The sequence below is a fragment of the Bidens hawaiensis genome, unplaced genomic scaffold (assembly GCF_021521415.1).
Source record: "Bidens hawaiensis isolate Kalapana, Puna unplaced genomic scaffold, B.hawaiensis_p1.1 tig00008706_1, whole genome shotgun sequence".
NCBI classification, from domain to species: Eukaryota; Viridiplantae; Streptophyta; class Magnoliopsida; order Asterales; family Asteraceae; genus Bidens; species Bidens hawaiensis.
Genome location: NW_027491628.1, coordinates 290,263 through 362,351, shown reverse-complemented (window position 1 = coordinate 362,351; position 72,089 = coordinate 290,263). Strand labels below are relative to the sequence as shown.

Sequence of the window (72,089 nt, the reverse complement as noted above, 5' to 3'; positions counted from 1 at the left end):
GGACAATCTGGGTGGATTGTGCGCGTTTCTTCTCAAATCAAACTGAATAAACGGAAACGGGCCTCGTGGCTAATCCGGGACCCTAATAGGTGATCCTTCTTTATAACTTAATCATTTTGTTAACCAATACATTTACCCAAGCTTATTTTCCTGTAACTGTTTTCTGAACGCGTAAACGAGCAACTTGGCCCAGCTGGGAAAACGGGAATCTGAGCCAAGTTCGGTTTTAAGTATTAGACATTGAACAACATCACAACCTAAGCCTATTGCCACTTTCTGGGCGTTCCAGCTACACCCAGATTAGTTATACAGCCCAGTTTAGTATTGAGATTATAATAATATTAAAATATTAATATTATTATAATATTGATTATAGGAACTACTGATAGCGGACCGAACAAACCACGAGCTGATACAGTATTGATTATCTACTAAACCGTGAGTTTCGTGACCCCACTTTTAAACTGTTTTACGAACTTTTGGGGTGAAAAGCATGTTTGCTTATATCTATATACTTATCTGAAACATGTAATGATGTGAATTATCTAAGTGCTAACACACGAAAGTCCCCACGATCACAGTAATTAACTTTGAGCCGGTGGCTTGTGAATAGTACTATTGGTTTGACAAACCCAGGCGGGGCCAGCACGGTTGCTGAGACATTATCCCGTTTGCACATGTCCATATTTTTACGAACCAGCTATGTAGTGTTAGACATAGCTACCGGGGCATGATGTGGGCGGAAAGTGGCCACAATGGTTGATTGAGCGTGGGAAATGGAGGCACGCAGCACGAACAGTCCAGGCTTCACTGTAGCTTAGCATAATTACATCACATACATCATTTACATACATACATACTTATTTCATGATTACAAGTGTTGACTTGTGAATACTCATTACTGATTTCTTGAAACTCGTGAAACTCACCAACTCTAGTAGTTGACCCGTTTTAAACTGCTTTTCAGGTGTACCTAAATCGGAATGATTTGGTGATCTGTTACTTGCTCAAGGTGTGTGGTTGATGCTATGTGAATAAAGGCAAGGGTGTTAGTAGTAAGAACGTATAGTTAATGAACCAGTTTTGTTTGTATCGCCTAGACTGTAAAACAATAATAGAACAATGAGTTGTAATATATTGTAAATTAGTTTGTAATGTTTCTTTATAAACAATGTGTTGATACCAGAGGTGTCTGTTACATTCCCGTTTTACGCTTCCGCATTGTGCTAGTCGGGGTGTGACAGTTGTTGATTAATAGAAATGGGAGAGAAACAACAATGGTCAAATGAGCATCTAAAATGCTTATTAGAAACTTCCATTGAAGAGGTAAACAAGGTAGGTAGAAAAGGATTGAGTTTGCAAAAAGATTCATAGAACAACTTAGGACGTGTTCTTAAGGAAAAGTTTGGGTTGGAGTTGAATAAAAAACAAATGAAAAATGCCTATGATAATCTTAAAGCCAAATACATAGATGGGTGTATTTAAAAAACAAAACTGGCAACCTTTACAATGCTCAAACGAACACGTTCAACTTAACAAATGAGAAATGGGAGGAATTTACAATGCTCATATATTTTATTTTTTTAATATGTAGTTATAAACAAAAACTTATGCCATTTTTTACTTTGGGTTTAGGGACATCCGAAGGCTGCATCATTAAAAGAAACCCCATTGCCATTTCCAGATCTTTGTGCACGATTATTTGATGGTAATACTGCCACTGGGAATCACAAGTGGACCTCAACCCAACACATCAGTGGTTGGTTCCACCTCTTCTTGTTGTTATCGGGTCCAACAACTTATGATTATGGACAACGTTTTTGTTGACACTGAAGATGATGATGCTGGCACTATTCCTGACCCGACTCCTAACCCTACTGGTGAACCTACTCATGAGCCTACACCTGAGCCTACCCCCGAGCCTAATCCAAATAAAAAGGCCAAAACCTAGAAGTCATCATCTGTCATTATTGATGATTTAGCAGTTGATATGCAAAAGGCCTTACAATATTTGGTTAAAGGCAAAGATGGGCGTACCGTTTGTGAATGTAAGGAGAAGTTAAGCTTGCTTGGGTTAGAAGAGTCGGACCCTCTATTTTTAGCCGCTTTTCGTATATTTGGAATGTTGGAATTGAGAGAGGTATGGATGGAATTGCCAAATACTCCTGAAGTGTTAAAAGGGTGGATCAAGATGACGGGTATAGGTTTAGGAATATTAAAGTAGTGAAAAACTTGGTATTTCGGGGGTTTTAGATTTGTTTTTGCTATGTTGACATTGCATGCTTTTGGTTTATGTTGAATGATTGTTTGGTTTATGTTGACATTGTATGCATCGATGACATTGTATGCTTTTGGGTTTATTTGGTTTTATGTAGAATGGTTGTTTTGATGTTTATGTTAATTGTTGTTGTTGATGTTTAAAGGATGTTTATTTTTAATGGTTGTTTATGTTTTATTATCATAGGATCATAATGGATCACGATAAGAAATTACTTCTAGTAATTCTTATGTACTTGTATATCCGCTTTTTTTGGAGGAGAGGTTTGAAACGAATGCGAGACAATGATTCGGCTATGACGGGGCATACATACACGTTAGAGTTATTGCAAGGAAATCCCAAATAATGCAATGAATTGCTACGTATGTCTCGTGAATCATTTGTCCGACTATGTGCACTTTTTAGGACAAATTATTCGTTAAATGATAGTAAACATGTATCGGTCGAGGAGAAAATGGCTATGTTTTTGATGATAATCGGTCATAATCAACGTTACGTAGTTATCAAGCGTAGATTTCAACACTCAAAGCAAACAATTCATAAATTTTTTTATGAGGTGTTGGATAAAATAATGCTTTTCGCCAAAGATATGATAGTACCAACTTCTTTCAATCTGAATCAAAACATTCCGGGACATAATAAGAGGCTACGACGGGTTTTTAGAGGAGCGGTTGGTGCACTAGACGGAACCTTGATACATGTTGTTGTCCCTATTAAGGAACAAGATTTATATAGAGGAAGGGGAAAAGGGGATTGTTATCAAAACGTGTTAGCAATTTGTGACTTCAACATGATTTTTACCTTCATCGTGGCCGGCTGGAAAGGGGTAGCACATGATTCTAGAATATTATCAAAGGCATTATCAGATCCACATGCGCCATTCCCATTTCCACCACCAAGTATGTTTATTGTTTGTTAGATATTTCTATCTTAGTTTAATAATCTAATTAACTTGTATATCTTTACAGAGAAATATTATCTTTGTGATGCTGCGTATGCACACACGCGAGGATTTATGGCTCCGTACCGTAATGTGAGGTATTAGCTTGGAGATTTTCGTCGGAGACGTGCATTGACAAATAAAGAAAAATTTAACCATTTACATGCAAACCTTCGGAACGTCATTGAGCGTGCTTTCGGTGTCCTGAAAGCACGATTCCCTACATTGAAGAGGATGGCGCCATTTTCGTTGGAGACACAAAGGAACCTTACAGTTGCATGTTTCGCGCTACATAATTTTATTAGGAAAGAAGGTTTGAGCGATGAGTTGTTTGAACAATATGATCAACCCGATGTGTCACTCAGAAATACTCATGTGCACGTTGCTGATGAAGACGAGGTTGAAGCGCATGGCACTGCATCAGATCGTGAATATATGACGCAGTTACGAGATGAAATTGCGGAGCAGTTAATGCAAAGTACTGAATAGATTATTTGAAAAAAAATGTTCTTGTTGCTTTATGAATATTATTGCACTGTTGTTTGACTATTATTTAAATTTCGATGTTGAATGACTTTTCTATTTAAATTTCAGCTTATTTAAATATTTCCGTTTTATTTTAGCAGTTTGCAGACGTTAAAAAACAAAAAGTCTTCTTCTTGCAAACTGCAGAGGTTTGGTCCACCTCTTCTGCTACAGATGACTGCAGATGTGATCCGCAGACTGCAGACATTCTACCTCTTAAAAAACAAACAGCACAGGGGCTGTTTGGCAATTGCTAAACCATTAAGTACTGAACTATTAAGAGGTCTGAATGATTAAGAGACTCTGACCCAGTAAGTGTTGTTTGGTTAAACATCTGAATGACTGTATAGAATGACTATTTTACGTTTCTGAATTATTTAATGCTAAATGAAAGATATCTGTTTATTCAAAGCTCTTAATAACTGTAATAAATGAACAAACTTTTATTATAACCAATCAAAATACATCTTAAAATAAACTTTCATTATAACGAGCCCTAAATATCAAACAAGGCTTGAGCTACATCTACTTGTTCACTCCATGATTGAGTTTCATTATGACCGCTATGCCTAGAATATGTTTATGTAGAGTCTAAAATAAGTCCCCAGACCCCACTATTAAAAAAGCGACCATTAGTGAGCGTTAAAACTGTTGCAAACGACCTTTTTAACAAATAAAACATAAAGAATATCAAGCAACATTAGGCCATAAATCAAGAAACCAAAAATGAAAGACCATAGCATAAAAAGTTAAAAACCATGGAAACTGATACCTGATTTAAGATAAAATTCCATTGAAACTTGATTCAAACAATTTTGATATTTTTTTTAATGTTTTTCCCCCCCCCCTGATATTTCAAGTTTTCTTTGGTAGATGTTCTTAAACAACTAGTTCCTACACTTCCTACACATTAACCAAACAACATGACACTAAGCCTTCACAGGAAAGTTGAACTTCGGTTGCCTGTCACTGGGAAAGCTTGCCACCTACCCAACTGAAAATCACCACTCCTTTCACCACCAGCCGATTCCTTCCGATCACCACCACCCTTCTTCTTTTCCCCGTTCCCATTATTATTACTACCATCACCATCTTCCCCATCGGACCCGTCGTCCCCAAACCGCACTTCTTTCCTAGCCGTTGCATAGTCAAACGATTTTACCTCCACAAGCCCACCTGAACCACCATCCTCCGCCCCCGGGTTTGACTTTTTCGCCTAACTAGCAGTTTCTGCACACTTCTGGGAGCTTGATGAAAGACCTGACAGAAGATTTGATCTATTCAACCTTAATCTCCTCGGTTTCCTGTTAACAAACGTAAACTTAGAAAAATGACTAAAATACCCTTCAAGCAAAAACAAAGTTCCAACCTTTGATTCAAGAACTGTCTCTTTCCTGCTGTGTTTCCAAACAAGGCTCCAAAGGCACGACTCGGTTTCTTTTGGACCTACATGTTAACCCTCGAACCATGCATATGAAAATAATATCATTTTACTTGAAAGAATATTTAGTTTTATATAAATAGAAAGAACAAAAGCTAATAACATACAGAAGATCCATCTGATTTATGGCTTTGATTCGCTCCAACGATAAAGTTTCCAACTTCCTTTTCAAACGAGTCGTCTCACCTGCAACTTCTTCGCCATTAGCAAGTTTAGCATTTCTTGCAGCCATCTGCACAGTTTAATAATTTTTCAAATAAAGTAAACATCTTTATCTCGGATTTTGCTTCTTTGTTTAAAAAGATTGAAACTTTGAAACTAAACTATAACTCAAGAAACCTAACCATTTCAATGTGTTCTTCCTTCAGCTTCTTGGCAACGGGTTCAAATGCAACCGCGCTCTGCATCGAATGCCTAATAATACTAACAACCGCACCGCTCAAGGTACGAGAGTCTCGACTTCAATACGTGGCGTAATTTTCCAGGTGTCACTGGCATTTGCTTTGCTTTATAAAATTGACAGATTAATAAGCAAGTTAATATTAATTTTAATTAAAAAAATAAAGAATAACCATATTACCAATTTCAAATAGAACTTCGTTTGGCAATATAGATCAGCAGCATGCAACCTAAAATAGCAACAATAACAAAAAAATATAATAATTATAATAAGTGCCATTTATATAATAATTTCGAATTTGGAATCTACAAATGTATCACAAATCAAGTCGTAAAACTTGAAAATCATAAAAACAATCTACCCGTAAATGTTTAGATATGAGTAATGACCTTCCTTTTGGTAGGATCCTTGAAAACCTCTCGTAGATACGGGCTGATTTGAACCCGTAGTTTCAATGTGTCCACAACAAAATCTTCTGTTCTTGTAGATATATGCATCAAGCATGTTAACCCTTGAAACAAACGAACGGTTTGGTATTTGCATCAAGCATCGGCGGTTCCGATTCAGTTTTTGACGATCAAAAATCGGTACTAAGGGTTTGGTTTACGGTTTGATATAAAAACCGTTCAAACCGGAGCATGAAGACCCCTAATTACGGTGTATCAATTTGTTTGAATTTATTTAAGTTATGTTTGTTTAATTAGAACAATGAATGATTTTTGCAAGTAAAAACTGATCTCATAAGATGGCCAAATATCAACATTCATTTTGTAAATTTTATTTGTCAAAATAAAAGCAAGATTCAACCAAATTAAACATCAATTAGTCGTTCTAACCATAAACCCTAGCTTCTATGGTTTACGGTTTGGTATTTGCATCAAGCATCGGTGGTGTGGGTAAAATTGTCCACTGAATGGTTCAGCTTCAATCTCCAACTGAGCGATTAAGAGGAAAATGGGAGTGATTTAAGCAAACCAAACCCTCACATCGTCTCCTCTTAATAGCCTCATTCAGAGGCAACAAACACCCCCTTAGATTCTTGTCACAATCTTGGGCTAAGAGCCAGGTCTTGGCAGAGTTTTGTTGGTGGATGCAGCCCAGCCCAATAGCAAGCCCCGCCTGCTTTTTATCCAAGTTTTTTAAATTTAAAGACGCAACTAGAGATACAAATAAATAAATTAATAATGGGTTAACTGGTTTATAACTTTTTGTGCCATCGGTTATTGAACGAACCAGATTTTTGTTAAGCATGCAAAACCTAGTTAATGACAATAGTTGGCTTCGGTTCCAAACCGGTTTTGAAGGCAAATATCAGTAACCGGTGTAATAGATTAGGTTAATAACCGAACTGATTATTCTAATTAGTAAGTGAAGATTTTATAAGCAAATTAAAAGAATATTATGTGAAGATTTTCAATACAATGAAATATAGATAGGTTACGCTAACATATGTCCCGAGTGAAGCATCGTACTATCTTAATATCGTCTCATGATTCTTCTATTCCTGGTTGATGAGATATGCCATGTGTATCGCAAGACGTGTTTGGACTCGTATGGTAGCACACGGTACATTGTAGAGAGCTCCCCGGGTTCAAGTACCCACACGATTTGGTTAGGAATGTGCTCTTTAAAATATTCAGGCGTGCTGAGATTTCTGCTACGAAAGAAGCAAATATGAATTTCTTGACAAACCCGTTGGATGGATGTTCAACTCTTCGCCCGACTGACATTTTGTTCTTTGATATAAGAGCGAAACATGCGTGTGTGGATCTAATAGGGTTTCCCCTCTGGTGGGTTTGAGGAGTGGTGGTTTCACGGCCGGCCAGACTGCTCTGAAAGCTGCTTCATGCAAGATGACTAAATTTAAGAAGTCATGTCTTGACAACCAAAATGTATTTATACCTTTTGCATTTGACACTTCTGGTTTCCTTGCGCCTAAAACTGTTCAGCTACTTAGTCGAGTCCAACGGGTCATGCAGAGTAATGTTATGACTCAAAGATCTATCAATGTAGTTTTTAACAATTGGGGTTTGCAATCCAAAAAAAGTTACGGTGTAGCTTGTTGCTTGTTTGCATTTTGTCTTGACGTAAACACTACTGCATCTTCTTCTAATTCTTTTTTTTTTAATTATTGGACTTTTTAATTTTCATATTAAATATTGACAGCAAAAAGTAATTTTCGTAGGCTTGGACAAGAATAATAAAGATGAAAGTGGCATACTGCAAAAGAGAATCAGAGTATTTTTATTTTTTTAGATGTAGTTTTCTTAAATGAATCATCCTAAGTATTAAATTAAAGAGACAAATAAATAATGTAAAGAGTTGGTACTTAGTTTTCTATAACCACGTCATGAATAATATTTTTTTTCTAAATTATCCAAATCCATGAACCTTTATACAACTTTATATTTATTTGTGTTAAATACCAAGAAACACTTAAAATTACGTATCCCATCATGTAACCTAATTGTTACACATACTATCAAATATAAGAAAACTTAAAACAAATAACTATATAAACGCGAGATTTCAACAACTAAACTGAAATCAACCAGAGTCGCTAAATTTGGAGAAAACGATCAATGCCGAAACCATGACTCTATGGAAGGGAACTTTGGTCCGAAAGTCATCAATATTATTTATTGTTAACATCTAAAGCATTTTGATTATATATTACTGACAATTTTGCAAGCATTGTATTTGTAGTCATCAAAATATTGTCCCCAAGCACACTTAAGTATTGGATTTTTCCATTGCAGGCCTGAAATTAAACATAAAACTTCCAAAGGCCCCACACGCTAAAGCAAAAGCTAGTGTCCGATACTCATTCATCTCATCATCTCCTTTCTCATTTTTGTTTCAAATTCAAAGAGATCGACTTCTCTTTAGATTTTGGTCACAAAGTAATTAACATGTCGGTAAGTTCATTACTTCTTAATTCTATCCCACTTTACGTTATAACATAACATTTCGTTTATTTGATTGATTATTTGTTACATCAACAGCAACGATCACATATCCCGAAGTTTGGGAGTTGGGATGCTGATAATGTCCCCTACACGGCTTACTTTGAAAATGCTCGCAAAGATAAGGGCAGTGGTGTGATGTTAAACCCCAATGATCCGGAACAGAATCCGGAAGCTTTTATGAAATATGGAGGGAATGATGATGCCATCACTTCCGATGAGAAGAATATGAATAGTGATCACGGGTTAAACTTAAAGAAACAACAAAGTTATAAGCCGGATCCACGAAAGAGTAACAACTCAAGAGAAAGAACGAGCAATTTTTCTCCACCAACACCGAATAAGCCAAAATATGGATATAAACCAGCCGATGATGTTGTTGTAAGTATAATGATGATCCTCATCCTCGTACAAGTTTATGGTATTTTGGATCCTTATATAAAATTCAAATTAAACTTTAAAAAATATATCAAAAAACATTTTTCTATGTTTCTATAAATTTGTCAATTTGTTTGTTTTATATTTCATATCTAAACTCATACGAGAAATAATAAAAAGAACTAGTTAAGCAAAAGATTACTCAAACTAGTCAAAAAGTCACTTAAATATTAATATGTTTAACCAGTTACTATTGCAATACTCTATTTTATTATATTATTTATCGCGTTAATTACTTGTATACTCTAAAAAGCAAACGTTTATATATAGCAACTTACCTGTTTTTTACTCGTTACCCAACTTGACACGTGACTTTATTTTATTTTATTTTTGATTAAAGTCACATAGATCAGCATCCGTGCCAATGTTTGGGGCATGGGATGAAAAGGACCCGAAATCCGCGGATGGTTTTACAGTCATCTTTCAGAAAGTTAAAGAGGAAAAACATATTGCAGCGACCAACTTCCCACCAATCCCTCAACAACCTACGTATACACCTAAAAAGGATACCAAAAGAGTTAAGGTATGATTACCATCAAAATTTGTTGTTTTAAAGAAAACGGGGTCAAATCAAATTGTATTTTTAGATCTTATAAATGATATTGTATTGATTGTGCAGAAATGGTGTTGCTTGTTTTAAGAATATTATACATGTGAAGGATTGTGGGTCGACCTCAAGAATGTATGGATTGTTAATCTTGTCGCTAGGTTTATCTTTTATGTTTTGTACTCAACCTTCTTATATTCCAACCAAATTTACAATGGATTATAATTTTTTAATTTCTATGTTGAAAACAATCGGTAATATTCATGTATGGATTGGGTTATGAAGACACACATGAGTCCATTTGATTGGGTTACAGGCTTGGAAATGACTTTGGCGCACGCTTAAAGGGGATCTATGTATGGATTTACTTTTAGGCTTCTCTAGGGCCAGGCTCCATATAAAGTGGAACTCAATCGACATAATCCAATATCTATTTCCGAATAAAACGGCACTTTATTATTGTATTAATGTTTGATTTTCTAACTCAATAGGAGTGTATACGAAGTAGTGGAGATAACGATCGTGATGTGACGAAAAAGGCTTTAAGGGTATGATTGTTTGGGGATAACTGAATGGAGGGGAAATGAAATGATAGAAGGAATGTAATGGACAAGGAAGTAAAATGGGACATTTCTATTCATTTATCTTGTTAGCTTAATATTTGAGAATGAAATAAATTATTACTTTATGTTGTTTGGTATCCATAAAATAAATACATAGGAATGAAATATATATATATGTGTGTGTGTGTGTGTGTGTGAAAAATACACCAATCTCAAAATAGTTAGACGTTGGTAAAACCTGAGCGTTGTCAGTCCTAAACGTCGACACGACGAGTTTACGCCAGTTCGGTCGTTCTCTATTACCCAGGTTACGGTGCAATAACTAAAGAAAACAAAAAATAAATAAATAAATAAATTAGTGTGGCCCAATAAGGGGCTGCCACCTAGCCCAGTAGCGTGTTTGTGGCGCCAACCATGGTTTTTACTTTATATATAGGTAACATGTGTGCGAGTTAAAAAATAAATAAAATTACAAAACAGGCATAATAAAGTAATAATTGTTAATTCATGAAATATTAAAAAATCATTAAAAACATGATAACTCGAAATATAAATTAAAAAGTAAAAAAACTAAAAAGTTTCATCCATTTTTCTCATTCCATAAAAAAACCCGTTTTGACCAGTTTCAATCCTTTTCTTTTTTTAGTTTGACCAATTATATATATTTTATTACAACTTATTCAACCCAAAGAGTCACATTTACCACCCCTAACTTTATGTGGCTAAATGTGGTGGATCTAAAAGTAAGGTTAGAGGTGTAAGTTTGCGTAATAAAGCCAATTTAACTATGAAAAGATTCATAACTATACAACAATAATAGTAATTAAGTAACTAAAGTAGTTTGTTAAAAACTGAAAGGTCTCAAGTTTGAATACAATTCTAGTCAGGTTTTATTACGGTAGTCATTCGGGCAACAACTTTTCCTCTAGACAAGAGATTCAGATCGATGTTGACCTTTAGGTATGTATGAACCAATGCATATATGAACTTCTTGTGTATTAAAAACTAGTCTTTTCTACCCGTCGCGTTGCGCCGGGGCAGCTGGCAAAACCCAGCGTTGAAACACGGACGTTGGTAAAATCCGAGCGTTACGACGATGAATCGACACGAATTCAGTCAGTATCGCATATGTTCGTTATGATATAGACACGAATTCGATCGGTAAACTTGCTCATTGGTAAAATTCGAGTGTTGTCGGTCATTGGCTTTAAATAAGGCCGCGAGTCTGCGTGAACTCGGTCGGTTTCTTCAAGTTTGTTATGTTACCGGACCTAAAAAAAATTAGCATGTGGTCGGTTTCCATTACATTTATTATGGTAACTGAACTAAAAAACAAAATTTATCGAACAATACGGTGCCGCCAATGGGCCACTTGCGCCACCAAACTTCTTCTTTATATTATAGTAATAATTCCTTACCTCAAAGTTTCAGGTTCAGTTGGTTTTTTTCATTCGACGCATTAGAAGACGATCTAATTAATACTTGACTCGTTTATCATTATCATTATTCACTTGCCTTCGATTTAAGGTGAGTTTTCTCATTCCTCTATTTTACTAATTTTTCTAAACGTTTTGGGGACATATGCGTATTATTCGTATTTCAAACAATAGCAAACGTGAAAATATGTGTGACTTAATCAAATATACGTGTTATATGCTTACGTGTGTTAATATTCATTCATTTGTATATTTCGGAGGGGTCCAACGTATTCCCTTGTATTGGGTGCTCATATTATTGACCAACGCCCGATTCGCTTGGCAACGGTCTAACTGCTTGCTTATGGTTTGATTCATTTACCTCAATTTACTATGTTATGCTTATTTATCATTCTATATTATATCATTGCAAAACTGGTGATAAACTCACTCAACTTTATGTTGACAAACTCTATTATTTTCTACGCATATGCAAGTTATCATGTAAATTGAAAATTGAAGTTTGGACACCTAGATAAGACCTTAACATTTAACGAAGACAACCATTGTTGAAGTTTTTTTGGATTATCTTTACTTATTTGGAATATTTTGTCATATTTGGATATTGTGTGCATTGTTTGAAATAAAATAATCAACTTATAGATGTTGTCACTTTTATATTATGATAGTGTCTTCGAGCTGTGAACAATCATGCTCACGCTCCGGCATTTCCGCCTTAGGTTGGGGTGTGACAGATTGGTATCAGAGCCGAAGGTTTTAAGATAGGTAGTGTGAGGCCCCGACCCCCGGGAACCCCACAGTCGGTAATCATTTAAAACACTCGTAAAACATAAAAAACTTAAAAACCGTTTCTTCCATTAAAACCAACGTATCAGAGTATCAATTTTGCAGAAAACATGAAAAATGAAAAAAGTTCCCAAATCCCGGGAATTTTGCCCAAAATCAACATAGTTATCTTTAAATAAAAAACCTTTAAAAATAAATGTTTAATAGTAAAGCTTCAATTCCCGTATGCCCTTCACCGTCCAAGTAGCTTCGCGCACGTCCAAGCGATAAGGCATTCTCTTCCTAACCTGAAACTTAGACGTGAACTAAACATCCTCATACATACACATACAAAATGTATATGTAAACATCCTTTCAATTATATCTCTATATATATCACAGTATATATATATATATATATATATATATATATATATATATATATATATATATATATATATATATATATATATAACATCCACGTATAACATCAGGGTCGAGCAAACGTACAACCCAAACACGTAACATCAGTGCATGCAAACACAAAGTAGGCATACACAACATCAGTAGTCGAAACGACTACAACATCGCCAGATATAGGCCAAGAAATAATGTATATACACATATATATTTAACATCCCAAGGCCTACCTTATACTAGCAAGCCTATATAAATTCGTTTAAAACATTTCATAATGTAAGAAAACACTTAGGTGTGCATGCTAGCCCAAAAGTAAAAAGAGTAAAAAGGGCATCATGAACTCACCTGAAATCAATCGAACACCTGCAACGAGCTAGGAAATCCCTAAGTGCACAATCACAAGCAAGGGCCTGTAAACTATACACAACGCGTTACTAAACTAGACCGCAAGGACACTCTTGCCTAATGGGCCGTTCAAACCTAACACTTGGGCCCAAGGCCCAACAACTTGGCCCAAGGCCCAACACTTGGCCCAAGGCCCAACACTTGGCCCAAGGCCCAACTACTTGGTCCAAGGCCCAACATTTGGCCCAAGGCCCAACACGTTGGACAAAGGGCCAACACTTGGCCCAAGGCCCAAAAACTTGGCCAAAGGCCCAACACGTTGCCCAAAGGCCCAACACTTGGCCCGAGGCCCAACACGTTGGCCAAAGGCCCAACACTTGGCCCGAGGCCCAACACTTTACCTCAGCCCCTAAAACCTTTCAACTAACCAAATCCACCGATTAAGCCTAAAACGAACTTATTGATTAAAATAACGAGTAAAACGTGTAGATTATAGCATGCGAAGATGCATTTAATTACATAGGGTAACCTTTGAAATAAATTATTAAATTTTTACCAGACTTTAATAAATGTCTTATGCTTATAAAAAATTTTTTATTATATTTTTATATTGGACACAAAAATTATAAAAATTCCTCCAACACAGCAAGGTATGTGCAGCTATTTCAGTGCGCAACAAAATGGTTTTATTTTTATAAAGTTCATTACCGAACCAAATTAAACGATTCCAATTGGGTTTGGTTCCTAACTCAAAATACTAACTTCCAGAAGTGGAACCAACCAATTTGGACCTGTCGAAAAAAGGTTATAACGTCAGGAAGACAGACCTGAATCCGTCATCCCGCATCAGCTTTGACACTCGATTTTATAAATTCATAAAAACCATTCAATTCTCGTCCAAAAATTACGTATTATACCTTTCTGGAAACTAGACTCAAATTAGAACATCATGGAATCAAGAATCGATCAAAACCAGTGGGTTATCATCGCGTTACAGACCCTACAATAAACGTATACGAATCTGTCAGCAAACTGTTATCATCAAAACTCAACCTTAACGACCAATAAGCGCGTTAATATGATCAATTACGATGTAAAAGACATGGGGAAACATAGAACTAACCTTGAATTGAAGTTTGGCACTTGGAATTGGCTTCCAAAAACGAAAATGGGAGCCCTATGGCAGCTGCAATGGTCCGATCGGCCAAGAGGAGGGCTAGGGTTTTAGTTTTTTATGTTATAATATAAAATGTTACACTCTAGCCCCTCCAATTTGATGGATATAGCAACTTGAAAGAAAGGTCTAATGAATTTAATGTACCGGGATGACGAGAAAGCCTCCGAGGAAAGTCGGATAAATCCCGAGAGATGTACATACTTTACATGCTTTAAATTACTTATCTGAAATTAACGGGCGTTACAAGTCCACCCTCCTTATAATGGGATTCGTCCCCGAATCCCGATGCGACAGGAACAAGTGCGGGTAGAGTTTCATCATCTCGTATTCGGACTCCCAAGTAGCCTCGGAACCCATACGTGCCTCCATTGCACCTTCACCTTCCTCATCTCGTATTCGGACTCCCACATTAGGTCCGGTTATCATCAGTTGAAAATTCGGGCGGAGGATATCCCTAAGACTGCCTTCCGCACTCGTTATGGGCATTATGAATTCCTAGTGATGTCTTTTGGTTTAACCAACGCACCGGCTGCACTCATGGATCTTATGAACCGGGTGTGTAGGCCGATGCTCGATCGTGCTGTTATTGTGTTCATCGACGACATACTTGTGTATTCCAAAAGCGAATCCGATCACGCCGGTCATCTCCTGGAAGTTTTGGAAGATCTGCGAAAGAACAAGTTGTACGCGAAATTTTGTAAGTCCTTTTTGGTTACGCAAGGTTCAATTCTCGGGTCATGTTATTAACCCGAGTGGTATTTTGGTTGACCCTGCAAAGGTGGAATCCGTAAACAAATGGGAATCTCCTAAGTCTCCGACCGAAATCCGTAGCTATCTGGGCTTGGCGGGGTATTACCGCCACTTTTCGAATAAAGTGGTTAGGAAGGTGAAGGTGCAATGGAGGCACGTATGGGTTCCGAGGCTACTTGGGAGTCCGAATACGAGATGATGAAACTCTACCCGCACTTGTTCCTGTCGCATCGGGATTCGGGGACGAATCCCATTATAAGGAGGGTGGACTTGTAACGCCCGTTAATTTCAGATAAGTGATTTAAAGCATGTAAAGTATGTACATCTCTCGGGATTTATCCGACTTTCCTCGGAGGCTTTCTCGTCATCCTGGTACATTAAATTCATTAGACCTTTCTTTCAAGTTGCTATATCCAACAAATTGGAGGGGCTAGAGTGTAACATTTTGTATTATAACATAAAAAACTAAAACCCTAGCCCTCCTCTTGGCCGATCGGACCATTGCAGCCGCCATAGGGCTCCCATTTTCGTTTTTGGAAGCCAATTCCAAGTGCCAAACTTCAATTCAAGGTTAGTTCTATGTTTCCCCATGTCTTTTACATCGTAATTGATCATATTAACGCGCTTATTGGTCGTTAAGGTTGAGTTTTGATGATAACAGTTTGCTGACAGATTCGTATACGTTTATTGTAGGGTCTGTAACGCGATGATAACCCACTGGTTTTGATCTATTCTTGATTCCATGATGTTCTAATTTGAGTCTAGTTTCCAGAAAGGTATAATACGTAATTTTTGGACGAGAATTGAATGGTTTTTATGAATTTATATAATCGAGTGTTAAAGCAGATGCGGGATGACGGATTCTGGTCTGTCTTCCTGACGTTATAACCATTTTTCGACAGGTCCAAATTGGTTGGTTCCACTTCTGGAAGTTAGTATTTTGAGTTAGGAACCAAACCCAATTGGAATCGTTTAATTTGGTTCGGTAATGAACTTTATAAAAATAAAACCATTTTGTTGCGCACTGAAATAGCTGCACGTACCTTGCTGTGTTGGAGGAATTTTTATAATTTTTGTGTCCAATATAAAAATATAATAAAAATATTTTTATAAGCATAAGACATTTATTAAAGTCTGGTAAAAATTTAATAATTTATTTCAAAGGTTCCCCTATGTAATTAAATGCATCTTCGCATGTTAAAATCTACACGTTTTACTCGTTATTTTAATCGATAAGTTCGTTTTAGGCTTAATCGGTGGATTTTGTTAGTTGAAAGGTTTTAGGGGCTGAGGTAAAGTGTTGGGCCTCGGGCCAAGTGTTGGGCCTTTGGCCAAGTTTTTGGGCCTTGGGCCAAGTGTTGGCCCTTTGTCCAACGTGTTGGGCCTTGGGCCAAATGTTGGGCCTTGGACCAAGTAGTTGGGCCTTGGACCAAGTAGTTGGGCCTTGGGCCAAGTGTTGGGCCTTGGGCCAAGTGTTGGGCCTTGGGCCAAGTTGTTGGGCCTTGGGCCCAAGTGTTAGGTTTGAACGGCCCATTAGGCAAGAGTGTCCTTGCGGTCTAGTTTAGTAACGCGTTGTGTATAGTTTACAGGCCCTTGCTTGTGATTGTGCACTTAGGGATTTCCTAGCTCGTTGCAGGTGTTCGATTGATTTCAGGTGAGTTCATGATGCCCTTTTTACTCTTTTTACTTTTGGGCTAGCATGCACACCTAAGTGTTTTCTTACATTATGAAATGTTTTAAACGAATTTATATAGGCTTGCTAGTATAAGGTAGGCCTTGGGATGTTAAATATATATGTGTATATACATTATTTCTTGGCCTATATCTGGCGATGTTGTAGTCGTTTCGACTACTGATGTTGTGTATGCCTACTTTGTGTTTGCATGCACTGATGTTACGTGTTTGGGTTGTACGTTTGCTCGACCCTGATGTTATACGTGGATGTTATATATATATATATATATATATATATATATATATATATACTGTGATATATATAGAGATATAATTGAAATGATGTTTACATATACATTTTGTATGTGTATGTATGAGGATGTTTAGTTCACGTCTAAGTTTCAGGTTAGGAAGAGAATGCCTTATCGCTTGGACGTGCGCGAAGCTACTTGGACGGTGAAGGGCATACGGGAATTGAAGCTTTACTATTAAACATTTATTTTTAAAGGTTTTTTATTTAAAGATAACTATGTTGATTTTGGGCAAAATTCCCGGGATTTGGGAACTTTTTTCATTTTTCATGTTTTCTGCAAAATTGATACTCTGATACGTTGGTTTTAATGGAAGAAACGGTTTTTAAGTTTTTTATGTTTTACGAGTGTTTTAAATGATTACCGACTGTGGGGTTCCCGGGGGTCGGGGCCTCACACTACCTATCTTAAAACCTTCGGCTCTGATACCAATCTGTCACACCCCAACCTAAGGCGGAAATGCCGGAGCGTGAGCATGATTGTTCACAGCTCGAAGACACTATCATAATATAAAAGTGACAACATCTATAAGTTGATTATTTTATTTCAAACAATGCACACAATATCCAAATATGACAAAATATTCCAAATAAGTAAAGATAATCCAAAAAAACTTCAACAATGGTTGTCTTCGTTAAATGTTAAGGTCTTATCTAGGTGTCCAAACTTCAATTTTCAATTTACATGATAACTTGCATATGCGTAGAAAATAATAGAGTTTGTCAACATAAAGTTGAGTGAGTTTATCACCAGTTTTGCAATGATATAATATAGAATGATAAATAAGCATAACATAGTAAATTGAGGTAAATGAATCAAACCATAAGCAAGCAGTTAGACCGTTGCCAAGCGAATCGGGCGTTGGTCAATAATATGAGCACCCAATACAAGGGAATACGTTGGACCCCTCCGAAATATACAAATGAATGAATATTAACACAAGTAAGCATATAACACGTATATTTGATTAAGTCACACATAATTTCACGTTTGCTATTGTTTGAAATACGAATAATACGCATATGTCCCCAAAACGTTTAGAAAACTTAGTAAAATAGAGGAATGAGAAAACTCACCTTAAACCGAAGGCAAGTGAATAATGATAATGATAAACGAGTCAAGTATTAATTAGATCGTTTTCTAATGCGTCGAATGAAAAAAACCAACTGAACCTGAAACTTTGAGGTAAGGAATTATTACTATAATATAAAGAAGAAGTTTGGTGGCGCAAGTGGCCCATTGGCGGCACTGTATTGGCCGATAAATTTTGTTTTTTAGTTCAGTTATCATAATAAATGTAATGGAAACCGACCACATGCTAATTTTTTTTATGTCCGGTAACATAACAAACTTGAAGAAACCGACCGAGTTCACGCAGACTCGCGGCCTTATTTAAAGCCAATGACCGACAACACTCGAATTTTACCAATGAGCAAGTTTACCGATCGAATTCGTGTCTATATCATAACGAACACATGCGATACTGACTGAATTCGTGTCGATTCATTGTCGTAACGCTCGGATTTTACCAACGTCCGTGTTTCAACGCTGGGTTTTGCCAGCTGCCCCGGCGCAACGCGACGGGTAGAAAAGACTAGTTTTTAATACACAAGAAGTTCATATATGCATTGGTTCATACATACCTAAAGGTCAACATCGATCTGAATCTCTTGTCTATAGGAAAAGTTGTTGCCCGAATGACTACCGTAATAAAACCTGACTAGAATTGTATTCAAACTTGAGACCTTTCAGTTTTTAACAAACTACTTTAGTTACTTAATTACTATTATTGTTGTATAGTTATGAATCTTTTCATAGTTAAATTGGCTTTATTACGCAAACTTACACCTCTAACCTTACTTTTAGATCCACCTCATTTGGCCACATAAAGTTAGGGGTGGTAAATGTGACTCATTGGGTTGAATAAGTTGTAATAAAATATATGTAATTGGTCAAACTAAAAAAAGAAAAAGATTGAAACGGGTCAAAACGGGTTTTTTTTATGGAATGAGAAAAATGGATGAAACTTTTTAGTTTTTTACTTTTTAATTTATATTTCGAGTTATCATGTTTTTAATGATTTTTTAATATTTCATGAATTAACAATTATTACTTTATTACGCATGTTTTGTAATTTTATTTATTTTTTAACTCGCACACATATTATCTATATATAAAGTAAAAACCATGGTTGGCGCCACAAACACGCTACTGGGCTAGGTGGCAGCCCCTTATTGGGCCACACTAATTTATTTATTTATTTATTTTTTGTTTTCTTTAGTTATTACACCGTAACCTGGGTAATAGAGAACGACCGAACTGGCGTAAACTCGTCGTGTCGACGTTTAGGACTGACAACGCTCAGGTTTTACCAACGTCTAAGTTTCACCGACCGAGCCCACCCCATTAGTCTACGTCAATTTTTATAATTTTTTCGTTAATGACAACTAACTGAAGTCGCTCGCCTCGATGCTCGGGACCGACAAAGATTGGGTTAACCAACGTCTGCGTTTCACCAACTAAGACTACCCCATTGGTCCGTAATGGGCCTGATTTGGCCAAGTGGCACCACCTTAACGGTTCATTTTTTTTTATTTTTTTTGTTTTATTGGTTAAATGTTTTTTTGCTTTTATTTTTTTTCTTGATTCATAACGAGCGTTTTGTATTTTGTTTTACTGAATTTGTGTCGACTCACTGCCACAACGTCCGGGACTGACAATGCTCGAGTTTTACCGACTCGGCACGCAACGTCCAGTACCGACAACGCTCGGGTTTACCCACGCCCGGGTTTTACCCAACTTTTTTTTAGTTCCGATACCGTCACAAATGTAAATTAAATCGACGAAATTCACGTTGACCTACTGCCGGAATGCTCGGATTTTACCAGCACCTCGGTTTTACCGAATCACCGCCAGAACGTCCAAATAAGAGCCGACTCATCGTTGCAACGATCGGGTTTTACCAACGCCCAGGTTTACCGACCGAATAAAATTGTTTAAAATATGTTAATAAAAAAATTATAATATGTTAAACGAGTGTCGTAGAGTCATTGATTCAGCGTTTGGGACCGACCAATGTCACCCTATTGGCGACCGACGTCACTCCATTGGCTCACCTCAATTTTAATTTTAATTTTTTGTTTTAATTTTGTTTTAGTTTCAGTACCATAACGAACGTATCTAATACTGAATAAATTCGTTTTGACTCGCTGCTGTCGTCCGGGACCAACCAATGCCACCCCATTGGCCTACCTCAATTTTTGTTTTTATTTTTTCGTTTCCAGTTTGTTTTAATTTTAATACCATAATAAACGTAGCTACTATTGACTGAATTCGCGTTGATTCGTCATTGCAACATCCGGATTTTAACGACTGATTTTACCGTGCAACGCATGGGGAAATCACTAGTTATGAGTAAAAAGGAACTTGTTGCCGTTGGAATCATTCCAAACGGATGTTTAGAACTCTGGTTATGTTAAATTAAACGTTTAAGCGAGTCGGTACTGACAAGAATCCGAACAGCGATTCGGAAGTCGGGCTTTTGGTCAGTAGCCTTAAAATTTTGTTACGAGAATAAAAGTCTTCTGGACCGAACGTTGACTCCGATCAGAAGTATGAGAAAACGTAAAGTCAAACTTGTTGACTGTTTTGCCCTTCAATGAGTTTTAAACGAATTGACCAGTCAACACCCTTCAACCACCGAAATTGATTGAAGGTTATTGACTAGTGAATATATATGAATGATTTTACAGTTTACAACTTATCCGGAAAATAAAAGGATCGATCAAGAGATTAAGTCAAAGGTTGAGAATACTTGAAAGTCAAACACGAACACTTGTTTCTTGAGTAATATGGCAAAACCGGAAGAGAAACCAAGGGTATATGATAGGTGACGGTTGAGGGATGATGAATTAGGGTTTGGGGATGATTATGGCAGATGATATAAGGATTGTTTATATAGGAAACACTAAAACGAACCATTTATGGTTATTTACTCGTTTAAGAAACCGAATAGGCCTTTAATGATCAAATCAACATTATAATTCATTCTTGAAGAAGGGGTAATGTGTATGGACATGTATCTAAGCTATGTTAGTGTTCTTGGGGCTTAAAACACTCGATTATGTCCTAAAATAAGCAATTTCGGGCCAAAAACAAACTAGGAAACGAAATAAACAATCAACAAACTGATCAGGTGTGTGGTGGAGGTACGCGGCCACCTAGGGTGGTGCCCATCGCGCGGCGTTCCAGTGAAAAAGTGGAATTTCATTTTTTTGACACTTTAGGTCCTTGTAGTTTCATAAAAGGCCAGTTATTGAATATTTTATAGTTAAAACAAGAAATGGACAGCTTAGGAAAATATAAAGGGTATAATATGAGAATACTAGTCTTAAATACTTAAAATCGTTAAATTTTGTAAATAATAAGGATCCAAAAATGTTCCCGGATCGGGTTATGTGTATATGAATATAAGTTCGAAAAATCCGAGATGTTACAGCTGCCACCCTATCGTTGCCATCACCACCGCCTTACCACCACTGTCATCGCCTGACCACCACCGCCTGACCGTCACCGTCGCCGCCACCCTATCATTACCGCCGCCACCTGACCACCAATGCTACCACCGCCACCCCCACCGCCATTGTCTTCATATAAGCTATCACCACCGTCACCATTGCAAATTTTAACTATTTTGAGATTGGTGTATTTTTCACACACACACACACATATATATATATTTCATTCCTATGTATTTATTTTATGGATACCAAACAACATAAAGTAATAATTTATTTCATTCTCACATATTAAGCTAACAAGATAAATGAATAGAAATGTCCCATTTTATTTCCTTGTCCATTACATTCCTTCTATCATTTCATTTCCCCTCCATTCAGTTATCCCCAAACAATCATACCCTTAAAGCCTTTTTCGTCACATCACGATCGTTATCTCCACTACTTCGTATACACTCCTATTGAGTTAGAAAATCAAACATTAATACAATAATAAAGTGCCATTTTATTCGGAAATAGATATTGGATTATGTCGATTGAGTTCCACTTTATATGGAGCCTGGCCCTAGAGAAGCCTAAAAGTAAATCCATACATAGATCCCCTTTAAGCGTGCGCCAAAGTCATTTCCAAGCCTGTAACCCAATCAAATGGACTCATGTGTGTCTTCATAACCCCATCCATACATGAATATTACCGATTGTTTTCAACATAGAAATTAAAAAATTATAATCCATTGTAAATTTGGTTGGAATATAAGAAGGTTGAGTACAAAACATAAAAGATAAACCTAGCGACAAGATTATCCATCCATACATTCTTGAGGTCGACCCACAATCCTTCACATGTATAATATTCTTAAAACAAGCAACACCATTTCTGCACAATCAATACAATATCATTTATAAGATCTAAAAATACAATTTGATTTGACCCCGTTTTCTTTAAAACAACAAATTTTGATGGTAATCATACCTTAACTCTTTTGGTATCCTTTTTAGGTGTATACGTAGGTTGTTGAGGGATTGGTGGGAAGTTGGTCGCTGCAATATGTTTTTCCTCTTTAACTTTCTGAAAGATGACTGTAAAACCATCCGCGGATTTCGGGTCCTTTTCATCCCATGCCCCAAACATTGGCACGGATGCTGATCTATGTGACTTTAATCAAAAATAAAATAAAATAAAGTCACGTGTCAAGTTGGGTAACGAGTAAAAAACAGGTAAGTTGCTATATATAAACGTTTGCTTTTTAGAGTATACAAGTAATTAACGCGATAAATAATATAATAAAATAGAGTATTGCAATAGTAACTGGTTAAACATATTAATATTTAAGTGACTTTTTGACTAGTTTGAGTAATCTTTTGCTTAACTAGTTCTTTTTATTATTTCTCGTATGAGTTTAGATATGAAATATAAAACAAACAAATTGACAAATTTATAGAAACATAGAAAAATGTTTTTTGATATATTTTTTAAAGTTTAATTTGAATTTTATATAAGGATCCAAAATACCATAAACTTGTACGAGGATGAGGATCATCATTATACTTACAACAACATCATCGGCTGGTTTATATCCATATTTTGGCTTATTCGGTGTTGGTGGAGAAAAATTGCTCGTTCTTTCTCTTGAGTTGTTACTCTTTCGTGGATCCGGCTTATAACTTTGTTGTTTCTTTAAGTTTAACCCGTGATCACTATTCATATTCTTCTCATCGGAAGTGATGGCATCATCATTCCCTCCATATTTCATAAAAGCTTCCGGATTCTGTTCCGGATCATTGGGGTTTAACATCACACCACTGCCCTTATCTTTGCGAGCATTTTCAAAGTAAGCCGTGTAGGGGACATTATCAGCATCCCAACTCCCAAACTTCGGGATATGTGATCGTTGCTGTTGATGTAACAAATAATCAATCAAATAAACGAAATGTTATGTTATAACGTAAAGTGGGATAGAATTAAGAAGTAATGAACTTACCGACATGTTAATTACTTTGTGACCAAAATCTAAAGAGAAATCGATCTCTTTGAATTTGAAACAAAAATGAGAAAGGAGATGATGAGATGAATGAGTATCGGACACTAGCTTTTGCTTTAGCGTGTGGGGCCTTTGGAAGTTTTATGTTTAATTTCAGGCCTGCAATGGAAAAATCCAATACTTAAGTGTGCTTGGGGACAATATTTTGATGACTACAAATACAATGCTTGCAAAATTGTCAGTAATATATAATCAAAATGCTTTAGATGTTAACAATAAATAATATTGATGACTTTCGGACCAAAGTTCCCTTCCATAGAGTCATGGTTTCGGCATTGATCGTTTTCTCCAAATTTAGCGACTCTGGTTGATTTCAGTTTAGTTGTTGAAATCTCGCGTTTATATAGTTATTTGTTTTAAGTTTTCTTATATTTGATAGTATGTGTAACAATTAGGTTACATGATGGGATACGTAATTTTAAGTGTTTCTTGGTATTTAACACAAATAAATATAAAGTTGTATAAAGGTTCATGGATTTGGATAATTTAGAAAAAAAATATTATTCATGACGTGGTTATAGAAAACTAAGTACCAACTCTTTACATTATTTATTTGTCTCTTTAATTTAATACTTAGGATGATTCATTTAAGAAAACTACATCTAAAAAAATAAAAATACTCTGATTCTCTTTTGCAGTATGCCACTTTCATCTTTATTATTCTTGTCCAAGCCTACGAAAATTACTTTTTGCTGTCAATATTTAATATGAAAATTAAAAAGTCCAATAATTAAAAAAAAAAAAGAATTAGAAGAAGATGCAGTAGTGTTTACGTCAAGACAAAATGCAAACAAGCAACAAGCTACACCGTAACTTTTTTTGGATTGCAAACTTTTTTTTTAAATACCAAGTTTTTCACTACTTTAATATTCCTAAACCTATACCCGTCATCTTGACCCACCCTTTTAACACTTCAGGAGTATTTGGCAATTCCATCCATACCTCTCTCAATTCCAACATTCCAAATATACGAAAAGCGGCTAAAAATAGAGGGTCCGACTCTTCTAACCCAAGCAAGCTTAACTTCTCCTTACATTCACAAACGGTACGCCCATCTTTACCTTTAACCAAATATTGTAAGGCCTTTTGCATATCAACTGCTAAATCATCAATAATGACAGATGATGACTTTTAGGTTTTGGCCTTTTTATTTGGATTAGGCTCGGGGGTAGGCTCAGATGTAGGCTCATGAGTAGGTTCACCAGTAGGGTTAGGAGTCGGGTCAGGAATAGTGCCAGCATCATCATCTTCAGTGTCAACAAAAACGTTGTCCATAATCATAAGTTGTTGGACCCGATAACAACAAGAAGAGGTGGAACCAACCACTGATGTGTTGGGTTAAGGTCCACTTGCGATTCCCAGTGGCAGTATTACCATCAAATAATCGTGCACAAAGATCTGGAAATGGCAATGGGGTTTCTTTTAATGATGCAGCCTTCGGATGTCCCTAAACCCAAAGTAAAAAATGGCATAAGTTTTTGTTTATAACTACATATTAAAAAAATAAAATATATGAGCATTGTAAATTCCTCCCATTTCTCATTTGTTAAGTTGAACGTGTTCGTTTGAGCATTGTAAAGGTTGCCAGTTTTGTTTTTTAAATACACCCATCTATGTATTTGGCTTTAAGATTATCATAGGCATTTTTCATTTGTTTTTTATTCAACTCCAACCCAAACTTTTCCTTAAGAACACGTCCTAAGTTGTTCCATGAATCTTTTTGCAAACTCAATCATTTTCTACCTACCTTGTTTACCTCTTCAATGGAAGTTTCTAATAAGCATTTTAGATGCTCATTTGACCATTGTTGTTTCTCTCCCATTTCTATTAATCAACAACTGTCACACCCCGACTAGCACAATGCGGAAGCGTAAAACGGGAATGTAACAGACACCTCTGGTATCAACACATTGTTTATAAAGAAACATTACAAACTAATTTACAATATATTACAATTCATTGTTCTATTATTGTTTTACAGTCTAGGCGATACAAACAAAACTGGTTCATTAACTATACGTTCTTACTACTAACACCCTTGCCTTTATTCACATAGCATCAACCACACACCTTGAGCAAGTAACAGATCACCAAATCATTCCGATTTAGGTACACCTGAAAAGCAGTTTAAAACGGGTCAACTACTAGAGTTGGTGAGTTTCACGAGTTTCAAGAAATCAGTAATGAGTATTCACAAGTCAACACTTGTAATCATGAAATAAGTATGTATGTATGTAAATGATGTATGTGATGTAATTATGCTAAGCTACAGTGAAGCCTGGACTGTTCGTGCTGCGTGCCTCCATTTCCCACGCTCAATCAACCACTGTGGCCACTTTCCGCCCACATCATGCCCCGGTAGCTATGTCTAACACTACATAGCTGGTTCGTAAAAATATGGACATGTGCAAACGGGATAATGTCTCAGCAACCGTGCTGGCCCCGCCTGGGTTTGTCAAACCAATAGTACTATTCACAAGCCACCGGCTCAAAGTTAATCACTGTGATCGTGGGGACTTTCGTGTGTTAGCACTTAGATAATTCACATCATTACATGTTTCAGATAAGTATATAGATATAAGCAAACATGCTTTTCACCCAAAAAGTTTGTAAAACAGTTTAAAAGTGGGGTCACGAAACTCACGGTTTAGTAGATAATCAGTACTGTATCAGCTCGTGGTTTGTTCGGTCCGCTATCAGTAGTTCCTATAATCAATATTATAATAATATTAATATTTTAATATTATTATAATCTCAATACTAAACTGGGCTGTATAACTAATCTGGGTGTAGCTGGAACGCCCAGAAAGTGGCAATAGGCTTAGGTTGTGATGTTGTTCAATGTCTAATACTTAAAACCGAACTTGGCTCAGATTCCCGTTTTCCCAGCTGGGCCAAGTTGCTCGTTTACGCGTTCAGAAAACAGTTATAGGAAAATAAGCTTGGGTAAATGTATTGGTTAACAAAATGATTAATTTATAAAGAAGGATCACCTATTAGGGTCCCGGATTAGCCACGGGGCCCGTTTCCGTTTATTCAGTTTGATTTGAGAAGAAACGCGCACAATCCACCCAGATTGTCCAGGTTTCTCATAGAAAAGTTCATTTTCACTTAATTAGTCCAAAAATATGATTTTTATCACTCTTGGTGTTTTGATATTCCCGCAGATTCGCTAGTCGCAAACTTGCTGGTTTTTATAAAAACTGAATTTGTTTAATATTCAAATTAGTATAATTAATTAACCGTTAATCATTAAATTATGAAAATTTAACCACTTATCAATTAAAATATGTAGACTTTTATAAAAATATTTTTGGAATTATTTACTGATTTATTAATTTATAAAAATTCATTTTATCAGCTATATTTCACATGAAAATCATCCGTTTACCCCAAACAATTTCCAAAAATCCCACAAAAATTCATGAATGCTCAAATAATGTCCCAAATCAACCTGTATCAATTACAGAATGTAAAAAGCCCGTGCGATATTCTTTTCGGCCCAAAATCGGCTATAAAAATTCATCATCATCATCATCATCATCATCATCATCGTACTCAGTATATCCCACCAATAGCAGAGCTATCGTAGGGTCTGAGGAGGGTAAGATGTAGACAGCCTTACCTCTACCCCGTAGGAATAGAGAGGCTGCTTCCAGTGAGACCCCCGGCTCGAGGCTATAAAAATTCACACGAACGCAAATAAACAAAACACCTTTAAAATTCTCCAAATGATCCGAAAATTCATATATGATCAAAATACATCAAATATGAGTTCCCAGAAAATTTTCATAATTTTTGAAGTACTTTAGCTATTTTTCCCAATTAAACGTCCCAATTCGGTAATAAATTCGCCAAATATTCTCGGATGGTCGAAAAATTACCAAATTTGAACAGGGACTCATTGACATGGTCCCTGATGTCCCTGAAAGATTTAAAGGCCTAATAATATGCACATCACAACCTTAACCTAAACAGCCCGTAAGCGAGTGTTTCGGCATTACCTTAGCGGGTTTGGCTCGTTTCCGACTTTTTAATCAAGTTTTCAGGTTCTTGTGCTTCTAAGAAATCTAGGTACAAGTCCTATATCAAAAACCAAGCAATTTTTCATCAACATAACAGCCCTTAACTTAGGGTTTCGGCTAGTGCACAAAAACGAACTTTTGAACCGTAAAAACGTCGTTTCAACCCTTTAATCCGTGTTTATGGCCAAAAAAACTATCAAAACAGGTTCCTTACCATGTTTATGATCAAAACATGTTTATGGATCATTTTTAGGATTTTTACACGGTTAGGAATGATTTTTAGTAACCAAGACATGTTTTTATGGTATTAAACGAGTTTAAACAAGTATAAAAGCTACTTATTTAAGCTCCTTACCTTAGGGTTTGAAGGTTTTCTGGAAACTCAGGTTTAGAGCTGCTTGGACCTCAATTTTTATCAACTAAAATGAATAAAAAAGCTTCCAAAATAAGTTTTATAAAAAAGAATGGGGGTGGGGGTGGGCTGCGGCCGGGATTCCTTATGGGCCCCCTTTGGGCTGTTTTGGCCCAATATTCTGATTTCTCAAGCCCAAATATGAAAAGCCCGGTCCAAATTTAGTTCGGGTTCGGTTTTTGGCGCGAAAAACTTATCGGGTGCGTTAAACAGCGCGAAAACAAGTGTTTTTCGGCTAGTTTTGTGTAAAATTATAAAAACATACTATATGTTTGTAAAAATCAAAAATATTTTCACGGATCGCTTAAAACATTTCAAATAAGTGTTTGGTAAGTCTTTTTCGGCTTAACGGATGATACAATGCTTGGTTTGTAACTATCTTTCGCGTTTAAATCTATAGCGGGTAGTTAAACGAGCATATTTTCGTTTAACTTGTTTGCTATCAAACTAAGGCCATTTTTCTAATATTTTAGCTTGTATAGATCGTATATCACTTATAGATGGCCCCCCCGAGATATCTGGGTCATAACCCGACCCGTTCGATTAATCGTTCGTTTGTTACGCAAAAGGCGTTTATTTGCTTAATCGGTAAATACGTACTGAGGTGTACCTTGTTTTGGCTCAAATGTCACAACAACCAAACCTAAACATAATCAATATTCAACAACAAAACATAAACCTAATATAAGAAATCAATATTCAACAACAACAAATCTAATATAAGAAATCAAACCAAAACATAATCAATATTAAGTGGTCAATTAACATTAATCAACAACAAAGCCTAAATATAATCAATATTCAACAACAAAACATAAACCTAATATAAGAAATCAAACCAAAACATAATCAATATTCAAGTGGTAATTAACATTAATTAACAACAAAACCTAAACCTAAGTATCTATCTAACAAGATTCATAAGTAAATCCTAAGATAGAAAACAATAATTGTTTCAATGTACAAATCTAATACAAAGAATCAAACCAAAACATAATAAATATTCAAGAAGCTTACCTTGACAAAGAAGGTGGAGGACGGAGCAGCGCGGCAGTGGAGCGGCGGCGGCGGTGGAGGTCGCCGGGGTGGAGGAGGGGAGGAGATGAAGGGGAGATAGTAGGGGAGGAGAAGGTAGAATGAAATGGGCTAGGGTTTGGAAGAAGATAAAAGATTCAGAAGATATGAAAGGAGGTTGGTCCATGTCTTCCAGGAGAAAAGGGCGCGGAGACGTTTTTTTAATGAAATGTCTTCAGAAAAACAAACAGTCTTCAAGGCTAAAGGTCGACGCAGACATAAGAGATCCTGAAGATCTTCTCACGAAAAACTAACACAACCTAAGACACGTAGTCTGGGTGTTTTTAATAATAAGTCCCCCTAGTTGTAAATTTTATCAAATACCAACTAGGAACTAACTAATATGTGGTACGAAAAGTAACTTTAGTTTTATTTATGTACAATCCATCGTCTTTTGTCAGCTATATCTTTATGCTTTTCAACTTGTTTATGAGTTAAATTAACTTTATTTTTTTTATATCATTTCTGCTATTTCTTTTAATAGCAAGATCACCATGATAAATTAATCACATTTTCGTTCAAAAATAAAACTTGCTGACCCAGCCCCATTCACCCAGAAAAAAAAAAACCAACAATTTGAAAACCGTCTTAACCCAACCCGAAACAAATTGCTTCAGATGAGGCTGCACCTAACAACCCCCCATAAAAAAAGTCATGAGGTTATCGCTGAACCAACTGGTCTTCGGTTGTTTTAGCATAACTAATATTAGCCTTCCATACCAAAATTTTCTTGATCTAGAACTGTTCAACCCCAAGCTGGTATTATTGATTCCTAGTATTCTTATGATCATTCACAAGCTATGATCCGCTTAATCTAAGAGGAGAAGGGGCACTTATGGGTACTATTTATGAACCGACTAATCATGCATTGTCACTTTATTTCTACCCATAAACTATAAAATTACAGGCAACACCTACCCACAAATACCCTAGAACTTCTATTTTTAATTTAAAATAAATTAAACAATTAAAAGTATTTAAAATTAAAAATATAGCATAATTGAAAACCGGAGAAATAAGATAAGGCAATTCAACCCAAACAATTAAAGTACAAACATTTAAACTAAATTTTCACGGTCACGTCGAATGATTTTTTAGGTATACTCGATGATATTGCAGTGATTCCTCTTCGGCTTGCTCGATGAGATATTTGAAAAAATTGTATGTTAGTATCAATTGAGAAATTAGTCATTAACGGCTTAAATGAAGAAAAAATTGTGGAATATTTGAGTCAAAAAGGGGTAGCGGCGCAGCTTGTTGCCTGCTTGCCTTCTGTTTCGATGTAATCATAAACATTTAAATTTTATGTATACTTAAAATGTTTTTAAGTGATAAAAAAATTAATAATAAATAACAAAAATAATAAACAACGTTTGCTAATGATTAAGATATATATAATACAAATACTTTAAGTATGTATACGCCTCCAAAACGTTTGAAAATATGTGAAAACGGGGGAATGACAAAACTCACCTTAAAATAAGCGAGTTAATATGATATTAAGAAATAAACAACAAGTCTTCATATTAACGCGCCGAACGAAGATAATCAACAGAACCTGAAACTTAACGGTGTGAAAGTATAAGTAGAAACGAACCTAACGTCGTTGGAATCAATCCAAACGGATGAGTAGAACTCAAGTTATGTCAATTTTAACGTTTAAACGAGTCGAGTCTGACCAGAATCCGAACTTCGAGTCGGGAGTCGGGTTTTGGTCAGAACCCTTAAAATTTAATTACGAGAAGAAAAGTCATATGGACCGAACATTGAATCCGACCAGAAGTGTGAGAAAACGAGAAGTCAAACAGATTGACTATTTTACCCTTTATCGGGTTTTCAAGCAATTGACCAGTCAATATCCTTCAATCTAAGAAATTGTTGAAGTTTATCGACTAGTGAATGTTTAGGAATGAAAACTCAGTTTACAACTTACCCGGAATGTGAATGAACAACGAGATATAACGAGTCAACGGTCCTTGGACTAGCAAAGTCAACCGGTTATGAGCGGTTCTTCAACAAAAACACCAAAAACCGAGCTAATCTGAGACGGGCAGCAGGTATGACGGCTGAGAGGATGATGTTTAGGGTTTGTGTAAAGATTTGTGGCAGGCTTTAAGGCTTGTTTATATATAAAAACATAAACCGAACTAATTTTAGTCTTTTTGGCCCGTTAAGCAAGTAAATATGTTTTAATGAAAGAATCAAGGAATATAATCATAAAGACTCGTTCTTGGGCAGTAAATAATGAATTAGGACTTGTATCTTGACTATAATACATTTACTTGGTCCTTACTTCTCGCGATTCATGCTTAAAATAACCGATTTTATGCCATAAACGAGCTAATAAACGAAAATGAACTAAGATTTATCGCGAACTGACTATGCAGCAGCACTGACCAGCTTCTGGACCACCACCGCGCAGCGCTCCGGCGCCCAGGTGGGTCAAGTTTCAGCCGTTGACAACTTTAGTCCCTAATGTTTCTATTTTGACCATTTTATGAACTTTTTAAGATATAATTAGGATTTAAACAATGAGTAAACATGAAGGGCTTGATGTGAATATAAAGAAACTTAATAGTTCATAAATGAAAAATTCTTAATAGAAATTAGGATCCGAATAACGTTCAAACACGGATAAAACAAATACGATAAAACCTGAAATGTTACAGTATCCCCTACTTTTAGGAATTTCGTCCCGAAATTAGAGAATAGATGTAGCGAATAGGTGAGGATACTTCTCCTTCATTTGATCTTCACGTTCCCAAGTAAACTCAGCTCCTTGCTTCGATTCCTAACGCACCTTGACTAACGGTATACGACTACGCTTAGTAACTTTATCCTTGTGATCCATGATCTCAACGGGTCTTTCAACGAAATGCATGGTCTCCTTAATACGAACTTCATCGAGAGGTATTTGAAAATTACCCTCAGCAAGACACTTCTTCAAATTCGAAACATGAAATACCGGATGAATATTTGAGAGTTCAGATGGGAGATCAAGTCTATAAGCAATAGAACCAATACGCTCAATGATTTCAAAATGACCAATGAAACGAGGAGATAATTTCCCTTTCTTTCTAAATCTCACAACACCTTTCCATGGAGATACTTTGAGTAGAACACGATCACCAACATTAAACTCAAGAGGTTTCCTACGCTTATCCGCATAAATCTTTTGACGACTACGAGCAACGAGTAGATTTTGGCGGATTTGAGCAATACGATCAGTCGTTTCTTGAACTAACTCCGGACCAGTAATTTGAGATTCACCAACTTCATTCCAACAAATAGGAGAACGACATTTGCGGCCATAAAGAGCTTCGAAAGGTGCCATGCCAATGCTAGAGTGAAAGCTATTGTTATACGAAAACTCAATATGCGGTAGATGATTATCCCAATTGCCACCAAAATCGAGAACACATCAGCGAAGCATATCTTCTAGGGTTTGAATCGTACGCTCAGATTGACCATCAGATTGCGGATGATAAGAAGTACTAAGATCCAAACGAGTTCCCAAAGCGGATTGGAGAGATTTCCAAAAACGAGAAGTGAAACGACCATCTCTATCGGAGATAATGGTTAATGGAGTTCCATGATGGCAAACAATCCTTTGCACGTAAATATGCGCCAATCGATCAACCGAATACGTTTCCTTGATGGGAATGAAATGAGAAGACTTCGTCAAACGATCGATGATTACCCAAATACTATCATGTTGCTTTCGGGTAGAAGGAAGTTTAGTAATAAACTCCATAGCAATATCTTCCCACTTTCATTCGGGAACGGGAGGTTGCTCGAGTAGACCATAAGGTCGATGATGCTCGGCGTTGACTTTAGAACAAGTGAGACATTTTGCAACGTAGAGAGCAATGTCTTCCTTCATTCCGGGCCACCAAAAGACGGAACGAAGATCGGCGTACATTTTATCAGCACCGGGATGTACGGAATATCGTGACTTATGAGCTTCGTCCATTATGAATGTGCGAAGGTCATCACGATCGGGAATCCATAAGCGATTAAGGAAATAAAGCAAACCATTGGGTTTGGTTTCCAATTGTAATTTCGCACCACACGACATCTCGTCATACATATTGCCTTCGGTGACGCACTCGTGTTGCGCGTTAAAAACACGCTCTTTGAGATCATTTTGAACGAGAACACACGTAAGCAACACGGATTTGACTTGTTTCTTACGGCTGAGAGCGTAGACCACGACATTTGCCTTACCGGGATGGTAGCGAATCTCGCAATCATAGTCACTAAGCAACTCGGCCCAACGACGTCTCATGTTGAGTTCCTTTTGATTGAAAATGTGTTGGAGACTCTTATGATTGGTAAATACTACGCATTTAGTACCATAGAGATAATGCCTCCAAATCTTCAAGGCGAATACGACAGCACCAAGCTCGAGATCATGCGTCGTATAATTCTTTTCGTGAACCTTAGAGTTGTCTCGAAGCATACGCGATAACCTTGTATCGTTGCATGAGAACACAACCGAGACCTTGACTAGAAGCATCACAGAATACAATGAAATCTTCATTACCTTCGGGGAGAGCAAGAATAGGAGCATTGCAAAGCAAGTCCTTCAAAGTTTGAAACGCTTCCTCTTGCTTTGACCCCCACTCGTAATGTTTACCCTTATGTGTAAAAGCGGTGAGGGGCAATGCAATCTTTGAGAAGTTACGAATGAAACGACAGTAATATCCCGTCAAACCAAGAAAAGAACAAACTTCGGTGGGAGACGTCGGTGTCTTCCAATTCTTGACGGCTTCAATTTTTGCGGGATCAACATGGATACCTTTGTTGTTAACGATGTGGCCCAAAAATTGAACTTCCTTAAGCCAAAACTCACACTTCGAAAACTTGGCATACAATTGTTCCTTCCGTAGGAGGTCAAGGATAGCATGTAGATGCCCTTTGTGATCGTTTTCGGATTTCGAGTAGATCAAAATGTCATCGATGAAAACAATTACGAATTTGTCCAAGTAGGGTTTACACACATGGTTCATGAGATCCATGAAAACCGCGGGTGCGTTAGTTAGCCTAAAAGACATAACACAAAATTCGTAATGCCCATATCGAGTACGAAAAGCAGTCTTGGGTATGTCATCTTCATTAACGCCAAGTTGATGATAACCCAAATGAAGATCAATCTTTGAGAAGCAAGCGACTCCTTGAAGTTGATCGAAAAGATCATCGATACGAAGGAGCGGGTAACGGTTCTTGACGGTGAGCTTGTTGAGTTCACGGTAGTCGATGCACATGCGAAACGATCCATCCTTCTTCTTCACAAATAAAACAGGTGCGCCCCAAGGCGAAGAAATCGGGCTAATGATACCCTTATCGGAGAGTTCTTGAAGTTGGCTCGAAAGCTCTTGCATTTCAGACGGTGCAAGACGATATGGTGCTTTAGCAACGGGATTAGCTCCATGTACGAGATCAATGCGAAACTCGACTTGACGAATAGGAGGAAGTCCAACAACGTCATCGGGAAAGACGTCGGGAAAATCACGCACAATAGGAATATCTTGAATCTTCTTCTTCTCCTTATCTTTCTCCACCACAAGTGCCAAAAAGGCAACATACTTCTTACGCAAGTAACGTTGAGCTTGAAAGCACGACATGAGATTAAGCTTAGAAGCAGGCGTACTACCGAATACTTTAAGAATACGGCCATCTTGAAGAGGTATACGAAGAAACTTATCGAAACAAACAACCTAAACATGATTCAAAGTTAACCAATCCATCCCAACTATGACATCAAAACTCCCCATTTGCATTGGAATAAGATCTATACGGAACTTGACTTTATTAAGAACTATGACACAATCCCGAATAACAGAATCGATAGTAATCGAATTCCCATTAGCTACTTCTACGGTAAAAGGCTTAGACAACCTATCCCAAGGCTTATCAATAATGTAGGCAAACTCTAACGAAATAAAGCTCTTATCGGCACCAGTATCGAATAACACGGAAGCGGCATGGTTATTAACAGAGAACGTACTATTCACCACATCACTTGAGCTTTGGGCTTGATTCACGTTCATCATGAAGGCACGACCAGTCGAACCTTGAGGAGTTGGTGCAGCTTGATTAGTCGGAGGGGCTTGAATAGCAGGGACTTGAGCAGTAGCAGTCGGCGGAGCCATAAGTTGCGGAACTTGAGGAGCATAGGTATGAGGTGCAAAGCTTTGATGGATCGGGGGTTGGTAAGTTTGAACTTGGTAGGCTTGGCTAGTGTAGTACGGTGCGGGAACAACTTGGGCTTGGTGAGCATAATACGGTGTAGGCATCACATGGGCTTGATTGGCACGGGCTAGCAATAGGCACATATTGAGGAGATGACTAGGATCTCCACAATGGTAGCAAGCACGGGTATTTGGAACACCGGCTTGAGCTTGGGGGTTATTAGTAGCTCGGGGAGCAGACGGTGCGGGTTGTTGAGGAGCGGCTCATGCATCTGGAGGTGCATGGTAAATGTTGGCAAGATGCTCATAACGGTTGCACGAGGTGCAAAGACGGCAAGTGGTGGATGCGGGATGATGGCGGTTACAGATTGAGCACAGGGGGTGCGGTCCATTATACGGCTTCTTGTTGGGTGCATTTTGGTTCGGTGCTTGATTGTTGGGTTGATTTATGGCATAGTTTTGGTGGTGAGTCTTGCGTTTTTGGCCATTGTTATTGTTCTTGTGGTAACGGTTAGAGTTGTTGTTTTGGGCAGGTTTAGGATCGTCTTTGGCATCAGTAGAGGATTCGGCTTTACTCTTTTCAACAGCAGGCTTGGAGTCCTTTCGGGACAGTGTACCATCTCGAACGTGATCATCAGTCAAGGAAGCAGCAAGGGTTATGGCTTCCTCAATCGTGAGAGGGTCTTGACTGACAACCGCATCACGGAAAATAGTAGGTAGTCCACAGATATACTTGCGGATACCGCGGGACAACGGGGTTACGAGATGAGGTACCACTCGACTTAGTTCCTTGAATCGGCTCGAGTAGGTAGAGTTATCGCCACCAATTTGCTTTAACTCCCAAAACTCCTTCTCGAGCCTTTGCAGTTCATGCTCGGGAAAAAACTCTCTCTTCATAGCTTCCTTAAGCTCCTCCCAAGGCATGGCTAATGCTTCATCAACACCTTGGAGGTCCTTGAATGATGTCCACCAAGTAAGGGCACGTTCCTCGAAAATGCTTGTGGCAAAACGAGTCCGTTTGACGTCCGGACACTCACTATGGATGAAGATGTTTTCCATCCTCTCAAACCAACGAAGTAGTTTAGTAGCATTCTCCTCGCCAGGGTAAAGAGGAGGTTTGGCACTCGTGAAATTCTTGTAGTGGTAGTTGTGGGTGGGTGCAGCCGAAGTAGCAGATCCATTCGAGTTGATGTTTTGTAGTTGAGCCACCACCTCGAGCAAAGCAGCGGTGAACTCTTTCGTGATGCGAGCAGCCAAACGGCGATCATGAGCAGCTGATGGACGGCGGTTGCTACGGCGATGAAGTTGAGAAGACATTCTGCGGGGATCAAACGAGAAATATGATATGAATTGGGTAAGTTGTGTAAACGAGTCAATGAAAGGCAATGAGTAAACACGACTAATACGTGCTAGTGATTGTCATGACTTAAGGTCAAGTCACGATATAAAATAATGTGATTAACTTTGAGACAGTTAATTAATTAAAATGTTTATTTCAAGTTTAAAGTGTAAAATGTTATTGGGTTGAGCTTTCCATGGGCTTCCCGTGGCAGCTTAAAACTCAAAATAAATAACGAATTAAATCAAGTGAGTTGGCCTCCCATGAGCTTTCCATGGCAATTTGAATGGTCCAACTAAATCATAAAATTAGCTTTGAGAATTGGGCCTCCCATGAGTGTTCTATGGTAGTTTAAATGACCCTAATTACATAACGGGACTTAAATATTGAGAATTGGGCTTCTCATGAGCATTCCATGGCATTTTATTGGCCCAATTAAATAATGATTAACAAACAATTTGAGTTGGTCGTCCCATGAACGTTACATGGCATTTTAACTGACCCAACTAATTAACGAATTATCAATTCAATGGAGTGGGTCGGCACATGAGCGTTACATGGCATTTTAATTGACCCCACCAAATATCGAATAAACGAACAAAAAGAAAGTAGTCGGGATATCTTGTGAACCACGACAGTGATATTTCTGACCAAATAACGGATCAAAACGGGTTGTGAAATGAATAGTTGGTGTGCCCATGGATTGTCATGGATTTTTCACCCAACTAAACATTTAAAATAATTAAAACACAATTTTGGAAAGTTTTCGAATTTAGCCACGAACCACCGTGAATTCAGTTTTTATTAAAGGAATGCGACCGTTGATCGGTCACCTTTGTTTCACTTAAGGTCTGGTGGTATGACATATTGTCTAGCTTTGGCCTAGGGGCTTGAATACTGTGGTCAGGTTATCCTCCAGGTAAGGAATAGCGTCTTACCTTGGGTTTTCGGAACCGTTTTGCCAAGGCCCGACTCACAGTTATCATACCCCTTATAGTTACTACCGAACATGTCATACCCCTTGCCCTAAGGAGAGGGAGTAAAAACAAATCTTAGGCATTCTTAAGAAATTTCCCAAAAATAGAAAGTAAATCTACTAAAGTTTTTAAAAGATTTTTAAGGATTTTTAAAAATTTTTAGAGATTTTTAAAGATTTGGAAAATATATTTGAAAGTAAGGCAAGGGCTCAGATTTGGTGTGTGCAATACTTACTAAAAATAAAATATTATTTCCTAAAATAGAAGATATAGCAAATAGTTACTAAGAATAAAAGATCTATAGTATCTAATTAAAAATAAAAAGATATAGCAATTTCTACCAAAGATAAAAGATTCACGCGATAATTACCTAAATAAACTATAAACAATTAGGGAGCAATTAAACAGTTCAGATAGGCACGTATGGGGTTCCTAACATATGACTAGGACAGTTTCTAACCACCTATCTAAAACCTTCGGCTCTGATATCAATCTGTCACACCCCAACCTAAGACGGAAATGCCGGGGCGTGAGCATGATTGCTCATAGCTCGAGGTAACTATCATGCAATAATTATGGCAATATCTAATAATTCATTTTATTTCAAATAAAACAAAAACATCCAAAAATAGCAAATCAATCATAACAATAATCCATGACAATTATAGAAATAATCCAAACTAAAATTTAATTATATTGTCTTTATGATTTCCTAGAGTCTCGACTAGCAATCTAATACTTCAATCCCTTAGTTCATGCGATAACCTGCATATATGTAGAAAATACAATAGTTTTGTCAACAAATATGTTGAGTGAGCAAGTCATTAAGTTTTGCAATAATATGTAATATGAAAAGATAGCAAAACGTATATGAAGCGGTAAATAAACCAAACCAATGAGCAAATAAAGTGTCAAGCGAACCATTGCCAAGCGAATCGGGCGCCGCTTAAAACTAGACGGTCTTATGATCATACTATAATGCGAATATGGTGGACCTCTCCGAATGCGCAAATTAAAAAAGTAATCAAATAGCAATTATGTCTAGCAATTCACACACAATACAACGTTTTCTAATGATTAAGATATATATAATACAAATACTTTAAGTACGTATACGCCCCCAAAACGTTTGAAAATATGTGAAAACGGGGGAATGACAAAACTCACCTTAAAATAAGCGAGTTAATATGATATTAAGAAATAAACAACGCGTCTTCCGATTAACGCGCCGAACGAAGATAATCAACAGAACCTGAAACTTAACGGTGTGAAAGTATAAGTAGAAACGAACCTAACGTCGTTGAAATCAATCCAAACGGATGAGTAGAACTCAAGTTATGTCAATTTTAACGTTTAAACGAGTCGAGTCTGACCAGAATCCGAACTTCGATTCGGGAGTCGGGTTTTGGTCAAAACCCTTAAAATTTAATTACGAGAAGAAAAGTCTTCTGGACCGAACATTGAATCCGACCAGAAGTGTGAGAAAACGAGAAGTCAAACAGATTGACTATTTTACCCTTTATCGGGTTTTCAAGCAATTGACCAGTCAATATCCTTCAATCTCAGAAATTGTTGAAGTTTATCGACTAGTGAATGTTTAGGAATGAAAACTCAGTTTACAACTTACCCGGAATGTGAATGAACAACGAGATATAACGAGTCAACGGTCCTTGGACTAGCAAAGTCAACCGGTTATGAGCGGTTCTTCAACAAAAACACCAAAAACCGAGCTAATCTGAGACGGGCAGCAGGTATGACGGCTGAGAGGATGATGCTTAGGGTTTGTGTAAAGATTTGTGGCAGGCTTTAAGGCTTGTTTATTTATAAAAACATAAACCGAACTAATTTTAGTCTTTTTGGCCCGTTAAGCAAGTAAATATGTTTTAATGAAAGAATCAAGGAATATAATCCTAAAGACTCGTTCTTGGGCAGTAAATAATGAATTAGGACTTGTATCTTGACTATAATACATTTACTTGATCCTTACTTCTCGCGATTCATGCTTAAAATAACCGATTTTATGCCATAAACGAGCTAATAAACGAAAACGAACTAAGATTTATCGCGAACTGACTGTGCAGCAGCACTGACCAGCTTCTGGACCATCACCGCGCAGCGCTCCAGCGCCCAGGTGGGTCAAGTTTCAGCCGTTGACAACTTTAGTCCCTAATGTTTGTATTTTGGCCATTTTATGAACTTTTTAAGATATAATTAGGATTTAAACAATGAGTAAACATGAAGGGGTTAATGTGAATATAAAGAAACTTAATAGCTCATAAATGCAAAGTTCTTAATAGAAATTAGGATCTGAATAACGTTCAAACACGAATAAAACAAATACGATAAAACCCGAAATGTTACATACACCAAGAAGTTAGTGCTAAATCAGTAACATGCCTAAATGGTTAAGAGATTTTGAGTTAGTAAGTACTGAGTTAAAGTTGAGTACCCCCCCCCCCCCCGGGATGTGGTGGTCGTGGGTAAAGGATGTGGTGCGTGAGTGACAAAGTAATGGTTATCAACACATGTGAATGTACAAATGCATAAAATTTTCATTCAACATTATTTTGAAGCTTAATGGGTAAAAGATTTGCAGACCATCAAGATGAGCCATTTTAATAAACCAAGCACACTTAATGTGGCCTCTTAAGTGTAGGCTGTAGCCTATTTATAGAATTATTAAAAGGACACCAAACAATTCTGAAGATTCGTTACAAGATCAATCTAATCTAACTATACTATTAAAGCAACACAAGTTGTCCACATGTCATTTAACTAGGCACTCCGCATAAGATGTCAAGTAGATGTCATGTCACTATTTACTATTATATTATGACTCATTATCCGTTTTCTTATTATAACCCATGATCCGTAAGGCTTTATAAAAATTTTGAAAAATATATTATTGTGTGATACGGGTTTCGAACCCAAGACCTCATGGTTCAAACCAAATGTGCTTACCACATTCACTAAAATGGTAATTGTGTTTGATTTATTGACTTAACATATATAAATGTGATTTCTCTTTAGGTATAAAACCAAAATTATATTTAATTGTTAACATTTTCATAATTCACAATATGACCTTGTCTTCTCAAATCTTTTTAACACAACAATTTAAGATTGTTTATCGGCTCTCTCTTTATTTTAAAATATAATATATTTTTATTTATTTTTTTTACAACAAAACTTAGTCTTTTTAAATTTAGTTTTTAAATCTTTGACAACATGTTGTTATAAACATCATTTTTATACACACAATATTTAATAACAATATCGATATGAATATTTTATTTGAAATAAATCAAACATCAAGATTTGGTTTTCAACTTAAAATTATAGTGCATAATAAATCAAAAACTTAATAAAAAAAAGTCATAAATAAAAATTATTATATGAAACAATTGAATTTACGTATTACATATAATAATTTTTTATTTTTATTATATTTTTCATCCGTGTAAAACACGAGCTCTGACCTAGTCCAGATTATAGTTTGACAAATAGTGAGGACATACCAATTACGTTACGGTTTGACACAGTGGTAACACACTATACACGTTACAATAACCACACTTGATAACATGTTCCATTTTTAAAAAATCTTATCTTACATCTTATCTTATCTTACAATACTAATAAAATAAAATGTAAGCAGCAAGCAGTTTAGACAGCCCTATTGCTGCGTATGCTTTAATATATTTTAATGATTAACTTTTTCATTGATGGATTAATAAGAACTACAAGCTTGATGAGAAAAGAGACTTAAGACAAATTAACCTAGTCTAAGTAACCTCACAAAATTGACAAATGGAGTACTGATCAACACACAATATTTTCTTTCTAAGAGATGGCAACATGAGTAGTTATGGAGTACATGTTCTCAATAAATTACTTTGCTTTAAATGGTTGGGGCAAGAGTATTTACGTCAGTTTGGGAGTTTAATATTGTCACCAACATGACACCTTTGGTCATGTAAATGCCCAAGTACATGTCATACGAGTATGTTTTTGACAGACCCATCTTCTTAAACCTACTTGTTTGTCTCCTACATGTTACAAAAGATGTGTAATCTTAAATAAAACAATCTACGCAAGACAACCTAAACTACTATGGGCAATAGTTCTTCATAGCATTTAATCGGTGAAAGAACTTTGCTTCACATGATGAAGTATCTATCGATATCAGTAATGAACCCATGACCATGATATTTTTCCAATCTGTCGCCCATCTTTTCTGGTGCGTAAAATTTTCACAATCAAACGTTAGAATTTTCGGGCAGTCATCGTTTGGGTCGGACATAATTAGCCCTAAAATTCAAGTTTTAACAAAACTAAGTAACAAATTCAAAATTCATGTGTCCTAGTATTTGGAATTTAAAATAAAAAAAAAATATAAAAAAGATTTAAACTCATGACCTATTAGCTGAGGACAAAGGATTTACCACTAAATCACAACTTATTATGATATTATGGATTATTGGATTTCATCTACTTATTCTTGTGAGCTCATTAAAAAAATTTAGCATGCCGTTTCTACAAATATTTAAAAAAAAAACATTAGGGTCCCGGGAGGCAGGAACCTCAACCTACATAACATGGTTCCTGAAGAGGTATGTACCCGCCTCAACACCGAGCGAGGCGGGTCAACCCACAAGATACAGACAAGTGACTTGAAATCAAGACATTATGAAGGCACAAAGCCAGAACCTATGCGCATGGCGCATATAACATATGCTCGCGCATATCACATATATTCATGCATCACATATGCTCAGGCATCACATGCTCAGGCATCACATATGCTCACGCATCACATATGCTCACGCGTATCACATGCTCACGCATATCACACCTGCGCGTGGCGCATCCGCGCGTGGCGCATATCACATGCTTGTACATATCACATCTACGCATGAAACATCTGCGCGTGAGAATAAAGAGAAGACCTCGCGCATCCTCAGGATAGGCGCATATCACACATGCACATAATCAACCTCGTCCTTATCCAAATCAGGATTAGGGCAACCTTGATTGTGCACGTCAGACAACCTTCCAGAAGGTATCTTTTTAAGGAATAAGAATATGCTGATGTTGACAGCTGCCAAATGAAAGGTGGACAACTCAGCATAACCCATGTGCTACCACGTGATTATAACCAATGAAAAAGCACCAGGTGTCCCCAAGGACACGTGGCGCAAATCAATTGGAGGAGGCCAACAAAGCTGAGCTCAATCAGTGGAAACCCTAGCACTATAAATACAGCATCAACTCCACAAGGAGAGACATTCAATCATATTCAATTACATTCAATCAGACAGTTACAGCCAGTAACACATAATCACATCCAATTACAGAGTATTCAGCTATTAAGCAATACTCTCCAGATTTCCTTACTCTGATATTATTATCTTCTCCCACAAATACTTATTTTCACACCGGAGGGTTACCCCAAAGAGGACCCCTCTGTCCCTTTCTGAGGGGTAAGTTGACGGTGCTGTTCATTTTGTAGGTGGAAGAACCCAGATCCAAGAAAACCATCGGTGAAATAGTATAATCATACCCGAGGAAAGTAGATCGTCTACCAGTGAGTCGATCCACGTTTCTTCATTGGCGCCATCCGTTACAACGGCAACAAGATCTCATCAGATCTATAAAAAAAAAAAATTTTCACTATGGTTTCTGGTGCTCGTAACGTCGATCAAGTTCTGGAGGATATTGAACGTGAGGATGTTAATGAGGGACAGCAGTTTCTGAGGGTGCCGCGTGATTCTACGCGCACCACCAGTAACCGTCCCTTCATCGCAACTCCTCATGGCCAGACTGAAACTCCTCCAGACGATCTCACGTTATAAAATCTTGCCGGCGCGAAACAAAAAGGACCAATGGGTCCAGAAGATGAAACAAATGACCCTAAAGAATGGCTCATAAACGAGCAGCGGCGTCTAATGGACAAGTATAATGAGATGGTCAAACAGAAAAAGTTAGCCGACTTAACACAAAGGCAAGCGTTTGATAAGCAAATTGTTCATGGAACAAAAAGGGCGCGCGCGCCGGAAGAAGGACATTTTGTTCACACTGCACACACTGAGTTCAGTGATGAAGAAGTGCACAGCATGAGGAAGACGCGAGATACTCATGCAGGAGGCTCACAGCTCCGCGCGCACGTGAACATGGCGCCTGGAGCCAGAGCCGATCTGGATCTGCAAATACCGTACAGCCCACCAGTTAGAGGGCAAGTGGACGTAACCACACCGTACAGACCAGCCATCTTGGTGAAACATTCAAAGTTCACTGAGCGCATCGCGAAGGCTCCCATCCAGCACAAAACCAAGATGCCAAGTGGTTTGGGCAAATATGACGGCACAACAGATCCAGACGATTTCTTGCAAGGTTTTTACAACACGGGAAACCTAGAGAGCTGGACGATGCCAACATGGTGTCACATGTTTGCTCGCTGCCTCACGGGTGCGGCGCGTGTCTGGTTCGAGAGCTTGCCGACTGGGCAAATTGATGGGTTCGAGGAACTATTGGAAAAGTTCCAAGCCTACTTCGTACAGCAGCGCAGACACACGCGCGACCCTGATGACATCATGCACTGCGTGCGCAGGAATGATGAAACGATTGAAGACTACATCACTCGTTTCAATCAGGAGTCTCTGGCAATCGGAGGTATCACTGAGCAACTATTGCGCGTGGCCTTTATACAAGGCGCGCGCAGTGATCAACTCCGCCGAGCTCTCGTAAGCAGAGATGGCATGCCCACCACGTGGGCCAAGTTAATGGAAGCATCGCGAGTTTTCGCGAGAAATGAAAAACAAATTGCCCAAGATAGGGCAAGAGAAAGAGCGCATCAAGCTGAGTCACCGCGCAGCAAAGAAAAAAGGGGCAAACAGAACTCTGTATGGTCCAGGTTGCAACCAACCAGTTTTTCTTCCGCAGAAAAGCAGGCGCAACCAAGCTCACCCCAGCCCCAAAAAGATGTTCGTAATCGCGGGGAGGGTGACAAGAGGGAAGGCGGCAGAGATCCTAACAGACCTCTGCCAAGAATATGGACTCCCCTCACTAAAACGCCTTCACAGGTGTTAAGCACTGAGAATGTCCAATTCAAAAGCCCCAAACCACTACACTACAAGGGACCATCAGACAGTGGCAAGTACTGTGAGTTTCACAAGTCCACAGGACACAACACCGATGCATGCCACCACTTGAAGGATGCAATTGAAAAGGATGTGAAATCAGGCAAGCTGGCTCACCTGGTGAAAAACTCAAGGCCAGAAAATGAACAACCAGAAGGAGCCTCTGCCAGCAAAAGGTACAAAAGAATCTGTGTAGCCGAGGGGGGAAATCAAGGGCAAAGATCAAGAAAGAGAAGCGCGCAAATCCAAGGAGACTGGCGCGAGCAACAAGTAATCTTCCCAAGAATCAGGGGAGGCCCTTCTATCAGCAGTCCTCTTGTTATCACTACACACATTGCTCATTATGAAGTGTCAAAAGTCCTGGTGGACACTGGCAGCGAATCAGACATCATGTATGAGCAATGTTTCAGAAAACTGGATCCGGCAGACCAAGCAAGGCTTGAAATTGTGAATGCACCAATCTCTGGTGTTTCAAATGAAATCATTCATCCCCTAGGTCAAATACAATTTGAACTAACCATGGGGGATGAGAAACACAAGCGAGCCGAAGTTGTTAACTTCTTGGTCTTGCCCACCACTTCTTGCCACAATATGATCTTGGGTAGGGGAACGATTGCCCAATTCAACGCCATACCGTCGCCAGCGCACGGCGCGTTGGGGTTCCCAACACCAACAGGTGTAACTTTTGTATACCGGGATCATTTGTGTGCAGTGACAAGTACTCCGCGGGAGGGGAGAATGAAACTTCCAATGGCAGACAACGCGCCAGAGGAATGGATTCTCAACCCAAAATTCCCGGAGCAGAAGATCACAATTGGCGCAACGATATCAGACGACACAAGGGTGAGAATGAAAAGATTGCTCATAGCATATATGTCGGTCTTCGCGTGGCAACACTCTGATATGACTGGGGTTCCGCGAGACCTGGCACAACATTCTCTCAACACGTTCAAGTCTGTAGAGCCAATTGCTCAAAAGAAGAGAGTCATGGGGGATGAGAAAGCGAGGGCCATGAATGAGCAGGTTGAGGATCTACTGCGCGCAAACATCATCCGCCCGACACGATACCAGACGTGGGTAGCCAATCCTGTGATGGTAAAGAAAAGTAACGGGTCGTGGAGGATGTGCATTGACTTCAAGGACCTCAACAAAGCGTGCCCAAAGGATTGTTACCCCCTACCAAACATCGATGCAAAGGTGGACTCCGTGGCGCCATTCAAGCTAAAATGTTTTCTGGATGCCTACAAGGGCTATCACCAGATTCAAATGGCACCACAAGATGAGGACAAGACCGCATTCAAAACCGACAAGGGTGTTTTTTGTTACACAAAAATGCCCTTTGGTTTGAAGAATGCGGGCGCCACCTACCAAAGACTTATGGATGCCGTTTTCAACGAGCAAATTGGAAGAAACCTAGAAGTCTATGTGGATGATTTGGTGATCAAAAGCAGGGAGGAAAAACAGATGCTCAAAGACATCGAGGAAACCTTTGGGCGCCTAAAGGAAGTTAACATGAAGCTTAATCCGAGCAAATGCACTTTCGGCGTACTAGAGGGAAAATTTCTAGGTGTAATGGTCACCAAGGATGGTTTCAAGGTGAACCCTGAGAAGGTGGAGGCCATCCTTGACATGCCCTCGCCATCCACCATGAAAGAAGTTCAGAAGCTGAATGGTAGATTGGTATCAATCAACAGGTTCCTAGCGAACCATGCAAGCAAATCTACCCCATTTGTCAATACATTGAGAAACTGCTTAAAGAAAAGCCAGTTCAAATGGACTCCTGAGGCCGAGCAAGCTTTCAGTGACATTAAAGAATGTTTGATAAATCTGCCCGCGCTCACAGCTCCACTTCCTGGAGAAACTTTGACATTGTACCTATCAGCAGGAGAGCGCGCCATTGGCGCAGTATTGTTGGTGGATCGAAAGGGAATCCAAACGCCAATATACTATGTGAGTCGGGTGCTGACAGATCCTGAGACGCGCTATTCCATCATGGAAAAGTTAGTTTTATCACTAACACACGCGTCGCGCAAGCTTCATAGATATTTCAATGGTCATCCCATTGAAGTTCTGACTGGTTACAACATCCAGCAAGTCTTGCGGCGTCCCGCGCTCTCAGGAAGGCTGACAAAGTGGGCGCTGGAATTAGGTGAACACACGATCGCCTATAAGCCCCGTCCAGCAATAAAGGGACAAGTCTTGGCTGATTTCATCGCAGAAGTCCCCGAAGGAAGAGTTGAAGAGGCTCAGCGCGAGGTAGACCCTCCGCGAGCCAATAATGAAGAAAATGTTTGGAGATTGTTCACTGACGGAGCTTCAAACAACGAAGGGTCAGGCGCAGGTCTCAAGCTGGTGGATCCAGAGAATCATGAATATACTTACGTCATCAGGTTGGACTTCAAGAGCACCAACAATGAGGCTGAGTATGAAGCCCTGCTGGCTGGCCTGCGCATCGCGCACAAATTCGGAGTTAAAAAGCTGGAGACCCATGTTGATTCATACTTGGTAGCAGCACAGGTCAATGGCCTTTATGATGCCAAGGAGAACACCATGCCTCTATATCTAGAGCAGGCGAAAAAGCTCATCGAGCAGTTTGACTGCTTCAGAATCATTCATATTCCGCGCAGTGAAAACAAATCTGCTGACGCGCTGAGCAAGATGGCGTCAACCAGCTTCGACCACTTTGGCAAAGATGTCAGGGTAGAAGTAATGAGCAACCCGTCGGTGGTAGCGAAGTCTGTCCTTGTAACTCATACAACTCCTTCATCATGGATAACTCCAATAATGGAATTCTTGAAGGAGGGAAGAGTACCAGACGATCGCGCACAGGCGAGGAAGATAAGACACAAGTCGCAGAATTATGAACTGCTTGATGGTACATTATATCGACGCTCTTACCTTGGGCCGCTCATGAAATGCCTAGATGCTGAGGAAGCAAGCTATGTGATCAGAGAGATACACGAAGGAATCTATGGAATACATGCTGGCCCGCGCATGGTGGTTGCCAAGGCAATGAGCGCAGGTTACTATTGGCCAGGCATGTACTTGGACGCTCTAAAGGAGATCCAAAAATGCAAAGCATGTCAGAGCTATGCGCCAAACACCATGCGGCCAAAGAACAACTTGATTCCAGTGACCTCTGCATGGCCTTTCCACAAATGGGCAATCGACATTGTGGGTCCCCTTCCACAAGCGCAAGGGCGAGTAAAATTTTTGGTAGTGGCAGTAGACTATTTCACAAAATGGGTTGAAGCCAAGCCACTAGCAAAAATCACAGCCGAAGCGATGAAGCAGTTTATATGGAGCCACATCATATGCCGTTTTTGCTTGCCCATGGAAATTGTGAGCGATAATGGCAAGCAATTCACTGACAAGAAGATATCCAGCTGGCTCAAGGAATTGCGCATCAACCAAATTTTCACTTCAGTTTATCACCCCCAGGGGAATGGCCAAGTGGAACGCGCGAACCAAAGCTTGTTAAATGGGCTGAAGAAAAGGTTGGAGGGAGAATCCCATTCTTGGGTCGAAGAGCTACCTAATGTCCTGTGGGCACACAGGACATTAAGCAAAACCAGCAATGGCGAATCCCCGTTCAGCCTAACCTATGGAACGGAGGCAATGATTCCAGCAGAAATTGGATGCCCATCCCATAGAGTGCTCATGATGAACAAGATTGATAACGAGCGCGAAAGGAGGTTGGATCTCAACTTACTTGAAGGGCGCAGAGAGGCGGCTATCATCAGTGAAGCCAAATACAAGAAAAAACTGGAAAAATATTACAACCAGCGCGTGAAAGAATGCCACTTCAAGAAAAATGATTTTGTCCTTCGAAACAATGAAGCTAGCCGCGCGATACCCCCGGGAAAAATGTCCCCCAATTGGGAGGGACCTTATCAAGTCTTGGAAGAATTGGGAAAAGGCGCATACGCCTTAAAAGATTTGAATGGAAAGAAGATCCCGCGCGCATGGAACGCGGCACAGCTTAGAAAATGTTTCATGTAAAAATGTCAAGTTTGTAATCAAGGCTTTTTAAGCCATTATGAATAATGATACGCGCTATCTTCTCTTAATGTGGATTCTATTACCTTTTGCATACATGTTTCACACTTCCCTTTATTAGTTTTGAGCAATATGACAACATTGTATTGACATCAAAACGAAATAAAAACGAAGTAAAACATACATGCGCGAGCTTCAAACTCAAACGCGTTAACGAGTCTTAACTCTAAAACGTCAGGGCCTTAGCCCAATTCTATTACCTTTTGCATACATGTTTCACACTTCCCTTTATTAATTTTGAGCAATATGACAACATGGTATTGACATCAAAACGAAATAAAACGAAGTAAAACATACATGCGCGAGCTTCAAGCTCAAACGCGTTAACGAGTCTTAACTCTAAAACGTCAGGGCCTTAGCCCAATAATGTGAGCCTTAGCTCAAATCACTCACAACATCCATCCTACATGCTGCGCAGACTGACCATAAAAATACCTAAGCACAACTAAGGCAAAGCGAATGCCAAAACATAGTTGTTAAGGTCTCAGGTCGAGGTCGCACATGAAATTGTAATGGATATCTGAGTAACACATATTGACACGTAAAGGCTAAAAAACTCATAATTCCATGCGCGATAACGTCGCGCAAAAGAGGAATAATGAAAACGCCAAGACACGTGTCAACATAATCAAGATATAGCAAAATCACTTACAATATGACAAGGGTTAAGTATAATAAATTCCTTACAACCTTGTTCTTATTCCAACGTGCAAGCATATCTTATATTCAACAAGCAAACATTCAATATAAAGAGATGAATGGGGAATGCGCAAGATGCGAAGAAGGGAAAAACAGAATTTCATTCAAAAGCATTGAAATTTACAAGTTTACAAGATGATGAGATACAAATTACAAATAAAAATAAAAAACATGAAGGGCTTCTCAAGTCTCCACGTCGACGTCAGCCTCTTCATAATCCTCATCATCGCCCTCAGCATCTGGCGCAGCCTGCTCCTCGTCATCTCCAAACTGACCATAGTCAAGTTGTTCATCTTGAATGGAGTCTTCTAGCACAACAGTGTCAGGAGCGGATCCTTTGGCCACGCCAGAGCCGCTAGCAGGAGCAGTATCCCCCGCGCCATCATCGCCGCCACCAGCCCCTTCGCACTCGTCAAGCAATTTCTTTAGCGCGCCGAGGTCGGGCTGGTCAGCAAGCGCGGATATCTGCAAATCATAACCAAAAATATGAGTACAAAAATACTTGGAAAATAAATCAAAGTAATCTCATTAAGGTTAAAATACCTGCGCAAGGATGGGAATGGGAGTATTCATATACTTCTCCCCCATGGCGGCCATGTCCGCGCAGGCAACGTCGCTCTGATAAGGGTACTCGGATGGGTTCTTCTTCAACATGCCATATTCATAGCCATCCGTAAACCCTTCAGCTCGACCCACCAAGTGCGCGGCAGCGTTGCAGTCCATCACAAGGGCCTGAAACTCGTCTGAGTATTTCATCGCGAAAGCGCAACGAGTCATGCCCTGTGAGATTAGCCATTGGCGATCCTGCGCGAGGCCAGCAACAGACGTCTCGAGGGCAGGAACCTGAGAGTTTAATAACTCAACAGTTTCCTTAGTCTTTTTCAGCTCCTCTTTGTCGGACGCTGCTGCCGCCAAGGTTTCTTCTTTTTCCGCCCGCGCAGCATCAAGTGCTTCCTGGCTAGACGCTGCCGTCGCCAAGGCTTCATCTTTATCGGCCTGCGCGGCCGCCAGCTCCTTCTTCAGGCGCGCAACCTCACTCTCCAGTGATGATTTTTCAGTTATAGACTGGACAAGAGCTTGGTCACGCGCCTCCGCCTCCAGCTCCAAGTCGCGCGCTCTGCGCGCGTACTTGGCCGCGTCCGCCTCCGCCGCTTGTAGCTTCTCCCGCGCAGCCTGAAGCTCATGCCCGCGCTTCACGAAGGCGCTGTTGGCACTTGCTCTGTTCTCACTGAGCTCTGCTTGGAGCTTCTCAGCTCTCTCTCGAGCATCAGAAAGATGCCAAGCAGACACCTTAGCCTCTTGCTTGGCTTCCGCAAGAGCATCACGTACTTTTACGTAATCATAACGAAGCTCTTGGGAGGCAGCAAAGAAAGCCGACCCAGCAAACATATGATCGTTGAGCAAGTCGTCGCGAGCGCGGTCCTCCTGGAACCTCCTTTCAGATAGAGGCACAGCATGAGCCCAGAATTCCGCACACACACCCATGGACTGAAATGTGCTGTCTTCAGTTATATTCCATCTCGGGCGGTAAATGTGATCGGCTTCCTGCAAAAGCAAAGTAATTATCTAAGTTATCAAAACACTAAGATGGAAGTCCGCGCAGCGGAACAAAAAATAACCTATACCTGCGGGGATGAAGCAGAAAAGTCAGCGCCAGCCCCACGAGAAGGCTCCGCCGCGAAACCTCGTGGCGCTGCAGGGCTGGCGCGGGCGCCATCGGAGTCTTCAACTTCAAACTCCTCATCCTCCTCTGAAATAGGCCTCTTCTCCTGCGACCTAGAATCAAAATCGGTCTCGCAAGGAGGGCTGTGCGCAGGAGGAGGTGAGGGAGGTCTCGACGCCGCCAGGTCGGCGCGCAAAACGGCCTCCTGCTCCTTAGTAATCCCGATGAGGGGAGATTCATCGCTTGCAGGAGCAGGAGCAGAGCCAACGGCGCTGGCACCGGCGCCAGGAGTGCCACCAGAAGCTTGTACGCCAGCTACGGCTTCTATGAAAAAATCAACAAAAAGAAATGGTTCATGACTTGATCTAAAAGAAAGTCAGAAAATAAGAGCGCAATACGCACCTTGGCGCAACTCCGTTCGCGAAGAAAACATCGCCATGAAGTCCATTCTACCCTTCTTTGAGGGTAAAACAGGGGACTTCGAAGCGACCTCCGGCGCAGCCTCGGCATCTTGTTGCGCTGTCACCGGCTCTACAATCATTTGAGTGAGCAAAGATTCATTAGTAATTCTATCAGAATCGCTCTCATAGAACCATAAAAGATAAGCAAAGGATAAGCAAAGTATACCTGTCGAAGGCGCAACACCGCTTCCCTTTTCCGCCGCGCGAAGGGAGGAGGTAGTGGCACCATACCTCAGGTGGACAGGAGGTCTGCCCACTTTTTGAGGCAGGGAAGACAAGGAAACCTTGGTGGTAAACTCCTGGGTTTTCCCAAATCCCCCCGCCTGAGTAGGAGGATCCTGAACAAGGGAAGACAAGGAAACCTTGGTGGTAAACTCCTGGGTTTTCCCAAATCCCCCCGCCTGAGTAGGAGGATCCTGAATAACAGGGGCAACATCTTTCTTCTGTTTCTTACTGGCCCCCGCGCCAGTTTTCCCCTTAGCTTTACGCTTTAGTTGGGGCGCCTCCTCCTCCTCCTCCTCTTCCGCGAGCTCCAGCTCGTAGTTTTCGAGCGCATCTACAATACACGCAACAGAAGTGTTAGCAAAATTTGGTATTATAAAGGAAAATGCATAAGTACAAAGGCTTACCAGGCGCATCACTGTCGAAGACAAATCCCAGATCAACAGGGATGAACATGTCATCGAAGCGATCGGGGAAACCAACCTCCCCAGCGCCGAGCGCGACGGAGCCACCCTCCATATGCTCATCATATGCGGCGTGGATATACTCCTTGGTGACTGCACAAAACAAGTCGAATGATATCAGCAAAAGGAATTATATTCGCGCAGAAGTAAAGCAATGAGATAAACTTACACAAGCTGTCGACTTGGATAACGGGCTCAGTCGCGCTGTCCGCCCACCTCCTGCTCATACCAACCCCCACCAGCGCCTCCTCACAAATGTTCTTGGCGGGGGATGGTTCAGCGGTCAACTTATTAACCCAGGCGCCAGTTGGGTTCTTGAGGACACCCACATCCGCAGGCACAGAAGATATCGCGCGCATGGTCATACGGATGGGGATCACACCAGCCCTGATGTAAAAAAACCTCTCAGACCAGTCATGAAGGCTCTTGAATGAAACAGTGGAGCACTTGACCTTCTGACTGCGAGGAATAAAGGAGAACCAAGAATCTTGGATCTTGGGCTTATAAAAAAACTGAAAGCGCCGAGGGGTGGGCTCCTCGCGCTGGGATTTGCACATGAACTCAAAGTGAGTCATGCGCACAAGTCCAAACGGATGGACTTGGGATATATGAATCCCATAAAACTTAAGCAGTGCACCCACAAACCTTGTCATCGGGAGACGAAGGTTGCAGTGGGTGAAAAAATGGCTATAAAGGGATATATAGCCGGTAGGCGGGTCCGCCGCCGTTTGCCCGGCCCCAGGCAACATGCAGCCAAACACAGGGAGAAAACCCTGAGAGGCGATAAGGCTGTCAAGATCAGCCTGCCTCAGTTTGCAGGGGATTTCATTCCACCTCTTCACGGCCTTGGTCCTCCCTACCTCCTCCGATGAGACCTCAGCAGCCTTCTTCCCCTTGTCGGTCTTCTTCAATGTAGACATTACTAACGATTTTCTACGTCAATGGATGGGGGAGGTTGTGTTGTCTGAGCTATCAGACATACAACTGTGACAACGAACAAAGGATGATCTGAAGAACAGAGACCTGGAAGCAGAACAAAGGTAATCAGAAGACAAGGAAAGAAAGAAAAGAGCTCTGAATAATAAACAAGAAGATGAAGGATAAAAAACTCAAAGGGCTGGCTTTTATAGGCCCAGGAGAGAGAAGAATTGGTACTGATCGGACTTCACGCGCCCCCACTCGCAGGTGTAAGCCAACGGGAGCGCGACACGTGTACATGACACTGTGTGAGGGGACACGAAAAGAAACTGTACAGCTGCTGCCAGAGTTCACGCGCCACCACTCGCACCAACAGACCAACGCGAGCGCGACACGTGTCCCTGACACTATTTGAGGGGACACGAAAGGCAACTGTAGCACCTCGAGCACACGAAAGGTCTGACACGTCTCCATCACTGACGCATGTCAGCAACAACCAACCACGTATAGGGACGATTCGTTTTCAAACAAAAGGATAGAATTTCGCGCAACGATGAATAATAAGAAGAAAAAGACAAACCCCTACTAAAAGAGCAAACCATTAAGTCTAATATCTATCTTACCTCGCTCGCGCGAGACAAGACACACATTAGACTGGGGGGGCTTGAAGAGGTATGTACCCGCCTCAACACCGAGCGAGGCGGGTCAACCCACAAGATACAGACAAGTGACTTGAAATCAAGACATTATGAAGGCACAAAGCCAGAACCTATGCGCATGGCGCATATAACATATGCTCGCGCATATCACATATATTCATGCATCACATATGCTCAGGCATCACATGCTCAGGCATCACATATGCTCACGCATCACATATGCTCACGCGTATCACATGCTCACGCATATCACACCTGCGCGTGGCGCATCCGCGCGTGGCGCATATCACATGCTTGTACATATCACATCTGCGCATGAAACATCTGCGCGTGAGAATAAAGAGAAGACCTCGCGCAACCTCAGGATAGGCGCATATCACACATGCACATAATCAACCTCGTCCTTATCCAAATCAGGATTAGGGCAACCTTGATTGTGCACGTCAGACAACCTTCCAGAAGGTATCTTTTTAAGGAATAAGAATATGCTGATGTTGACAGCTGCCAAATGAAAGGTGGACAACTCAGCATAACCCATGTGCTACCACGTGATTATAACCAATGAAAAAGCACCAGGTGTCCCCAAGGACACGTGGCGCAAATCAATTGGAGGAGGCCAACAAAGCTGAGCTCAATCAGTGGAAACCCTAGCACTATAAATACAGCATCAACTCCACAAGGAGAGACATTCAATCATATTCAATTACATTCAATCAGACAGTTACAGCCAGTAACACATAATCACATCCAATTACAGAGTATTCAGCTATTAAGCAATACTCTCCAGATTTCCTTACTCTGATATTATTATCTTCTCCCACAAATACTTATTCTCACACCGGAGGGTTACCCCAAAGAGGACCCCTCTGTCCCTTTCTGAGGGGTAAGTTGACGGTGCTGTTCATTTTGTAGGTGGAAGAACCCAGATCCAAGAAAACCATCGGTGAAATAGTATAATCATACCCGAGGAAAGTAGATCGTCTACCAGTGAGTCGATCCACGTTTCTTCAGTTCCGCCCTTGGTATCGATATTTGTCCGTGTTGATAACAGACTATCAACTCAGGTGTTCTAAACCGAATTTCGATTTTCAAAACTTACCATAAGATCAGACCTTGTAATCAAAGCTAAATTTGACTATATTTCGGAAAGCATAGAAGAAATTTTATTAAATATATAAATAAAAGTGATTTTTTTAACAATAATAATATATATAGATGAAATTAATAAATATCGAGGATCTCAAGGATATATCGATTACAAAGGGGACAAGTACCTCGGTTCAACCATAACTCCCTACAACACACCCTACAATACGTGTGTCCACAGGGGATCAACGCTGCACCCTTCTTCCTTCCCATGCACACGCAGCACATCTCATCCCTTCCCAACTCTTCCTTCTCCTCATCCTGACCGTCCGTTTCCGTTTCCGTTTCTTCCAATAACCTCATCAACGATATCCTCAACGGCGTCCCAACCTCCTCCGTCTCTGCCATAGACAGAGGAGGTTGGGTACCGTCAGTGGACCGGAATTGACGTTCTGCTGCCAATGTGTCCGCGAGGTTAATCCTTGGAGACGGGTGGGTGCACTCGGGGCCGTCATTGGTATCAGTGATGACGTCGTTGTCATTCTGTACATCAATTTGTTGATGTACTGAATCCACAACGACGTCCTCCTCCTCTTCAGGTTGTGCGTCCATGGCGGATGCTCCAAAGCCCCAGGAGGACCCACAACAGACGATGCTCTTTAATCCCGAGACGTTCATGGAGGCTCTTTCGTCGCCTCAACGGCCTACCATTACCACCACCACCACCGTTCACCAAAAAGTCAACGATCGTACTCCTGTTTTTTTTCCTCTCTGTTTCTGTAGTTTCCTGCAAAAACAGAGCCATCAGTTCCCCGAACCGACTCATTAGAAATCACTCAGAATAATTAATGAGTCGGTTTAGAGAACTGAACTGGTAACAAATAAATAGAAATGAGAAGGCGTGAGTATCAAGAATACGTACGAGTGTAATAATAATAAGATGAGTTCACGTGAGTTTCATCAAGAATTGGTGGAAATTGATGATGGCGCGGATTCCACCTCTTCCTTTGTGATTCAAATAGAATTGAATTGAAGACGGAAAGTGATAAATGAAGTCAAAAGGTAGCTGGGATGCTCTTTATAGCTTCATCCTTTTCATTTTTGAATTTGACAGCAAGTGCCCCTACACTATGTGTCACTTTGTAATATAAAAACAAAACTGAGAAAGCAGGCCCAGAGAAAAGAACAGAAAGGAAGAAGCCAAAGTCAAAAGATACCAACAAACTAGCATCAAGTTAAAGACATGTACAAACAGATCTCAAGAAGGCAGATCAAATTATGTATACATATGATGATGTATATATAGGGTGGTGATTATTGATAAAAGTTTTGATTTAAGAGCGTTTTCTAAATTCAAAATTTAATTAAAAAATAGTATATTTTCTTTCTTTTTTTTAACTAAATAATACTTTTTTTATAACCATTTCTTTTAAAAACATTAAGTCTAACTTGAACATGCTAAGATTATAAAAGTCGACAGAGCTCATCTAACTCGTTTATCTTAATTAGTAAACTGAGTTTGTTTTAAAGCTGTAAAAATATTAAATGGTGTATAAACCGGTTGATAGGTTATTAACATGTTGTTTGGTAAGGGTGCAATGACGTGTTGTACAAGACTTGCTAACCGGCCAATGTCAAAGCGCCCAAGGCTTAACACGTGAGATGGAAATCGGACTCACTAGTGGCAAGGCTATGGAGGGCGCCACACCTTTTGTTTCGTAAGGGTGCAAGAACTCCACCCTTAGCAAACTAAGCTACACGTAATGAAGTTGTAAATTAGTTACATATGTTAGGCATGTTAACCCAGAAAAAACGACGTGCTTGTTAATCAAGTTACCATGACCAACTCAAAACCATATTATATTCGTTTCATATCAGAAAATACCACCCATATTGTCGAAACACGAAACGAATCTTACCTGATCCATGACGATGTTTCCACGGATTTTCGAGATGAACGAACCACGTCTTGATCTTCTTCTTCTTCGGCTGCGCCTGCGACCTGCAATGGTTTCGGGGGTGTGGAGGTGACTGCTAAGATATCCTGAGGATTTCTTGTTTACAGGCACAAAAAGTGGTGGTGGCTCTTATTGAGCATGACCCCATGATAAGGAGGTGGAGACCTCCTTATATAGAGTCTCATGGCCACCATCATGGTACCCTAATGGGCCTAGCCCAGTTAGGGTTACCTCCACAAAACCCCCTCAGCCCAATAACATTGTATTAGTCCATGTAATGAAATAGGCCAAACATAATAGATTTAAGGTCGTAGAACCGGGTTTTAGTACCATACCCCTACAAGCCCCCCAAGTCCAGTGTTGCTCCTGGGCGCGCAAGCGTCTAGGTGGAGCGCTGGACTTTATAAGGTGTGAGGCGGTTTTTTCCCTTTTCTTTGGCCTTGTCTTTATTGTCAGAGTTTTTGGAGGTTTTCTCCATGATGGTGACAAGCTGTAAAAATAATGAAGCCTGCGCGTGAGGCGGCTTACGAGCTATAATAATAGAGCCCGCGCGAGTGGCGACTTATGAGCTAAGAATAATAACGCCTGCGCGCGAGAGGCGTCTTATGAGCTTTGAGAATAATAATTGAGCTGGCGCGTGAGGCGACTTACGAGCTGTGAAAGTAATAAAGCTTGCGCGCGAGAGGCGTCTTATGAGCTTTGAGAATAATAATTGAGCTGGCGCGTGAGGCGACTTACGAGCTGTGAAAGTAATAAAGCTTGCGCGCGAGAGGCGTCTTATGAGCTTTGAGAATAATAATTGAGCTGGCGCGTGAGGCGACTTACGAGCTGTGAAAGTAATAAAGCTTGCGCGTGAGGCGTCTTACGAGCTATGAATAATAAAGCCTGCGCGCGAGAGGCGTCTTATGAGCTTTGAGAAAGTAATAAAGCTTGCGCGTGAGGCGTCTTACGAGCTGTGTGAATAACAAAGCCAGCGCGTGAGGCGACTTACGGGCTGTAAGAATAATAACAGCTTGCGCGCGAGGCGTCTTATGGGCTGTAAGAATAATAACAGCTTGCGCGCGAGGCGTCTTATGAGCTGTGAATAATAAAGCCAGCGAGTGAGGCGACTTACGGGCTGTAAGAATAATAACAGCTTGCGCGCGAGGCGTCTTATGAGTTGTGTGAATAATAAAGCCTGCGCGTGAGGCGACTTACGGGCTGTAAGAATAATAACAGCTTGCGCGCGAGGCGTCCTACGGGCTGTAAGAATAATAACAGCTTGCGCGTGAGGCGTCTTATGAGCTGTGAATAATAAAGCCTGCGCGTGAGGCGACTTACGGGCTGTAAGAATAATAACAGCTTGCGCGCGAGGCGTCTTATGAGCTGTGTGAATAATAAAGCCTGCGCGTGAGGCGACTTACGGGCTGTAAGAATAATAACAGCTTGCGCGCGAGGCGTCTTACGGGCTGTAAGAATAATAACAGCTTGCGCGTGAGGCGTCTTATGAGCTGTGAATAATAAAGCCTGCGCGTGAGGCGACTTATGAGCTATGAATAATAAAGCCAGCGCGTGAGGCGACTTACGGGCTGTAAGAATAATAACAGCTTGCGCGCGAGGCGTCTTATGGGCTGTAAGAATAATAACAGCTTGCGCGCGAGGCGTCTTATGGGCTGTAAGAATAATAACAGCTTGCGCGCGAGGCGTCTTATGAGCTGTGAATAATAAAGCCAGCGAGTGAGGCGACTTACGGGCTGTAAGAATAATAACAGCTTGCGCGCGAGGCGTCTTATGAGCTGTGAATAATAAAGCCAGCGAGTGAGGCGACTTACGGGCTGTAAGAATAATAACAGCTTGCGCGCGAGGCGTCTTATGGGCTGTAAGAATAATAACAGCTTGCGCGCGAGGCGTCTTATGAGCTGTGAATAATAAAGCCAGCGAGTGAGGCGACTTACGGGCTGTAAGAATAATAACAGCTTGCGCGCGAGGCGTCTTATGAGTTGTGTGAATAATAAAGCCTGCGCGTGAGGCGACTTACGGGCTGTAAGAATAATAACAGCTTGCGCGCGAGGCGTCCTACGGGCTGTAAGAATAATAACAGCTTGCGCGTGAGGCGTCTTATGAGCTGTGAATAATAAAGCCTGCGCGTGAGGCGACTTACGGGCTGTAAGAATAATAACAGCTTGCGCGCGAGGCGTCTTATGAGCTGTGTGAATAATAAAGCCTGCGCGTGAGGCGACTTACGGGCTGTAAGAATAATAACAGCTTGCGCGCGAGGCGTCTTACGGGCTGTAAGAATAATAACAGCTTGCGCGTGAGGCGTCTTATGAGCTGTGAATAATAAAGCCTGCGCGTGAGGCGACTTACGAGCTATAATAATAGAGCCTGCGCGAGTGGCGACTTATGAGCTAAGAATAATAATGCATGCGCGCGAGAGGACTTACGGGCTGTAAGAATAATAACAGCTTGCGCGCGAGGCGTCTTATGAGCTGTGAATGATAAAGCCTGCGCGTGAGGCGACTTACGGGCTGTAAGAATAATAACAGCTTGCGCGCGAGGCGTCTTATGAGCTGTGTGAATAATAAAGCCTGCGCGTGAGGCGACTTACGGGCTGTAAGAATAATAACAGCTTGCGCGCGAGGCGTCTTACGGGCTGTAAGAATAATAACAGCTTGCGCGTGAGGCGTCTTATGAGCTGTGAATAATAAAGCCTGCGCGTGAGGCGACTTACGAGCTATAATAATAGAGCCTGCGCGAGTGGCGACTTATGAGCTAAGAATAATAATGCATGCGCGCGAGAGGACTTACGGGCTGTAAGAATAATAACAGCTTGCGCGCGAGGCGTCTTATGAGCTGTGTGAATAATAAAGCCTGCGCGTGAGGCGACTTACGGGCTGTAAGAATAATAACAGCTTGCGCGCGAGGCGTCTTACGGGCTGTAAGAATAATAACAGCTTGCGCGTGAGGCGTCTTATGAGCTGTGAATAATAAAGCCTGCGCGTGAGGCGACTTACGGGCTGTAAGAATAATAACAGCTTGCGCGCGAGGCGTCTTATGAGCTGTGAATAATAAAGCCTGTGCGTGGGGCGACTTACGGGCTGTAAGAATAATAACAGCTTGCGCGCGAGACGTCTTATGAGCTGCAAGAATAACAACAGCTTGCGCGCGAGGCGTCTTATGAGCTGTGTGAATAATAAAGCCTGCGCGTGAGGCGACTTACGGGCTGTAAGAATAACAACAGCTTGCGCGCGAGGCGTCTTATGAGCTGTGTGAATAATAAAGCCTGCGCGTGAGGCGACTTACGGGCTGCTTTATGTCCCGCGCCACGTGCAGATGTTGCATGCGCGTGCGCGTAGACTTTGGTTTTGTGTTATGCGCCACGCGCAGATGTTGCGTGCGCGTGCATGTAGACTGTGACATGTGTGAGCATGTGATGCGTAAGCATGTGTAATAGGCGTGAGCATATGTGATGCGTGAGCATATGGTATGAGGATTCCCAACCCTTAAGTTTGGCGCGTAGCCATATGGGATATTATGAGGATTCAAAAACCTTGTAGTTTGGCGCGTAGCCATATGTGATATTATGAGGATTCCCAACCTTGAAGTTTGGCGCGTAGCCATATGGGATATTAGGAGGATTCCCAACCTTGGAGTTTGGCGCGTAGCCATATGGGATATTAGGAGGATTCCCAACCTTGGCGCGTAGCCATTTGGGATATTAGGAGGATTCCCAACCTTGCAATTTGGCGCGTAGCCATATGGGATATTAGGAGGATTCCCAACCTTGGCGCGTAGCCATATGGGATATTAGGAGGATTCACAGCCTTGGCACGTAGCCATATGGGATATTATGAGGATTCCCAACCTTGGCGCGTAGCCATATGGGATATTAGGAGGATTCCCAACCTTGAAGTTTGGCGCGTAGCCATATGGGATATTAGGAGGATTCCCAACCTTGAAGTTTGGCGCGTAGCCTGACGCGCGCATGCACGGCGATAGAGTGGTGACTCGCGAGTGCGCGTGCATGGCGGAGGTCTCTTGCGCAAAACCCAGATGGTGGTAATTTCTGATGCGCGCATGCACGGCTGCGGAGTGAGAACCCACGGGCGTGCGTACATGGCGGCGGAAGTCTGGTAATTTCTGGATCTGCAATTTAAGAGTCAGATCTGCAACTTTAAACCTAAAATCCAGGTCTGTAATCTAGACTTAGATCTGTAAATCAGATCTGGACGGATCTGAAGCCCGGAGCAGATTTAAAACCATCACAGATTCGGAGATCTGATCATTCGAATCACGGATTTTCCTTCCTGCCCAGATCTGGAAGCCTCTTTTTAGATCTATGGATCTTTTTGAGCTTTAATAGAACAAGCTTTGAAGCCTTTTTCTGTAAACTTCCAGATCTGTGTTTTTCTTGGGAGAGATCTGACAGCCGAGATGAAGATCGAAGGGCAGTTCGTTGCCGTCCCACGGATGGCGCCAATGTCGAAACACGAAACGAATCTTACCTGATCCATGACGATGTTTCCACGGATTTTCGAGATGAACGAACCACGTCTTGATCTTCTTCTTCTTCGGCTGCGCCTGCGACCTGCAATGCTGAGACCTGCAATGGTTTCGGGGGTGTGGAGGTGACTGCTAAGATATCCTGAGGATTTCTTGTTTACAGACACAAAAAGTGGTGGTGGCTCTTATTGAGCATGACCCCATGATAAGGAGGTGGAGACCTCCTTATATAGAGTCTCATGGCCACCATCATGGTACCCTAATGGGCCTAGCCCAGTTAGGGTTACCTCCACAAAACCCCCTCAGCCCAATAACATTGTATTAGTCCATGTAATGAAATAGGCCAAACATAATAGATTTAAGGTCGTAGAACCGGGTTTTAGTACCATACCCCTACACATATATAAAAAAACAACGTATAAAAAGATCCTTTATATTACATTAAATTACTTGTTATCATGGAAATGGTGTACTATTGTAATCAATAAAAGATAAGTATTGTATTACATCAAACTAATAGATAAAACAAGATAGATAATGCCCTTTCACATTTAATTTCCAATTTCATTCTACTTTAGTTTTGCTTAAGAAAATTTTATCATCTTTAGTTTAATACGAGTCTTGTTGTACCGTGTTATAGAAATATGATTAATGGTGTGTAGGCTTTAGAACGGTGCATCCATTTCCTTGGATTGACTCGTTACTGTAATGAGTTTCGATCAACATGTGTGTCTAACCTAATAGTTGAGAAGAGATCAAATATACGACTGGAGAATTGGATATTAATAAAATATACCATAAAACGCCTAGCTTTCATCTCATGTATTTGGCACGTTACATGTTCATGAGCAAAGTCTAGCTTAGGCATATGAGGTATAATGCAAATATCTCATATATGTTGAAGAAGAGGCATGTTGTATACATTATACATTTGACACTTGATTCTATGTATAAATTCTTAGGCGTATTGGGTAGTATACTTTCTAGAATTTAGTTAAATCCGACATATGTTACACTTTATATGATTGATCCTTTAACCTCCTAGCTCCTAGCTATTCTATACCTTAACCACCTTATCACCCAGCAAACTGGAATGGTCTGAAATAGAGGTAAGGTAAACAATGATTTCGGATGCGATTGAAACTATTTTGTTATTTCGTTATTAGAAGCATTTGATTTGTCACACCATTCCTATTTTTTATGATCTTGATTTGATGCTTTGACTTATTATTTAAAGATGATAAAGTCGAAGAGGTCTATTATTTAGCGTGGCCGTGTTAGGTGATTAACCTAACACGTTTTTTATAGAAAGAAAGAATGACAAGTTACATTGTCATTCTAATTAAACCATTTATTCGAGGGCTGTTTGTGAGTTTTAATTAAAAAATATGAGATTGCGTATTGCATTTTATTTGATTGCCTATTTTATTTATTTACGTTGTATAATGATTAGGAACTAAACAATTTAATAATGACAATCAAGGAAGAACTCACAAAGAACTTAAATTAGCCTACCGTGTTTCATATATAATACATCTATTATTATAGTTTTCAAAATACAAAATACCGGCGTTAGTGGCATTGGCTAGGTGGAATATAGGGATGAGCTCGGTTATACCGTACCGGTACCGAAAATCCTGATCCCGAAAATCGTAATTCTTTTGTACCGGTTTTAAGGTAAAATTAAGGAAATATCGGTAACGGTCCCGAAAACTCAAACCCTTGGTACCAATTCGGTACCGATGATACCAAATCGGTACCGTATCGATTTTTGCTCATCCCTAGTGGAATATACCGGTTAAGACTGTTTTATGTCTGATATGCGGGAAGGTGGAAGAGACGGCATAACACTTAATGGTATTATGTCAGTTCGCTCAAGAAGTATGGCATGATATCGCAAGCTGGTGCAAGGTACCGACTTTCTTTGCTTTCTCTACTCGCGACATTTAGAGCTACACAAGTTCTACCAGCTACCCACTCGGAAAGCGAAAGTGTTTAACATGGTGTGCCTAACGGTAATGTGTGTATTTGAAAGGCAAGAAACGAGATGGTTCATGATAGGAAACTGGCTCATGCAAGTAGTGTTTTGGATGAAATCAAAGCGTTGAGTTTTTTGTGGGTTTGTAACATATCTTAAAATGTAAACATTATGTGTGAGTGGTGAAGGGTGTTTGATCTTGATAGGTTGTAAGGTGTTACGGGGCAGCCTCAGGTGGTTGTGTTAGCGATTGTAACATCCTGAAAACTTTAGTCCAACATGTAACAACTTTCACAAGTTTAAGGACCAAAGATGTACCCAAAATAACTAGAAACCGATACCATAAATACGCACGACGACAACCGGTACGAAAAATGAGAAAAATCATATTCTGGTTGCTATTACGCATCCTGACGGGTAAAGCTCAGGTCCATCGCGATATATGACAGACTTGCAAAATATCTGAATTTTTTTGGGTGGTGTCGTGCTACGTGATGACCTTATCCATTCGATCATCGGGATACACAATAACTACGTAAAATAACCAGGAACACGTTTTGAACCACGTGGCACTAGGAAACAGGCCACGTGGTAGAACGCGACAGTAGGGCGGAGTCACGATACGCGACGACCCCCTTTACACACCATCGTGATACGCAATGGGTGGCAAAACTTGCATATAAAAGGGGGAGACGGGCATTTCACTCAACATCCTAAACGCACCTTACAAAACACACACACACACATTTAACATCGAGAAGCGTGCCATCAGGCCAAAACCCAAAGATCCAATGATATAATCCCCGATACGCGACGTAGAGTAGAGGTGGCACCCCACATTTTCATGTTAACTCAGTTAACACATACTGTGTTATCTCATACATTCATGCTTAACATTTACACGAGTCAGTAATGAGTCACACACACAAGTCCGTTAGTACCCGTTGGTGATTAATGTCGAATCGGACATGTTAAATAATTCGAATACATTGGTTATGTGCTAGATGATTAATGTGTTAAATGCTTTAGTACATCATGCTTTCTTAACATGCCATTAGTTAATATTAAAAAAAGAAATTATATTTAATCATGTCGTGCATAATGACGGGTATGGCTAAGTCCCACGTGACGTGCGGGGGAGTGCTAAACATGAACTTTTGTTTATAAGCTCGTTTTTTAAACCCTAAATGCCTCAAAACCATTATAGCTATCTCCTAGGCGATTTCTCTGAGTTCTTGGGTGATTTTGGGTGCTAGTGGGTGAATAGAAAGCTTACAGTTAATCCATATCATCAATCAATCATTCTGGTAAGTGCTAAATCATTAAACTCTTGATTTCTTTCTTTTCTCTTGATTCTTGATTATAAACACTACATGATGTGATGATCTTTCTGTAATATGAATGTTATATGATGATACTGATGTTGTATAATCGTGTTTTGATGGATTAGAAAATTAGGGTTGTTGTAGAGATGAATTACACATGAGGTTTACTTAGGTCAAGATTCTAATAGTTTTGTACTCGCTTATGGTTTTGACGGTAACTCGATGATAAATGATGAATTTCGATCGATTCTTGATTCCAGGTTATACTACTTCGAGTCTAGTTTTCAGAAAACTAGAGTTTGTATTATTGGACGTTTCTTCATAGATTTTCTAATTTTAGAAAGTTGCATGTCTAATCTGATTCAAAGTGTTGTTTTCTAGTCTGGATTCCCGGTACGAAAACTTGATAACGAGAAAGCTAAATGGGTTGGTTTCACTCATGGAATTTAATTTTATGAGTTAGGAAAATAACCCAATTGGTCTTGCATGGATTAGTATCATGGCTTAACCAAGTCAATACATTTTGTTGCGCAATATGATAAAACCGTTTGTATCTATCTACAACGAATGATTTATTGACATTTTTGTATACAAGATAAAAATATAATAAAAATTTATTGAGAGACCTAATCCATAAATTCTTCAGTGGTGAAATTTGTAGAATTTATTTCTAAGCGTTACTAGGTTAATAAAGTCCATTCTCACATGCTAGAGTCTGTCTTGTAAACTGCTTGATCAGAATTTAAGTTATATGGTAAATACTTGCTTGATTTGTCATGATTTGATGTGTGGATACATGTTAGAACCTTTTTGTACCTTTAAAATTAAATTGCGATCACCAACGAGTCGTCAGGTCAAGCTTGTGTTTGTGTGTGAGTATATACGTGAGTCTCAGGGTCATGTGTTTTTGAACACACACTCATAACTTAAACACTTATACTAGGTAACAGTTAGCAAGTCAAGTGCATTATTTTGATTTCAAGGAAAGTGTATAAGATGTGTCACCGGGTGAGTTTCACGGCCCTCTCTTTTGCATACCTTTTCTTTTGGGGGAAAAAGCATTCACAATAACATTTTCTTTGATTTTGTATTATGGTATATCAGATGTGTACTATAGTGCATACACTACCAACTTAAAGTCCTTACATTCTTGGACCGTTAGTATACGGGGCATAGCGAGGAAATTCATGTAGTCCTACTGGGTTTGACAAACCACACTCGGGCTAGTCGTGCTAGCATGACTGGGAGTCGAACGGGTGTTTTATTGACCTAACATATACGCCGGTGTGTAACATTCGTTACTTTTCAAACTCGAAATCTTGACCCGCTAAAATGTTCTTTTGCTTTATTATTCGGGTGTTCGTTATTAATTGATAAATTATTATTTTATGAGATCATTTATTGTTTATTTCGTTATACGATACTCGAATCCAAATTTCGTACATTTAATAAAATATTAGAACTATCAATCATGTGCAAGATCCTCCCCTTATCTATGTTTTATCCTAACTTGCTTAACCAATCAAACTTCAAGGACCAAATTAGTTGCAAAATGTTTAAAATATTTTTTTTCTCCTTTTCTTCCTCCCCTCTCATCATTGGTGCCGTCATCCCCTTCCTCTCTTTCCTTTTGCTTCGATTTTACCCATAATTCACTGTCGAAACACGAAACGAATCTTACCTGATCCATGACGATGTTTCCACGGATTTTTGAGATGAACGAACCACGTCTTGATCTTCTTCTTCTTCGGCTGCGCCTGCGACCTGCAATGCTGAGACCTGCAATGGTTTCGGGGGTGTGGAGGTGACTGCTAAGATATCCTGAGGATTTCTTGTTTACAGACACAAAAAGTGGTGGTGGCTCTTATTGAGCATGACCCCATGATAAGGAGGTGGAGACCTCCTTATATAGAGTCTCATGGCCACCATCATGGTACCCTAATGGGCCTAGCCCAGTTAGGGTTACCTCCACAAAACCCCCTCAGCCCAATAACATTGTATTAGTCCATGTAATGAAATAGGCCAAACATAATAGATTTAAGGTCGTAGAACCGGGTTTTAGTACCATACCCCTACATTCACAGGATTTGATTGTTTCGTAGCCAACATGACATCATAAATATGGTAATATTGATCAATTGACAACTAATTCAATCGAATCAAATCAATTTTGTTAACTTTATACTTTGATTGATCTCGGCCTCTTTACCCTATATGTACACACGATAAAAATTCAATTAACGATTCCCACATACTCCTTTCACCATCTCGAATCAAATCCCCATACCAATTAACATTTTAAATCAGCCCGAACCACTTTTGATTCACGTTTTGAGCCGAAACCCTAGTCTCTCTATCTCGTGCAATTCGGATTTGTAATCGGTAATGGTTATATGCTTTGGATTCGGATTTAATTGAGGAACAAAATCCCGCTATAAATTTCAATTGACAGAGGTTAAATAATCCTCAATTATATATTTGTTTGATTTAGGGTTTATATGAAGTTTGGATCACTTTTAATTGTGTATAAGTATTTCTGTTTTTGTTCTATAATCAGGTTAATCACCAGCCCAGTTGGCTGGTGCATATTTTTTAAAGTTCTTGAACCATCCTGGGCGCGGGTTCAAGTCCCAAGCCCGGTTTTATGTATATTTTTTTATTATATATTTATTTGTTTCTTTATTCTTTTATTTTCATATAATCAATTTAACGAATATCCTAAAAACTAATAACCTTTTTCACCCGCTTTACGAACCGAACCTCGTAAAACTCCAAAAATATTTTTTTCGTTTAAATGTTTCATTATATGTAAATGCATATAACTTATTATATATAGATATATCAATCCATATATACTTTCCAATTTAACCCAACATAATTTTTTTAAAGTAAAAAAATAAACAAAAAAAATAGTTTTACTCATCCAACGAACCGATCATCACTAAATTTTCAAATCAAGTTTTCATTTGACACATGATCTTTATATATATATACATATATATATATATATAGACATAAACACAACACACTAGCTTTCAGCCCGCGTGTTACTCATGATTATTTAGTTTTTTTAATACTATTTTAAATATAGAAACTTTTTGTATTAATTTGATTGACCAACATGAACTATGGATGTCACTTTTAATGTCATTTTAGGTAGAGGTTTTTTTTTTCTTTCCACTGAGATGGGCTATATTTATTGTTGAAGTGAAGTTTAATTTCAAGTAAAGTTTTGTTTGTTTTTCTTCTTATCCATAGTCGTTATTAACTTTTTACTGATTTTCTATTGGTAATTTTAAATTTTTATTGTATTTTAGTTTTTATTTAAATATGTAGGCTTTTCGGTTATCATGTGTTTAGGTTTCAACTTAAACATAAAATTTAATGTGTAGATCAACCGTTGTTGTGAACAGCGTTTAAGGATTTTTTTTATATTTAAATTAAATGTTTTACTAGTTGTATATGTGTTTGTTAGTTACGGGTGGTAAAATTTATGTATTAGTGTTTTGTCTTCTGTGTTTGTTATGCATATTTTTTTCTAAAATTATATGGATCAAGAAACAATTTGCTTAAGTCACAAGTACAATCTGACCCGAACATGAATTGACAACATTGGACCCGCTATTTCTACGTTTACGAGTTATATTATGCTTTTAACTACTTTTAATAAATCTGTGCTACTTTTTATAAGTTTGTGTTATCTATTATACAGTTCAGTTTTATAAATATGTCTATAATTAATCGTAAGTTACATATCACTAAAGTGGAAAATGACATTTACCATTGGATTGTCAACATTCTATCAAAGTAGTTTGAATCTTGTAATGCAACTACGAAAAAAAAGACACCCCAAATTCTTCAAACCATATGCTAACTATTGAAAAAAAAAGGAGAGAATAATCAAATTGAAAGTATGTTAACAAAGTCGACTTGCCTCAACATTATGGTATCTGATGAGGGTCAAATTAGTAAGGTCCCTGAAGGAGTTTACCATTAATTTTGTTTCAACAACCTCTTAGAAGGTTTTCTAATCTTCCTTTATCTATCCAATAGTCTTTTCCATAACATTGCCATTTGTGCTTCCTTCATGGTTTTTCTCCAACTCTCAAGGCAGCCACCTTCTTTGTACTCAGCAGCCATAAATAACTTTGTTGTACTCAAATACTTTTAACTAAATTAAAAATTATTTGGTTGTGTTGTATTACACGGGCTATTGATGTAATGCTTATACATAACAACGGAATATGTGTTTTTTTATTATCATTAATCCGATCGTACAGTTTTTTCAAGATTGATTCATAAACATTTGTCCAACATAAGTAAATGACATGCCACTACAAGTTGCAGTACAATAAAAGCAAACAAAAAAAATATCAATCTGGTTAAAATAAAAATCGAAATTGTTACCAAGTTTAAACAAAAGTAATGACTTTAATTGCAAGCCAATTTGCTTAATCTTAAATTTATGATATTAATAATCTCTCAAAGAAATGTTCATAGTGAGAACCTCCAAATATCACAAATTCAACGCAATAGAAAGACGAAATTTAAAAAATATATATATTATTACTTTTAGAAGTATCTCTTTCAATATCCGTTGAGCATGATAGATTGAAGGTTTCTCTCATAATACATTGGTTTGGTCTATCTATGACTGAGCCATACAAACCACAATTTAAATAATAATAAACACGTGAATTAGAAATCTCGAAACCATACTGAATGTGTAAGTATTAGAATTCTTGTGGCTTTAAACTAATTTAGCATGCTATCCCTTTCGCCCATCGATAAGACCATCACACCACTACCTAATTTTGATTTTGTTAAGTCTTGATAGTACTTCAATAGGCACCCCTGTTAAATACATGCATACACACATAACCAAAATTTCGAGGAAAAATCCCCAAAATGTACACATTTTAACCAAAAACGTTGAGAAGAAAAGAAAGATCCCCATATGCCTATTAGAAATAGTCCCCAAAATGTCTATTAGAAACCTACGGGCCTGACCTGTTTTTGATGTCGACTGACCATTTTTAAAAGCCTATATAATCATGTCACGTGTAACCAAATCAGTCGATACAACCATTTTCAATTTATTTGACTGTTTTTTTAAATCCCACAAAAATTTATCTGACCATTTTTTTATATCTATCCCACCATCTTCAAATCTATCCGATCACTTTTTAATATACACGATCATTTGTAGATCTAGTCGAGCCTTTTTTAAATCTATCTGACCATTTTGTAAATCTATCCGACCATTTTTTTAAAGATATTTACCAGCCCGCTCGAAAACATAATAAACGAATAAACATGAAGACGTCTCTTTCATTCATTTATGTTCATCAAAGTTCGTTCATTTACGTTTATTTATGTTCGTTAGTTTACGTTGAACCTAAAAGAATTGATTATATAAACCATGTATGCGAAAACAAACATAACAAACCGAAATTGCAATGCCTGCCGCTGGTAATGAGCAAGCTTAAGCCTCTGGGTTCTATGAGAGAACTGGTTAATCAACTTCGGTACTCGACAACAACAATAATGTACCTGCACTAAAATAAAAAAATAAAAATAAAAATTGTATCATAATTAGAATATTTGGTTTAAGCTGAAACGTACCAACTTAACAAAGACATAATAAAAACTTAGTATAATTCTTTTAACAAAAATCACATGAGTTTTTGTAGACCAAAAACACTCCATGTTTGTACCTAGAGTCCTAGACCACATGCTCACTATTTATAAGGCCATTTTACATGCATAATTAACGTTTCAAAGATAACTGTATGATGAAAAGAATAATTTCATCAAATGGTTGTAATAACAACACAGATTCAAATTATATTGACTTTTCAAATTCAAAAAATACAAACTTTCATAGTCATGCCTGACCCGCCCATCTTGCAACCTCTAATATGGTTGCGAAAAGAAATTCAAACAGCAAGTACTCACTGTGTGTTGTAGACCACTGTACTTCACAATATATATACATCATAGAAAAGTGAGTGAGATGATCAAATAAAGTAGCAATTAACAAACATTGATTTAAATCAACAGATAAGGCATTTCAAGAACCACAGTAACAAAATGCTAGGGGTACCCTACACAAAGCAATAGACAACAGCTAATAAATTCTAGGATTACCAGTGCAATTTTCGGAAGTGATAATGAGCTTTGATCATTAACAGAGGTTTCGCCCACTTGCCTCTGATCTGTAAGTAGAAGCACACTAAACTAAGAAAGCCAGAATTACAGGTACTAATGTATTCATGAAGTTGTTAATTACCATCACGTGGGCTAGTTAACTATGTATGATGGCTTCCTTAGTTAGCTTCTCCACAATTGTACCTTTTTGGATTCAAGAAACAATAGGGTTTAAAAATCAAACAAACATTTAACTAATTATAAAATAACTGTAACATTTCGGATTTTCTAAACCGTATTTGTTTACTCATAACCCGACCCGGGAACATTTTTAGATCATTATTATTAATCAAAAATCAAGTATTTATAAGTATTTAAGTTCTAATGTTCACTTTATACCCTTTATGTTTGTTAAAGTAGTTCATTTCTTAATTTTATCATAAAAGATTCATTAATTGTCCAAATCTCAAACAACAAGGACCTATAGTGTCAAAATCAAAATTTCAACCATGCAAGGCCAGAACGCCGTGCGATGGTGGCCCCTTGGCGGTCGCGCAGCGTGGTGGGCATGCTATGCAGATTATGTTACCCGATTTCCTTTCCTAGTTCGTTTTTGGCATGAAAATCGCTTATTTTTTGTATAAATCGAGTAAATTAAGGTCCAAGAAAACTAATATAAGAAAACTAATATAACTAAAATACATGTCCATATATTTAACCCCTTTATCAAGATTGAAATTTACTGATTATATTATTGATTTGGTCATTAATATCGTATTTAGTTACTTAAACGGGTAAATCTTCCAAATATGGTTCTTTTTTGTAATCTCTATATAAACACATCATAATTTATAAGGCCCCGTTCCTGGGAGCCCTACTTTGGCGTTGAATTTACTCATAAACACGGTTATAAAATCAGAGTTAATTAAAATTTTGCGGAATACTTAAAACATCAACCAATATATTACAAAACATAGATCTTGTCTGAGCATAATTGAACTTGTCTTCGAACATAAAATAAATGGCACATGAACCTTCTTTCTTCAATGCCAGTCTTCACTTTATTGCCACGTGCCTCCCCTCAAGCAACTTGCCGCATTCTATTCACATGCGTGCATACTAAAAGTCAGCTACGCTGATTGAGTTCTAGTTTAACAAGTTATAGGATTATTCTTACAAATTCCTTCATTTACGTACAAATATTACTTGGTACTATTCTTACATTATTCTTACGTTCCCTTAAATAGCATACAACTATTCTTACATTCTT

General features: G+C 39.2%; 4 protein-coding genes across 4 annotated transcripts; 1 reads left to right on the top strand and 3 right to left on the bottom strand.

Moving 5' to 3' along the window:
- Positions 1-8,583: 8,583 nt before the first annotated feature.
- Positions 8,584-9,628, top strand: LOC143529788 (RPM1-interacting protein 4-like; the record flags this gene model as incomplete). The annotated part of the gene is made up of 3 exons (XM_077025498.1): positions 8,584-8,931; positions 9,329-9,511; positions 9,608-9,628. Coding segments are annotated over 3 exons (552 nt in total), but the record flags the coding sequence as incomplete, so codon positions are not given.
- A 12,721-nt stretch (positions 9,629-22,349) lies between these two features.
- On the bottom strand, positions 22,350-23,394 carry LOC143529787 (RPM1-interacting protein 4-like; the record flags this gene model as incomplete). Its single annotated transcript, XM_077025497.1, has 3 exons — positions 22,350-22,370; positions 22,467-22,649; positions 23,047-23,394. Coding segments are annotated over 3 exons (552 nt in total), but the record flags the coding sequence as incomplete, so codon positions are not given.
- An 11,372-nt stretch (positions 23,395-34,766) lies between these two features.
- LOC143529801 (uncharacterized) lies at positions 34,767-35,201 on the bottom strand. The gene has a single exon (XM_077025510.1). The coding sequence runs from the start codon at positions 35,199-35,201 to the stop codon at positions 34,767-34,769; it is 435 nt and encodes a 144-aa protein (XP_076881625.1).
- Positions 35,202-38,304: 3,103 nt separating this feature from the next.
- LOC143529800 (uncharacterized) lies at positions 38,305-55,538 on the bottom strand. Its single transcript, XM_077025509.1, has 2 exons — positions 55,115-55,538; positions 38,305-38,321 (listed from the first exon to the last, which is right to left on the bottom strand). Exons 1-2 carry the CDS (start codon positions 55,536-55,538, stop codon positions 38,305-38,307), a joined length of 441 nt encoding a protein of 146 aa, XP_076881624.1.
- Positions 55,539-72,089: the final 16,551 nt, after the last annotated feature.

Coding starts and splice junctions, on each gene's coding strand:
- LOC143529801 (XM_077025510.1), bottom strand. CDS start 35,201: ATGGCTCCGCCGACTGCTACTGCTCAAGTCCCTGCTATTCAAGCCCCT.
- LOC143529800 (XM_077025509.1), bottom strand. CDS start 55,538: ATGGACGCACAACCTGAAGAGGAGGAGGACGTCGTTGTGGATTCAGTA.